The 65,898-nt window shown below is 32.6% G+C and overlaps 2 protein-coding genes and 2 long non-coding RNA genes across 5 annotated transcripts; 2 read left to right on the forward strand and 2 right to left on the reverse strand.

Moving 5' to 3' along the window:
- Positions 1-445: 445 nt before the first annotated feature.
- LOC143048986 (uncharacterized) lies at positions 446-1,839 on the reverse strand. The gene has a single exon (XM_076222818.1). The coding sequence runs from the start codon at positions 1,802-1,804 to the stop codon at positions 701-703; it is 1,104 nt and encodes a 367-aa protein (XP_076078933.1). The 5' UTR covers positions 1,805-1,839; the 3' UTR covers positions 446-700.
- An 8,613-nt stretch (positions 1,840-10,452) lies between these two features.
- On the reverse strand, positions 10,453-16,222 carry LOC143049895 (uncharacterized). The gene is made up of 3 exons (XR_012970348.1): positions 15,560-16,222; positions 12,882-12,974; positions 10,453-11,828 (listed from the first exon to the last, which is right to left on the reverse strand). It is a non-coding gene; the product is annotated as an uncharacterized LOC143049895 (long non-coding RNA).
- Positions 16,223-38,565: 22,343 nt separating this feature from the next.
- LOC143049896 (uncharacterized) lies at positions 38,566-43,743 on the forward strand. The gene is made up of 3 exons (XR_012970349.1): positions 38,566-38,724; positions 42,292-42,379; positions 42,957-43,743. It is a non-coding gene; the product is annotated as an uncharacterized LOC143049896 (long non-coding RNA).
- Positions 43,744-49,316: 5,573 nt separating this feature from the next.
- LOC143049897 (uncharacterized) lies at positions 49,317-54,945 on the forward strand. Of its 2 annotated transcripts, XM_076223663.1 has the most exons (7): positions 49,317-50,525; positions 50,893-51,086; positions 51,554-51,679; positions 52,660-52,836; positions 53,035-53,727; positions 53,949-54,059; positions 54,605-54,945. In XM_076223663.1, exons 1-7 carry the CDS (start codon positions 49,709-49,711, stop codon positions 54,896-54,898), a joined length of 2,412 nt encoding a protein of 803 aa, XP_076079778.1. In that variant the 5' UTR covers positions 49,317-49,708; the 3' UTR covers positions 54,899-54,945. The 2 variants fall into 2 exon arrangements, with proteins under 2 accessions (XP_076079778.1, XP_076079779.1); XM_076223664.1 differs by lacking the exon at positions 49,317-50,525 and having other exon boundaries at positions 50,585-51,086.
- The last annotated feature ends 10,953 nt before the right edge of the window (positions 54,946-65,898 follow it).

A 65,898-nucleotide genomic window follows, 5' to 3' on the forward strand; every position in this document is an offset into this window, starting at 1 on the left:
ATTTACCGATAGATTGATCACCTATCGTAACTCTCTTTGATAAACGTAATCAATCTGTTATCTAATTTCTGTTTACGAAATGACCATTACAAACTGTGTTGTAATAGCAACTTCTGTTTGGTATTTAAAGAAAGATAAATTTGTATATAAGGACTCCGTTTGGATATGCCAACGAGAGCACATGAACTGCGTTCGGATTTTCCATCGCAATCATATACATTGTTTTTGGTTTAAATTAACTAAGTTGTAACACTGATACTTTATATTTGGACTTTATTAAATGAATTTGGACTTTACCAATTTGTTTATGTTTACTGTATTGAACTGCCGACTTGTGTGTGAATAAAGAGCTAGTACCCAGCATTGTGAATCGTTCCCAAAGACGGAATCCCACTCGAAGCCATTTGGCAATATTTATCTGGAAAGGTACAAAATCTTTCTTCATACATGTACACCACTTTTGTAAATTTCATGAATTCTCGTGTGCCTATAAAAGTGACTTTTTTCACTAAATTATTTACCGATACAGGTAAATGTGCATGCAATTATTCATCACAAGTATGGGTTATAATGTCTTTACGATAATAACCGTCGGAACTAAAGCTTGTACCCATACGTCACATTTTAGGTCTTCTTTTATCAGTATGTGTTTTTGTATGTCTCAGACAATTACTGATTCTGCCAACTCTTTTTCAAAATATCACATCTTATCTTTCCAAGTATGGATTTTCATGTGTTTATTACGATTGCTTTTGTGACCAAATGCTTTACCACATACATCACATCTGTAAGGTTTTTCGCCAGTATGTGTTATCATGTGTGTACGACAAGAACTGCTTTGGCCAAATCCTTTTCCACAAATATAACATGCGTAAGGTTTTTCGCCAGTATGTTTTTTCATGTGTACATTATAGTTGCTCTTGGTACAAAATTCTTTACCACATTCATCACATTTGTAAGGTTTTTCACCAGTATGTGTTCTCATGTGAATTAGACAATTATCTTTTTTGCAAAACTTTTTTTCACAAATATCACATTTGTAAGGTTTTTCGCCAGTATGTGTTCTCATGTGAGTTAGACAATTACTTTTTCTGCGAAACTGTTTTCCACAAACATCACATCTGTAAGGTTGTTCACCAGTATGCTTTCTCATGTGAATTCGACAGGCGCTTTCTCGGTGAAACTCTTGATCACAAAAAACACATTTAAAATGTTTTTCCCCAGTATGAATTCTCATGTGTTCATTATAGTTACCTTTCTGACCAAATTCCTTATCACATACATCACATTTGTAAGGTTTTTCGCTAGTTTGTGTTCTCATGTGAATTTGATAAATATTTTTTTGGCAAAATTCCTTTCCACAAATATCACATTTGTAAGGTTTTCCACCAGTATGGATTTTCTTGTGTATATTATAATTGCCTTTATGACCAAATACTTTTCCACATTTATCACATTTGTAAGGTGTTTCGCCAGTATGGATTTTCTTGTGAACTTTACAGTTACTGTTTTGGACAAATCCTTTTCCACAAATATCACATTTGTAAGGTGTTTCGCCAGTATGGATTTTCTTGTGAACTTTACAGTTAATGTTTTGGACAAACCCTTTTCCACAAATATCACATTTGTAAGGTTTTTCGCCAGTATGGATTTTCTTGTGTATATTATAATTGCCTTTGCTACTAAATTCTTTACAACATTCATCACATTTGTAAGGTTGTTTACCAGTAAGATTTTTCATTTGACGTAGACAAGAACTTTTTCGGTGAAACTCTTTGTCTGCAGTAGCCTCTTTACTGGACATAACTAAGTGTTACAGTCTGTTCACAGATGTGTTTTTTATCTACAACATACAAATACCAATTTATTTAAAGATGGTAGGTAAACTATGTTATAATTACAACTATAAGCAGTATGTATTGTGTACATACATTTGTACTAGAAGTCTGATTTTTTTTCATTTATCCCTGTTCAGGAGCACCTGAGAGCACCGCGTTGTTTTGTGGGATTGGTTTCCCTTGATGGACCGCTGTTTATCTTGTCGTTTCGTAGTTTTCCAATGCTCGCCGACTCGCTTTCGACTTTATTGAGAGTGAATGTTTCTTTGTCATCATTGGTCTCTCTTTTAACAAATAAACTAGAATATTGTGGATACCTTATTTTTTTTACAAAAACAGATTATGTCATTACTTTTGTTTGAGTACCTCTTAAAAACTATAATTTCGACCAAAAAAGAAAGAAAGAGTTTAAGGTACAAAACTTTGATAATGGGACGAAAAAGATAAAAAAAAAAAAAAAAAAAAAAAGATTATCAAAAAAGTATTAGGACAAGATCTTGCATGCCAGACGCGGGCTACATCTTCATAAGACTCTCAGTGATGCTCGAATAGAAAAAAGTTAAATAGCCAAATCAAGTATAAATTAGAAGAGGGTCAATAATTTTTCACAGATTTTTCCAAAATACGACTACGGTAAATAGTTTTGCTTGAGTTAAAAAATCTTTAGAATTTACAAGAATTCAAAATTACGCCAACTGTAAGTTTAAAAATATGACTATGTTTACATTTATATCAGTGATATATCATGATAACGCAGAAATGTTGACTACGTGGCTTGTAATAACCTCGGGGAGTTAACTTCAACCAGCAGATGCATTGACCCGATTGATGCGGGGAAAAAATATATCAAGACAAAACGTTGCATAGCAGAGGCGCGTTTCGTCTATAAGAGACAAACAGTTGACACTCAAATAAAAGAAAAATAGAATTCTAAATAAATTTAAAATCTAAGAGCATTGCGTAAACAATTCCAAAATACGGCTACGGTTATAATATACACATGAGGAAGAAACCCCTTTATAATTCGAAGAATATTGCAAATACTGCAAACTGTTATTTTTAAATTTATAAAAATTAATGAATATGAATTCTTGATAATACCTTTTTAGCATCCGCTATGCTCGTGTCTGTTGTGAGGTTTTAGATTTCAACAAACGTAATTTATGTGTATTAGTGGTAAATTATTAAGTTAGGGATTTCGATACCACAAATAACTTAAAACTTGTACTTCCATAGATATAAGCTTATTGACCCTGTAAATAAACTTATTCTAAATGTTAGCAATTCATCTCTGTATTTGAATATTGGTTTTATGTCCCATTTATGCCATTATGTTTTCTGGTCTGTGCGTCAGTCCGTCTGTTCGTTCGTCCGTCCATTCGTTCGTCCTGCTTCAGGTTAAAGATTTTTGGTCCAGGTAGGTTAAAGATTATGGTCGAGAAGTTTTTCATGAAGTTGAAGTCCAATCAGCTTGAAACTAAGTACCAATGTTCCTTGTGATATAATCTTCTTAATGCCAAATTAGAGATTATACCCCATTTTCACGGTCCACTTAACATGGAAATGATAGTTCAGATGGGGCATCCGTTGACTTAGGACACAACATTTTGTTATTGGTATAAATATAGATTTTGCTACCGTAAATTAATAGCAGACTAGACACTATTGTTATATACATATGCACTTTAATGGATCTACCATCTGTCGACGCATGTATCTTGGCGTTGAACAAGGTAATGGTTTTCTCTAACTGTTTATATGACGTCTTTCCACTGCATCCATCCATTGTATGTTGGATGTGATTGATAATTTAGTCTTGATGCACGATTTTTTTTATTGGCTTTGAACTAGCTGTCACTGACTGCGAGTCTTCTCAGATATGTACTTTTTGTTGTTGGAATGTACAAGTACCATGTCAGGTCCATGTGTTTTGTTATATGTATTTAGCCTTTTTCAACACAATTTTATAAAATTGAGAATGACATATAGTTCGTTCATATGCTATGCTGTTACATCACTGTCCGAATTAAGGGTAGGGTTGAGATTCCGCTAACATGTTTAACCCCGCCACATTTTGTATATATTTGCCTGTACCAAGTTAGGAGCCTATAATTCAGTTGTCGTTTGTTGTTGTGTTAAACATTTGTTTTTCGTTCAGTTGTTTTTACATTAATATACATGTAGTTTTGTCGTTGGATTCATATTTGTGATTTTGGGGTCTTTCAAAGCCGACAATGCGGCATGGGCTTTGCCTATTGTTGAAGGCTTTACAGTGACCTATAAAGATCTGTTAATTTCTGTGTCATTTGTTCTTTTGTGCAGAGTTGTCTAATTGGAAATCATACCACATCTGTGTTTTTCTGTTTGTTTTTTTTTTTAAATATGATGGCATACAAACCATCAAAGTTTGAAAGATATTTGTTTCACAGCATTTGCGTTCAAAACGCCTTGGGCAGTTGGAGTGACGGATAGATACTGTTACTATATATATATCTATATTCAATAACATTTCAGCACAGGCACTTGTTTCTGTCAATATGTGGTTTACTATCCATACCCGTACTAAAAAATCACTCGATTTTTAATTTTAGTACGGGTATGGATAGTAAACCCCATATTGACAGAAACAAGTGCCTGTGAGTAAAGGCCCGAAAACTCGATCGTGATTCAGTTGTTTTTACTTAAGAATTGAATGCTGCTTCATACTAAAAATGTGCGCACGGTCAACGCTTTTACAACCCTATAAAGTTACAAAAAGAAGCATTCAATACTTATAATTACATTTTTTCAGCTAGAATCATGAAAACACGATTTTTATCAAGTTTTCATTTAATTTACCTGAACACTTTATTGTGGGACCTCGTGTCATCATGAATGATAAATGTTATTGTCTAATACAATTATTTCAGGAATAGCACGAGATGTGCAGTTGGCCTATCAGAATAACGTATTATAATGAAACATACATCTAATGTAATTATTTGATCTTGATGTAAACGTGTTATATTGGTCCTTATGGTATTTTGCTTAAAGTATATAATTTGATTCTTTTGTGGCCAAGAAACGTGACCGTCACGCGTTCGGCTAAAATAGAAAATAAGGATAACATGCAGTTTTTGACTTATATTTCAGAAACTAAAGTAGTTATAGTAAAATTGATAAGGAGTCAAATTATTCAACAGGTCGGCAGTAATTCTGAAAAATCCGACAACCCAATGTTAAAAGCAAGATATACATGTTTAATTGAGATATATATGATTAAAGACCGTACACTTAAGTTATAGTTTGAAGCAAGCGCATAGGTCATCATATATATACGTCTTAAAATTTCGAAGTGTCGGCATTTAACTAAAATAAACGCAATTGAGCTAATTTTTGGTGCATCTGAAAGATAATGTAAAAGCCTTTAAGAATAATACCGTAATTCAATGAACAAATAAGTTTTTCATAGAAAAATATAATATATTTGCAGGGAAATGCATACTTAAACCCCGTGCCTTCTTTGGTGAATATATATACTTTTCAATTAACCGGAAACTGTTCATGAGATGTGAAGTATAACATGTATAAAAATAAGGAATATCAACGTAAAATCAATAATTAATAAATTAGGCGAGACATACAATATAGTGCCCCTTAAACTGTGAGCATATAAATATCATATTTCTTGTTGCATGTAATTTTAACTAAAATGTTGATACTATATTGTTATTCTTACATGCTTAACTGACCTAAAATTGAAATTTCTTACCTGTGTTTCTGCAATGTTAGGATGGTCAGAAGGAACATTATTTTGACAAACCTGTCAATTAAAATGTACAAGTTATAAGATGTATGTTAGGTGTGTATACAGGACACACTTTGGGTCATATCAAACAGTTACATGCACATATAATGTATTTTGTTTTAGGCTGAGAAGATTCACAGCTTCCTAGTTTATCTTATATTCTAATTTGCTCAACCAAAATGCATATACAGCTAGTAATTCAATATGTACATGAATGGTAGTTCAAAACTAATTATAAAGAGATGATCCTAGTCCAAAATCCTCAATCAAAATTTCAATCATGTTCAAACCAGATGCTCCGCAGGGCGCAGCTTTATTTTTATATTAAGATAGTTGACTTATCACTGCCACATATTGTCTGTTGACTTTTCCGATATGATAAAACACTTACTGACTGGATATTCGTAGAGTAGTAAGTTTATTGTCCTCTCCGATACAACTATTGCCCTCGGCTACGACTCAGGACAACAGGTTGCAAGTTGGGGACAATAAATTTACTTCCACTCATACCCAGTCAATAAGTATACACTATAAGCAGTAGGTTTACTATATTTGGTAAATGGAATGATTGTGAGGTGTACATGTCCACCTGGTAGACGCAAAAAAGGACAGATTCATGCTGTGATGTTCACTTAGCAGATCGTCTGTATATTCAAGAAGGTACAGGTGCTATTTCATTACCATATCTGAGGAACTGATCTTAGGTCATAAAAATAAAAGTCAATCAACACCTAGGCCATATGGTATCATAAAGTTTTACCTTAAACTATTAATCTGACCAGGCGACAGTTAGAGACAATTTATATACCCTTAATAATCGTAATCATGTTCTGACAGTTAGGTACCATTAAAATATATGTTCAAAATGCTAGCTAGCCCTGATTGCATGCGTGTATTTACATAAATGTTTTGTGCTTAATTCAATTGCATCGGATATTGACAATTTTTGAAAGGAGGGGGAAATGGGTCGTTCAGCATTTTATTTTGATATATTGTGAAGGATACATAATATTGTATACAGAACATCTAGTTAATTCCAATATATATATATAGTTTGGCATTTAATGCACAGTTCTGTCGTATATCTATTAATGTGTCAGAAAATTCACGTTAGTAGGTAGAAAAATGATGCTAAATGCGTTTTTTTTTGTTAAACTACAATTACTATAGAAAAAAGACCCCCCCCCCCCCCCCCCCTAGACAAAAAGAAAACAACTATTGTCGTCTTGTCGAAAGCAAGGAGGTCTTTAAGATTTATGAGTGAAATAGCTACCTACTTGGATCTTTTGACATACATCCTTCTTTTTGACAAGTTTCGCGAAAGCGATACTTAGCGATGCTAGGTTCCGTCGTCAGCATTCACGCCGACCAATTCAGCATTTAGGTTCAGTCTGTGGTTAAAGTTTTGTTTTACATCAAAATCGTTGTCAAACATAATGGAATTTCGGGAAATTGGGAGCTTCTTTCTGTCCAAAATACAGTATATCCAGGGTAAAATTTTGCAAATATTTATTTTCATTTTTCCGTAGCTTACTTCTAGATGGTCTTCGTTTTTCCTGAACAGTTAATTTCATGTTTTGTCTGAAGTAAAGGTTTTCGTGCAGTCGTCAATAACCGTTTTGTTTAATCGTCCAGTTGCAAGTTAAATGCATATCCATACAGGTCAAGATCATGATAATGATATATGAATGTTGAAACTATTTTGTTCTACATTGCGCTGGACTTTCACTCGTGTGTTCAAAATGCAACAGTCAGAGAAAAGACATTTATATATCTTATAAATGGGTGCGGCTTTTTTGCTAAGATTTTAATTCCATATGACAATCTGCAGCTGTTTGATTTTATGGGAACTTTATATTTTTATTATGGTTTGAACAAGGAACGTATATACTGTACCAAGGTTTAACGGTCAGATTATTTATACAATATTGAAAACGTATATATATAACATTTATGAAGCCATGATGTTTATTTTTTATTGAATACTCGCATAATATCATTCATTACGACTATGTGTTATGACCAGCAACAACTTTTCAAAAAGCTCCGTCTTACATGACAATCATATGGTTTAGATTGTTTATCTATATTCTCCCGAAAAAAAGGCTAAAGAGAATAAATTATGTAGTGTCACTATTGTAGTTATACTGTTTTGGCAATTAATGCCATTACGCCAGCATGTTTCTGGAAATTATTCTCAATCAACAAAAAAATATATTTCTGCACATAAACTTCTTCAAAGTTCTAAACAGCTTCCAGGGACTTGAAGGACCTCGTTCCTTCATTATCAAACATTTCGTTTTGGCTTTTTGCAAGCAGTAATTTCAATTTCTTTTCCAATTTTCTCCTGTAATTTTTAAACACTATGTCCCGAAATTTTTCAAAATATTACTTATTTTACTTTATTACACATAAACATAAACAAACAAAAAACAGATGACACTCAACGACTTCACAGGTAAACGGGAAAGCGGCAGGCGTCCTAATAAACGCCTATTAAACACCGAATATTGATGTGCACCATATATGACTTTGCCCCCAGTTCAACCAAATCTCGTATATTCTCGCATGAGTTTTAATTAAACGCTTGACCCACTCAGAATTCTAGGTCGCGAACAAGCTTTCCCTTAACTACTGTATTGAGAAATCATAAAAAGCAAAAAAAATGTCAATGTGCCGTTGTTCTCGAGATATTAGCCATTGGAATTTTGGCGGGGAAAATGTTCTCTCTTGATTTTTCATAGTTTTATCATTGACCAGTTAAAGTTCTCAAATACTATTAAAAAATAAATAAAATTTTATAAGACTTTTACAAATGACTTATAATTATACATGTAAAAGATTTATAAAAAGAAAAATGGGGGTTCATGGGGATTTTTTTTAAGGCCATTCAAATGGATAAAACCAGAGGATTCTGAAAATCTGACAAAAATTTCTAAACATGACAAGCAGACATCCTTAAAAAGATATATTTGATAAACCGATATATACGCCTCGTTAAAAGTTTTTTTTTCTAGCAATGAATCTCACGTGATGAAATACATCACATGTAATGTGAAGGACATTTGATTTTATGTACAATCTGTAGAAAATGAAAGTTATATATATTTTGAGATTTACACTATATATAATATTACGAGTTTATCAAGGTATGAGACTTCCAAATAGAATTTGGTTTGTATTATTTGTTTATTATCAGTATAATAATAGATATAAAAGATAGGTAGTAAATTCATCTAGTTGTAATTGTTGGCTAGATGAGCTGTTGACCTACTTTACGTAATTAATTATAGCTTATTTAGCGTAGATTTATCACAGACCCTGGCGGATCTAGAAATTTCATAAAGTAGGGGCCCGCTCTTGTCATTTTTCAGTGATTCCACAGTGGCGGATTCAAAAGGGGTAAGATTTTTTGTTCCCTATATAGTCCCCCCTTTTTGTCCTGGGTTAGGAACCTCTTTTTAAAATGGCTTGATCCGCCTGTGTTCCCAGGGGCGCATGCAGGAATTTTCGAAAGGGGGGGTGCTAACCCAGGGCACCCAGGGCAAGGGGGGGGGGGGGGTGCAAAACATGTCCCGATACAAATGCATTGATCGGCAAAAATAAAGGGGGGTGCGCACCCCCGGAACCCCCCCCCCCCTGGATCCGCCACTGGTTCCCTTTATATTCAACCATTTTTTTTTAGAAATAATTAAAACCCTGCGAGGTTATATTAGAGAAATTAGGTGTCAAACACCAAAGTAGGCACGGGGTTTAAGTATGCATTTCCCTGCAAAAATATTATATTTTTCTATGAAAAAATTATTTGTTCATTGAATTACGGTATTATTCTTAAAGGCTTTTATATTATCTTTCAGATGCACAAAAAATTAGCTCAATGGCGTTTATTTTAGTTAAATACCGACACTTCGAAATTTGGAAACGTATATATACGCCTCTTTAACAGGTCGAGAACTCTAGATTTCTTTACGTCAGAATATATTTGCATAGTAATTTCCCAAACACAAGGCCAATACGGCCTTAAAAAACTGACCAATCGATTCAATGAGCTACAATGCATTGTGGGCTACTACGAGTTTACTACAACCGAAAAACACGTGGAATTAGTGGAAGAACTGTCAACTAATATAGTGTCTGGGATTCTCAAAATGTATGTTTTTGTTCTGCGAATGTGATTATTGTAAAATATATAACATAATCTTTAATTTGCATGCTCAGAATAAAAAAGTATTGTTTACGGGCTTCACTATTCGACATTTTTTTTCGCCTTGTTAAAGTTGTTGTTATTAGGCAGGTGCGCATGTCTGAAAGAGGAAGTAGGTCAAACTTTGCATGGGCTCCCGAAAAAAAAATATAAATTTTTCACTAAAATCACGATATTTATCTTTATCTTGATCATCGTAATCAGCTTGAATTCATTAAAAACACATATTGTTAAAAAATTTACTGCTTAAATACATTTAAATAAAAAAACATAAAAACTGTCAAATTTGACAGTTGCTACCGCCAAATAAATCATGTGACCATTAAAAACCGTAAAACCGGAAGTAAACAAACTTATACGTTCTATTCAAAACCAAACAGGCTAAACCAAGAGACAGTAACCTTGCATCCTTGAGTCGCCCAAGGAACGAAGATTAACACTGTAAGTCTACCTGTATTAACATCCTTCTATTTTCTATCTTTTTTACCAACTGTCTCAAACAGCATGAATACAATTAAAACTATACTTGCAACAGTCCTCACGACTTGCATTGGAAAATCGTTAAATTTAGATATGCATACTTACTGCAAAACTGTAAACATGGCAAACAACACACATAACAGTCTCCGGGACAAGTTTGCAATTCCGCTGAGTGCAAAAGTTGTCACCTTAATTTTTGGAGTTGAGTCAAAACAAAGTTGATAACTTGGTTGGTATTGGTTCCCTGATATTTGTCCTAAAATTTTTTTGATCTAGCACCACTGTTGAAAAAGTTATGCCCCTTTTTTCAACAATTTCCTCAGAGGAAAAGTACTTTTCCTCAAGGGAAATCAAATTTCCCTGAAGGAAAAAGATTTTTCCTCAAGGGAAATTGTTTTTTCCTCAAGGGAAAAAGATTTCCCTTAGGGAATTTGCTGCATAATTATTTCCTTTGAGGAAATTCTTTTTCCTTAGAGGAAATTCTTTTTCCTTAGAGGAAATTCTTTTTCCTTTGAGGAAATTTGCAGCTTCAAATTTTCCTTGGAGGAAATACTTTTTCCTGTGAGGAAATTTGTAGCTTCAAATTTTCCTTGGAGGAAATACTTTTTCCTGTGGGGAAATTTTTGACAAACACTTTTCCTTGGAGGAAAATTCAAGACAACAAATTTCCTCTAAGGAAATCATTGATCTTCAAATTTCCTCTAGGGAAATTTCTGAACATCAAATTTCCCTTAAGGAAATGTTTTTCCTCTATGGAAATTTCATAACAGTACAAACAGTATTAATATATTTTCTCCTAGACTGAATTATTGATACAAAAGATAATTAAAACTTTAATACTGTAATACAAATTTTCATGGTGAGTATTAAACATAAAAAAACAAAAGGCTGACTGTTTAGCATGTTTAAGACAATACAATAATAAGCAAAATGCTATGAATATCATACCATTTGTGATGTTATTAATATTGTGCTCATATTTGCATATTAAATAAAATAAACACTTTTCATGTCAAATTAACTTGTCTTCTGTTTCAGCTGCTGTGTATTCGACCCCCTACATACTGACATAACAGTTCAGTGCATAAATAATTCAATCCACAAGACATCTTCCTTCAATTGGTTGAATAAATTTTGGCAACGTATGTTCTTCAAACATCTTCTTTGTATATTTGATATGATAGAGCCATGTACATGAATTGATAAAGCAGGTGTTTATTTCGACAACAAACATGACAAAGATACTATTTTTTTTCTTAATTTCTCCATAATCCATCAGTTAATATGAATGTAGGTTGTTACATTTTACACAATTGTGTTCTTTGATAGTACTCCATTTTGTTTATAGCAATTTTGTAGGATTTTTTCTATTTCTTTTTCCAGAAAAACACACAGTTGAGTTCATTTCACATTAATAATCCAATTAGCACATTATGCAGAAAAGTATTAACAATTAAGTTTCCTCTTCAGTATAGACCTGCAGGACCTGTTGATGATCATAAAAACCAAGATATCTGACCTATAAATACACAAAATAAAAAAAAAAAATGTTATAAATGGAGAAAAAAACAGCAATATAAATAAGCTTATTTTATCATGTTTTAATGAACATTTTGAGAAACTTTCATTTGATATTCTTACTTGTCATGCTTATGAGTTCTCTTATTTCAGTGCTTTGTGTCCAAGATTTAATATTCGTTGTTTAGTGCCTTGCAGTGATATTTAAAGTTGAGCCACTTGCAATAGTTGTTATAGAATGTTCATATGTTGTGTTAATATTTGAACCACTGTCCTATATTATGGTCAGGTTGAGTGTTCACAGACATGAGGCCTAAATTAATATATTGTTTGTTTCCCTAATCCCTATTCTGACAAGCCAGGTGTGGTTAGGTAGGTAGGTAAATAATTTTATTTTTCCCAAAAGCCTGAATATTATCGGATGATCAGGCAAGCCCGAAAATCAGAAATGAATAAAATAATATTTGGCTTAGTTTTGACAATAAAATTTTATGAGTAGGGCCATTTTTGCAGGGTCGGTCAGGATTGGAGAAACAAACAATATTTTATATTAGGCATGATTTTTTTTTATTAATTGTTATTGACTTTGAACATGTTGAACTAAATTGGATTGTTTAAATCTTTATATGTTGAGATCTTTAATGGATGACCTATAAAGGAAGTGTTTTCTCATTATTGAAGGCAGGCCCATGATTGGCCTTTAATTTCTTGCATCCGCTTCATTGAACTCTGGTGGATAAGTCACTCATTTACCATACCGCATTTTCTTATTTTTATATGAGTCATCATTCAAAGGCAATTTCTTTTATTACTGTAATTCAGAAATTATCGAAACTTTTTAGTAATGCGAATAATGTGACTGGGTGAGTATCGCAAAAATAAGAAATCATATTTTGATAACAGAAACATATATATATATATATATATATATATATATATATATATATATATATCATGTAACTATATAGATCTTTATGCAGATTTTTTTTGTAATCACAATAAGTTGTCCCTTCCCTGAAAAATCTGAATTTACAGTATATAGAAGTGGTCTTACCATTTAGGCCTTGTTGTATTCTGTTTATCTTGTTTTGCGCTCATTTCTATTGTAACTGTTTATATTTTTCATCATTTTTCTATATTTCTTGTCCTATAAAACATAAAAAGGGTAAAAACTATTATAAAACATCAGTTTGTGTTTTTCTTTATATTCAGTTATATTTAAAAAGAATGGAATATTTGTGCTATTTCATTTCACAAACTTTTTGCCAGTCATGACTTTCAAAGACTTTCACCCTGGTCAATAGTTTAAAAAACAAACATTCCCATACTTTTTCTTTGTGTTCGTACTCATTTTTCATTTGACAACAAAGACATGATTCAACTATTCTTCTAAAATTTGTTTCGCTTGACTACGTTAAACTCTGAAATACTGTTAACAGTATAATCTGTATGTGTCTCACTTGTCAAAATTTCAAATTAATATATAAATCAGATAAAAATGCTATGCATGGCTCAGCTTGATACAAACGTACAGGTTGAACCCAGAACAGTTGGGGCAAGTATGGACACAACATTCAAGCTCGATACAACTCTGAATTTTAAATTTGGATTGTGATTCAATAGTTGATGCAGCATAGGTTTCTGACACAGAATGAATGCGGTCCAAGTACTTAAAAATTTTAAATTGACAATTAACCTCTAAAATGGTCCAATATTCAAAATCTCAATACATGGTTAGATGCAGCATATCAACATGATCAAAGAACCCCAATAATTCATTTTTTGGTGAAATCAAATAAAGTTAAATTTTGGACCTTTTAGAACTCAATGTGGACCAATTTGATAATGGGTCAAAATATCAAAAATCTTAATGAATGGTTAGATTCAGCATATCAAAGAGCTCCATATAATCAATTTTTGTAGAAATCAAACAAAGTAAAATTTTGGACCCCGATTTGGATCAACTTGAATTTGGGCCCATAATAAAAAAATCTAAGTAAATATTCAGATTCAGCATATTAATCTGAACACCAAGAATTTAAATATTGTTAAAATCAAAATAAGTTTAATTTTGGACCCTTTGGACCTTAAGATAGACCAATTTAAACAGGACCAAAAAACTAGGAATCTAAATACACAGTTAGATTTGGCATATATATCAAAGAACTCCAATAATTCAATTTTCTATAAAATCAAACAAAGTTTAATATTGGCCCCTATTGGCCCCTAATTCATGTAATTCCTAAACTCTGAACAAAAACTCTGGTCACAAACCTTGTGTTTGAATTTCATAGATTTCTATTACTTGTACTAAAGTTATTAAGCGAAAACTAAATGTCCTGGGACAACGACGACTACATGATAAAATTGAGAATGGAAAAAGGGAATGTGTCAAAGAGACAATAACCTGACCATAGATTTGAGGGTTGGAATCCTTTTCTTTTACCGAGCAATGCATTTGAATGAGAGATATAGTTGGAACCCCTCTTTGCTCTTGGTTGGGACCCCCCTTTTAAAATGGCTGGATCCACCCCTGAGAAGCATTATAGAAAAATCTATAAGCTTTAACTCAAAATAAGGATAATTTTATTTTTAAAGGGCAGGCACAGATCCAGAGGGGGGTTCAAGGGATTGGAACCCCCCTTTTTTTGGATAATCAATGCATTTGAATTTTGAATAGGGACATGTAATTGGACCCCCCCCCCCTTTCCCCTTTTGTCCTGGGCTAGAATCCCACCCCACCCCTTTTTAAAATGACTGGATCCGCCCCTTAAGGGTCTATAATTAAGTTTGACAACATCAGACGACATACTACTTTATCAAAAAAAAAATGCCACATTTCATCCAATTTAATTTCATCCCTTACTTGCTACATGTATTTCATCCATAATATTTAAAGAAATAAATTTGGGAGGAGTATGATTTTAATTCATTTGTAATTTGCAAGTTATTAACTATCCAAACTAGAGACCTAATAGAGTAGATATACTTGACTAATTTAAATCAAACTTGGGGTGACTGGGAACAAAGATTTAAGGGAATAGATGACAGTTTACCTACAATGACCTAGTTTCATAGCAATAGCATACATTGACCCATTGGTTGCCTTCGGCTGTTGTTTGCTCTATGGTCGGGTGGTTGTCGCTTTGACATATTCACCATTTCCTTTCTCAATTCTATTAATAAAGACTACATGGTCATTCTTATGTTTAAACGTGGTTTAAACTTTGGGTGTTCATTTTTTAATGTTTAACATGTTTAAAGCTAACAATTTCAACTACATACATGTATCAAGATTTGATCCTACATTATTTAAATATTGAAAAAAATAGCTTTTTAAATTTGGATCTATATATAATTGTGAATGTCACATGGATGTATTTTAATGTAAAGCATCTGAAAAATCATTAGCCGTCTCATATTTATTTCAGTTCTTCAAAAGGCAAATTTATATGAGCTTATGCTGAAAATAGAGATTTCTTATTAAGGAGAAATCCCTGCCCCCCTTTTAGTGTGAAAATTTTTGTTGATTATATAGGGAATCACAGAAACATGACTGAGGCAAGCATCCCCCATCTGAACCCCCCCCCCCCCCCCCCCCCCCCCCAATAATATGTTTTTTTAGCTTGTGTAGGTGTAAGTCAGTAAGGAGGCAACCATTTGATTTGTAGGCCGGGTGAAAAATGTGATTATAATCTTGCTTTGTAAACTTGTGCTATAAATAAAAATTACCAATCCATTAAAAAATCCGTGAGCCCGATCTCATCCAGTGAAATAGATTATAGTCTGTTTTCAAAGTTGTATATGGAAGTAAGTTAGTAGTCCAGATAATTATGACGCATTGCAAGGCATTTTTGCTAAGGAGAAGTGTAGAATGGGGGAATGGAACCAATAAATTGATCGGATCCGAAATGTTCTTCCCAGTAAAGGAGCACCTATTATTTTGTAGGTAATTATTATTAGTGTCGGTGGTCTCACAAGTAAATCAGAGTGAATATTGCATGCACATTAAAATTAGCAGAGAAGAGACAATTATCAACTTGTGTATTATTCATTTTCTCGCAGTTATTTACGGTAAATCAGCTATATAGACATAGGAAGATGTGGTGTATGTATATATATATATATCCGAAAACAGGTGTTCGGTTCTAGTACTATATAGTGGCTATAGTATATGACTTTTAAATAACAATTATCAATTATATCTGTATTCTGTGGCGGGTCGAAGGGGATGGAATCCGGGGTAAGCCTCCCCTAGCATTTTGTGAGCAATCATTGCATAAATGATAATCTCGGGAATCCTCTCAAGTTCCTATATACAAGGTGATAGGACGTTCCGTTGGAATAGGTTACCTGTGCATCAGGAAAAGTTTTAAGGCATAGCGTGAAAAGGTAACCTATTCCAACGGAACCGAACGTCCTATCTATGGCGCAGGAATAGTGTCACAATGGCGTTTTTATGCCATCGCATAATTCATTTATGCAATGCCATAATTGTATTTATGCGATGGCATAAATAATTGTGGAATTGCATTATTATTTATGCGATTGCATAAATATAATTATGCGATGGCATAAATCTATTTATGCGATCGCAAAAATATCTTTACATTTACGCAACCGCATATTTATTTTTGCGATTGCGGAATTTTTTTTTTTTAACCAATGAAAATTGATATAACATAGACTTAATTTTCCATTGAATTTTAAGGAAAAGTCAAAGTACATTCGAATGAACTTTACTTAGTTGAAAGCAACCCTAGATTACAATCCAGATCATGGTAAATTCGATAAATAGGAGGATTAGACAGACAGATGGCGACTCGCACAAGGCGAGGGGAGGAAGAGATAAAATTAATCATGTTAATGTGTTGCATTTCTTTTCTCCTTGTGATGGCGTTATCCAGAATGTTGCTAGATTACTGATCATAGCGCCGTTAACTATGTTGATTGATCGCTTTTACGAATACATACTCTTCCAACAAATTTGACGGACTAAATTTGACTAGGGTTTGTCATAGCAATTCAGAAAAGCTGAAGTGATTGTATATGTTGTGCAGTTACTTCGGTCTGACATCAAGGAACTGAAAAGGTCTCATTTTCTAAAGGTCTATGTACCGATCATCTTAAGACTTTAGGCCTGTGTCACCATATTTTTTTTTTTTTTTATTAAAGTGCAATAATTAGTCAATGATAACAAAAAACAACAAAATACTTGATTACAGAGGGTGCCATTATATATAAATAACACATAGCTGAGAGGGTGATAGAGCAGATTGCGAAGCCAAGGTTGACAATGCTTTTTCGATGGGTACCAATCTGCTCTATTACCTTCTCAGCTATGTGTTATTTAATTTATTATACTAGTACTGCGAGATGACCTATATATCATTATTGTCTTTTACAGATGAATTGTAATTAAAAGTATTTTCTATGAAGTACGTTACGGGAATTAGAAAAATCAACAGAAATGAAGCAAAATGTTTTATATTTTTATTTTGACAGTCATATAATAAAATCTGACCCAAAAGCGTAGAATGTAAGCATTGTCTTCAATAACTTGATGTAATCAAATCCTTTGATTTTGAAAGATATTGTAAAATAAATGAAAATTTTCTTGATAGTTATAGTATATCTCAGTTAGAAGAGAAAATGTTTGATAAATATAAAAAAGACTGGTGTACAAGAATTTTTTCATATAGTACCGGTTGTAAATTGAGAACATATACACTTTTTAAACATACTTATAACACTGAGCAATATTTGCTACAGAAAATGCCACAACGCCGTCGTAGTGCTTTTTCAAAGTTTAGATGTGGTGTAGCACCATTAAAAATTGAAACTGGTCGATATGAAAGGAAAAATCTAGACGAAAGAGTCTGTTTTAACTGCAATATTTTAGAGGATGAAAAACATGTACTTTTAAATTGTCCCTTGTATGAAGATCTAAGACATGCTCTTTTTATTGATATATTGTGTCATAATGATATGTTTTAAAACTTGTCTGATGAAGAAAAATTTATATATATGTTTAAAAATACCAATATTTGTAATATTGTTGTCAAAACCTGCAATAACATTTTAACAAGGAGAAACAGTATTTTATATCATTAACTACTGTTTTTGTAGTATTTTATAAAAATGAATAAGTATTATTTGTATTTTAATAGTCTCTCATAATTCTTTTAAGAATGGCACATACATGTATTTAATTGTTTTAACTATGTTTACTGTATAATTAATTATATAATTGTATCTTGTTTTAATCATGTTGTATGTGGTGAGACTTTAATAAACTATTGAATCTGAATCTGAATCTGTAAATTTAATTTATAGTTCTTAGAATTGTCGATTTTTGGTCGGTCTGGACGAGAGGGTGACATTAAAAAAAATTGTCACGCCGCGGTTGACAATGTTTTCTCGGGGTTACAATCTGCTCCATCACCCTCTCAGCTATGTGTTATTTATACAGTCTGCAGTTAAAGTATTTAAAACATTTAGTAGATTCATAAACCATCCTGGATTTTTACCAAACTAGGACAGAAGCGTCTTACAATCAAAAGATAGCATCGAGATGAAAATTTTTAATAAACTATTGTTTCCCCATTTTTGTCGAGCCTGTGACTTTTGTCTCAAAATCGAGACATAACGATCCCACATTCTGTCGTCGTCGACAACAGTAAAAGTAGGCGAGACACTGGGTTCCGCGGAACCCCTTACGAATTTTTATCAAATTTATTTGAAGTTTACTAATTCCATTGATTAAGATTGGAATTGAAGTTTTGTTGCTTTTCACAATATTTAGTGACAATTTCTCACTACAGTAAAGTATATTTTGGCTAACAACAGATTAAAAGGTTTCATGTGGGGAAATACACCGGTCTGAATATCAAATTTTTCTTGATACAATACAAATAATGTGAATGCTCAAATTTGCATATTTAACATTGTTGTGCTGATATTTAGAGTAATTATCAATATTATAATGATATATACACAATATACCCTTTTATATGGATATTATTAAAAAAAACTTGTGTTTGCTTATAACTCCAGTGGCAAATATCACATGCATGTTCAGGACAAGAACAATTTAACAATAACTACAAATGGTAGTGTCATCCGGGATAAAAAAAAAAAAAGGTCACCGAAATTTGGACTGCTACTGGACAATGAAAATATATTGGATAGAGACAGCAACTTTGTCTTCTTAAAGGCCACCGACGCCCCCTCAAAGAGTTGTTGCAATGCAGAGAGTGTGGCACACTCTATACACAAGGAAGATAGAAATATGCATTTTTAGTAGTGAAACTAGTGGAATATATTTACCCTAACAACACATAGAATGATAGAGACCCGGACCTCTTGGTTTTCGTGACTAAAACACGAGTATCAATCTAACTGTAGTGAATATTTTGTCACACTAAATATACTTTGTGAAGATTTATAGAATTAATAACATGAAGATTCACAACTGTGAAAGTTAAGGCTCCAATAAAGCTTTAATGCTTACACGATTGGATTGGTGATGCTTGGTTCAGTGTACATAATTATTTTGAGAAGAGCACCAGTTAAGTTTGTCTTTATGCAACAATGTATGTACTTAAACCAAGAGTGATATTTTTAAAAACAATGTATTTCCTTTAACTCTTATAAGACAGTGGGAAAACTGGTAAACCAAATAGAACTTTGTAAAGTTTGGCTCGTTCTCCTTAAGGAAACTGTTTTAAGTATACGAGTTCACAACAAAAAACGTGCTGGCAAATAGCAAAAATGAAAACAAGTATATATACATTCCTGTGTCGAGAGAGGTGGTGTGGGTTGTGAGTGTTATTTTTATGTCGCTATAAGTTGTATTTTTAAAGAGGCAACAAAGAACACTAAGGAAAATACTTGTATACATACAGAAACAAGAGGCTTTCATGAAACATAAAATACAACATTCCCTACGGCAAAGCTTTTGTCCACACAAGATAAAAATGATAGGCAAATGCCTAAGGTTGCCTTGACCCAAAGGCCCAGCTGGGTAAAGTAACGGAACTTTTTCAATTGAGGTTCAAGTTGGGGTAGGTTGACCCTAGCACCTCCCTTTTCCAATTCATAAAAATTCCCTACGGCAAAACTTTTGTCCACACGAGGACCAAATGATATGCAATTGCCTAATGTCTAAGGCCAAGGTGGGTATAGTTACAGAATTTTTATGCCCCACCTACGATAGTAGAGGGGCATTTTTTTTTCTGGTCTGTGCGTCCGTCCGTCCGTCTGTCCGTCTGTCCGTCCGTTCGTTCAGGTTAAAGTTTTTGGTCAAGGTAGTTTTTGATGAAGTTAAAGTCCAATCAACTTCAAACTTAGTACACATGTTCCCTATGATATGATCTTTCTAATTTAATTGCCAAATTAGAGTTTTGACCCCAATTTCACGGTCTACTGAACATAGAAAATGATAATGCGAGTGGGGCATCCGTGTACTATGGACACATTCTTGTTTTAATTGGGTTCCAAAGTTGGGTATGGTGACCCATTAACCTCCCTTCTTTAATTATTAAGAGCTTTTGTCCACTCTAGGTACAAATGATAGGCAATTGCCTAAGGTTGCTTGGTCCCAAATGCTCAGGTGCATGGTTAAAGTCGTGGAACTTTTTTAATCGAGGTCCAAAGTTGGGGTAGTGTGACATTACAACCCCCCTTCTTTAATTCATAAAAAAATCCCTACGTCAAAGCTTTTATTCACACTATATACTAGGTACAAATGATAGGCAATGGCCTAGGGTTGCATGGACCCAAAGGCCCAGCTGGGTAAAGTTACAGAACTTTTTTAATTGAGGTCCAAAGATGGGGTAGAGTGACCCTACCAACTCTCTTCTTTAATTCATAAACAATTTCTTGCTCCGGCAAAACTTTTGTCCACACTAGGAACAAATAATACGCAATTGCCTAAGGTTGCCTGGCCCCAAAGGCCCAGGTGGGTAAAGTTACGGAACTTTTTGAATTGAGGTCCAAAGTTGGGGTACAGTGACTCTACCACCTCCCTTCTCTAATTCATTAGAAAATCCCTACGGCAAAGCTTTTGTCCATACTAGGTACAAATGATAGGCAATTGCCTAAGGTTGCCTGGCCCCTAAGTCCCAGGTGGGTAAATCTACGAAACTTTTCGAATTGATGTCCAAAGTTGGGATGGAGTGACTCTACCTCCTCGCTTCTATAATTTATAAAAAATCCCTACGGCAAAAGAGTGGCATAGAACTGTCATGCTTTTCAAACTGTTCTATGTCCGTTTTAGAGAGCCTCTCACATTTGAAGTGTAACCAGTGCCTGTTCATGAAGTAAACAACTCTAGTTCTACAACTCCTTTGACACTTCTGACATTTCTCTTTCTCATATGTGTTGTAAAAACTTGTAATGCTCATTTACACGATGATGTTTACTTAAATCACAGTTTGAGTTTTGAAGAATACTGTCTAGTTTTTAAGCTAGAATTTTGTTAGCTTCTCGTATATCTGTGTTTTCTGATTTACTGCAGATTGACTGATAATTTCATGTAGCTTTGTCAGGTCTTTGTTTATAAATTTGGTTGATTGTTTGTCATTTACTATAGTATAGAGCATTCTGTCGGATAAAGGTTAATTGTGTAACTATCAGTTTCTCTCTAATTCTTTATGTTCTTTAAACAATGTTACCCAGAGGCATATTTAGGAGGACAGGGTGTATTATATAAGGAATCACTGAAGCATGACTGGAGCGGGCCCCTCTAAGGCAGTCAGTGCCCCCTCCCCCATATGAAAGTTCATGGATCCGCTACTGTTATCAGTTTTATCTACAGACATCTTTTAAGACGTCGGAGCACCTGAGGTCACCCCCAGTTTTTGATGGGGTTCGTGTTGCTTAGTCTTTAGTTTTTCAGTGTTGTGTCTTGTGGTCTATTATTTAAAGTTGAGAATGGAAATGCGGAATGTGTCAAACAGACAACAGCAGAAGGTCACCCATAGGTCTTCAATGCAGCGATCAATTTCTCGCACCCGGAGGCGTCCTTCATCTTGCTCTAAACAAATATATATACTAGTTCAGTGATAATGAACACCATACTAAACTCTATCCTCACAAGAAACTAAAATTAAAAATAATACAAGACTAACAACGGCCAGAGGCTCCTGACTTGGGATAGGCGCAAACATGCGGCGGGGTTAAACATGTTTATGAGATCTCAACCCTCCCCCTATACCTCTAGCCAATGTAGAAAAGTAAACGCATAACAATACGCACATTAAAATTAAAAAAAGTCCGAGTCTGATGTCAGAAGATGCAACAAAAGAAAATAAACAAAATGACAATAATACATAAATAACTGTACAACAGACTACTAGCAGTTAACTGACATGCCAGGTCCAGACTTTAAACTGATTGAAAGATTATGTTTTTATCATATGAATATCAGGCACAATCCCTCCCCTATACCTCTAGCCAATGTAGAAAAGTAAACGCATAACAATACGCACATTAAAATTCAGTTCAAGAGAAGTCCGAGTCTGATGTCAGAAGATGTAACGAAAGAAAATAAACAAAATGACAATAATACATAAATAACAACAGACTACTAGCAGTTAACTGACATGCCAGGTCCCGACTTTAAACTGATTGAAAGATTATATTTTCATCATATGAATATCGGGCACAATCCCTCTCGTTAGGGGTTTAGTATCATACCATCATAACATATATATATATATATGAGAAGAACATAACCCGTGTCATGCCAACAACTGGTTTTTAAATAAATGTGTTTAATTCCGATGCAAAGACCCTATGAGTAAATCAATATTAAAGCCGAAATCTGCAATCTATAATGACCTGACAACAGTATCGTAACTATATCCCTTCTTAATAAGTCTATTTTCCCACGTTTCGTTTAGTATATTGTATTGACGGGTACGGGTCGTATGAATATATAATAGGGTCACGCATAGAGACCAATGGGTATACTTTCTGGTAGTAAAGCATAGGGTCACTTTCTAGCTGTCGTGCAACGAGTGAACACTCAACTTTCATTTTGATGTACATGTATATACGTTGATATTTTAACTGCTTTCAATTTGGCAGTACACATATGTTTAAGGTGTAGGTCAGAGCACGTGGCCCTAGAGACGGGATTGCGCACTTGACATTCACTGACACAGGTTTCTAGAGAATTTTGGTCGATTATATCGTTTTATCTCTAGTTGTTCCTGGCCGGCCCTGACCGTCTATGAAGGGGTGCATAAATTTAGTCGGAAGTTGGTTTTGGTGTATTTAGGATAATACGTACATTGGAATTGTATGATGTTTGAATATGATTGTAATTGTAATAAAGATGAAAATAATATTTGTAAATATTTATATAATACAATCTGGCGTCCATCGAGCATGACGGGCTGTCGGCAAACTACGTCAAGATCAGGCATGGGGTAATCGTAATCAGTAATCATAATCAGCTGTAATCGATTACATTTTGCAGTATAATCCTATGTAATCAGTAATCATGCCATTTCTGATTACAAGTAATCGTAATGTAATCGATTACATGGCAAAAAACAGGTGTAATCGTGATTACTTTTAGATTACTTTAAGATTACATTCATAAGATTACTTGATGATTACAAATCTTGTATAAATATGAAAATAGTTTTTGATAGACAAGATGAAAATAAGAAAATGTAAAGCTTGAATGAAAAATCATGAAACTAGTAATCACAATGATGGGACCTTGTTTAATGTGATCATCTATATAACAAATTTGTATAACCAAGTGTTTTATTTTGTTTTAACAGTTTACAAAAAGATATTTTCTGTCCAATATTTCTTTGTGAAATTGAGCTCTTATGATACAAGAATATGCCTTGAAAGCATTTGTTTTCCTTAATTGAAAACTTCTGATATTAACTCCAATTTCATATTAGTTTACCCAAAATTTTTACATAAATACATTGAAATTCAAATGCAGAAAACATTTAGTTCCTATTTGACTTTGATGGTCGGCATAAATATATAAGCCCACTTAATTCAAAATGGAAGTTAAAACCAGGTTTCATTTATTGACAAAATTGAATGAATTTTATTTTCCATAAATTCGTGTATAATATGTGCTTTCTTATTTGTATTCTTTATTAACTTTATTAGCCTTAAGGCTCACCAGTATAAACAAGTACATTTTGTACATGTACAGTGTATACATATGGCATAAATATTGCAAACAATATGCATAGTAAACAATAGGTGATGTCAGAAGTTTCATCAATATAATAAACTATTGCTTAATATAAAGAGAAATGTATAATCTTTCCTAAGTTACAAAACTGTTTTGTGTTTTCACCTGACAATAATTCTATTAATTTCAATTAGATCAAGTAATAAAAATTTTCAAACACATAATGACAATCAACCACTTTTAACTTTATTTATATCGTTATTAAGACAATAAAATTTTAATACCCAAGCCCACCCATTGTTTGTTTAAAAAACTGGAAGTAGTGATTAACACCTGTATGGATGTGTCAATTATGTCCCAACAGACAATAAAACTATACTTAATTATTTTTTCCTTATTTTCAGTTTTTTTTGTTAATTAGGCAGTTGGTTACAATTTGTAGTGAAAAATAAAGTTACATCTTTAACATATGGGACATTTGTCTATAGCTATTTTATCAAATTACACATGTTACACTGTAACTGTCTTGTCTATAAATTCTTTTAAAAGATGAATAAATTAAGGCTTTAAAAAAAAATCACCAAAATAAGCGGATAAAAAGTTATAAAAAAAACTTTGATATAGCAATATACAATGTAATCATAAGTAATCTAAAGTAATCATGCTTACAATAAAGAAAAGTAATCTAATGTAATCGATTACATATGAAATAGGGTGTAATTGTAATGTAATCGATTACATTTTATAAGCAAATTAAATGTAATTTAATTGATTACATTTCAATGTAATCGACCCCATCCCTGGTCAAGATTATGTTTGAGTTGTTTATATTTTGCTACGAGTATGTAGTTAATACGTCTATTTAAAGGTTTTGTTAGCTTCTGAGGTGAATACTGACAATGTTGTGCTTATAAAGAATATTTCCATAAAAGATTGGATGTGAAATACCTCAATCTAATTAAAATTTTGATCTCTGATGATTACGTTATACTGCATATGAAAATATTGATCTCTGATTACGTTATACTACATACATGTATGAGCTCATATGTAGTATAACGTAATCATCAGAGATCAATGTTTTAATTAGATTGTCAATGTGAAATACCTGAACGTATGGTATATTTACGAATTATGTCCTTGTACCGATGATAAAATTTAGTAAATGTTTTAACTAGTTTATGATATCGAAAACCCTGGTGTAATAATTTTTCAGTAAAAAAAAGGCTATATCGCGCCGATGTAAATTTCTCTCGTTAAAATCTAAAACACTGTTACATGCACGAGCGAATCGTACAATTTGAGATATATAAACACCGTAAGATGGTGACAAGGGAACGTCACCATCTAAAATGGATAATTAACGTTTGTCTTTTTCTTTTTTTAAGCCATGGCGTTGTCTTTTTGTTTTCGATCTATGAGTTTGAATATTCCTCTGGTATCTTTCGCCCCTATCATATGGAGATGTACATATAAATAAGAAGATGTGGTTTGAGACAACTCTCCATCCAAGTCACAATGAGTAAAAAGTAAACTATAGGTTAAAGTTCGACCTTCAATACGGAGCCTTGGCTCACATCGAACAGCAAGCTATCAAAGGCACCAAAATGACTAGTGTAAAACAATTCAAACATGAGGACCAACTGTCTAATAAATATATATAAAAAAAACGTGAAACACTTATGAACCACACCAAACAAACAACAACCACTGAACAACAGTCTCCTGTATTTTATTAGCAAGGTGTATTTGAGTTGTGCCAAATTACTGATAGAAGATTTTGTATTCTTGTTTGTTTCCATTATTAAGCCCCACCTAGGGGCATTATGTTTTTCGGTCTGTGTGTCCGTTTGTCAGTCTGTCCCGCTTCAGATTAAAGTTTTTGATCAAGGTTCAGGTTTAAGTTATTGGTCAAGCTATTTTTTTATCAACTTAAAGTCCAATCAACTTGAAACTTACATGTACACATGTTCTTAATGATATGATCTTTCTAATTTTAATGCCAAATTAGAGTTTTGACCCCAATTTCAAGGTCCACTGACCATAGAAAATGATAGTGCGAGTGGGTCATACGTTTTCTATGGACACATTCTTGTTTTTAATGAGTCAAACTGCATCAGGGGTAAAAATAAAGAAATACAAGTAATTTTCTCATAAAAACCATATTCTTAAAATAAAATATGTAAGAGTTCCGCGGAACCCAGTGTCTCGCCTACTTTTGCTGTTAATCGCAGGCTCAACAAAAATGAGGAAAACAATAATAAAAATATTCCTATCTTTTGATTATTATAAGAAGCTTCTGTCCAAGTTTGGTAAAAATCCAGATTATTTATGAATCTAATAAATGTTTTAAATTTTTTAACTGCAGACTGTAATAACTGGAAGAAAAACCAAGTCCATGTATAAGTAAAGTACAAAATTTTAACACAATTTCCATCTAGATACTTGTTTTTGACCATAAACAAGCTTCTGTCCAAGTTTGGTACAAACCCATTTATAAGTAAAATACGGAAAAAGGATATTTGTTTTTCAAATTTACCTCTGGATACTATCTAATGATTATAAATAAGCTTCTGTCCAAGTTTGGTACAAATCCATGATAGTTTAAGAAAGCTTTTAACATTTCAAAAACTTTAATCACAGAGTGAATATGTGAGGACGCCGCCGCCGCTGCTGACGACGACGACGAAATGTAGGATCGCTACATGTGTATGTCTCGCTTTATCGACTAAAGTCAAAAGGCTCGATAAAAAAGCGCAATGCAGTACATCAAGTTAGCAATATTCTATGAAGATCTATACTATTACTAAAGTTAAATCAATGGAAAAAATGCAAGTGTTGGTTTTTTTTGGGACTTACAATATATAAACCGAAGAAGCATATACATATAACTATAAAAAGTTGTCACTATTTTGCAACAATCTAAGACCAATACAACACGTTTCACGAAGCTTTTCTGTTTGTGCTATTGCTAAATTTAACTCAGAAGACTGCTGCTTCATCAAGCAAGGATGTTTCCTCTTGGTATTCTGGGAAAAGATCAATACCTATTTGAAATGCTTCCAAGGCTTCAAATAATGTAGCTTCTAGAGAGCTACCAGCAAAGAAAATTTGATATTGAACATGAAGGTGCACGCACATAATCTAAAACATCACAAAATCAAACCTCTTCTGGACTTAGACTTCATTAAGTTCTGACTGTATGTTTGTTGTTATTATCTTCAAATTAAATATAAGATACCTCATACATATACCGGCATTATAAGATATATCATATACTTATTAGATATCTTATTAACTTTATAAGATATCTCGTAATTTTTGTATAAAAGTGACACCTAACATCCACGTATTCCAACATCAATCTGAATTCCGATAGCAAAAAATCTTATTCGGAAGACTCCGTATACATACTATAAGTATTTTATTGTAATTATATTACAAAATATTGATCACATGATGCTAGTATTACTAGACTTGCAATTGCTTTAAATCTTTGTATAAAAGTGACACCTAACATCCACGTATTCCAACATCAGTCTGAAATCCGATAGTAAAAAATCTTATTCGGAAGACTCCGTATACATACTATTAGTACTTTATTGTAATCAAATTACAAAATATTGATCACATGATGCTAGTATTACTAGACTTTCAATTGCTTTTCATCAATCCGACATTAATATAATGTTTCGGCGGTTTTTGTATTATATGCTAATGATAAATGTATAACATTTATGAAAGGGTTTAAGCATTGTAGGCCCGCCATCATCAGGGATTTACCTATATCAATTTATTTTAATTTTGTCGTTGTCAATAGATCTGCAATATTTTTATGCTTTTTGTAAGCTATTATTGGTTTGCTTGAAAATATTTCGTTGCAAACTGCATCCTGTTTTAGTAGGTCCCAATGTTTACTAATGCATTGTTTTAATTTATGAATGCATGGATTAAATTTCGTTGCCAACATTAAAGGAATTTCCTTTGTGTTTTGTTTGGCCTTTTTTCTTATTAAATCAGATCTATTACATGATAATGCCTCAGTTATGTACTTTTCGATTTCAATCTCCTTGTATCCTCTCTTTATTAAGTTCGATCTGAACTGTAACAAAATATATTGTAAATCAACATCATTATTTTTTGTTCTAATGTATCTGATTACTTCGCCCTTGATAAACCCTGCAAACACATGTTTACTGTGACAGCTTTTACGATCTAGATAAAGGAAGGCATTTGTCGGTTTAAAGTGTGTTTTCACATCCAAAATATTATCATTAGAAAATCTAGTTCCTTTGAAAATATTAACATCAAGAAATATTATTTCTTTAGATGAGAATTCTAGTGTGAATTTCAGGAACGGATGATGATTATTTGCTAACTTTAGCAAATCCTTTATTTCCTTCGAATCGCCGTGATATATTAATATAATATCATCACGATACCTTCCATAGAAAAATATATTTTTTTCTATGTTCAAACTTCGAAAGAATTTCTTTCATAATTTTATACATGAGTATATCACATGTACAGATTTCCGGGTTAGGCACGGCTCCTATTGTTTGCTTATATAGCTGTCCATTAAAATCAAAAATGTTGTTCTCTAAAATTGATCTGAGGAGATAGATTAAATCATCTGTCGGTGGGCATTTGATTTTGTAATCTGATTTATCAATCTGATCATACGAAATTCTAACTGCCGATAATAATTCACCAATCGGGCAATTAGTGTACATTGATACTACATCAAAACTACACAGCCAGCAATCTGCATTAGGCTTAATTCTTTCCAACTTGTATATTAGATCAGACGTATCCTTTATATACGTGTGTTGTTTTTGTACCATAGGTACTAAAAAATAATCGATATAGCGTCCAATAAATTCTGTGACAGTATCAATCTGAGATATGATTGGCCGACAAGGCAGCATTATGTTATCAATGTTAAACCCATATTTATTGATTTTTACTAATTCCTATTCATTTAATCGGTGTATTTTAGGCAAGATATGCATATACCCAGGCCCATAATCAATTTGATTACCATTATAAAGGTAATTAAATGTGGAGTAATCTATAACACCTTTGGTGTACATGCCTTTGACATATGTATTGATATTACATCTAAATGCTTTTAGGTCAAAGTTTTCCAATTTGGTGTAATGTTGTGTATTTAATTGCCCGACGTCTTGTGTGGAAGTTTTATGCAATAATCATAAATAGTTTCTGAGAAAGTTTTAAGCAATAACCATGTATTGTTTTTGAGACACGGCGTGACATGTTACACCCCCCAACCCTGTGTTGTTTTTTTTTACAAAAACTAAATATCACTAAAATACATTTTTGAATCATCACCAAAAAGTATACAGATCTTAAGATTAATATAACAAAGAAGTGTGTAAAGTTTTAAGCAATAATCATAAATTGTTTTTGAGATACGGCGCGACATGTAAAAAAAAAACTCCCCTTTTTTACAAAATTATACTCAATAACAAAAAAATAAAATTTTGAATCATCACCAAAAAGTATAAAGATCTTTAGATTAATATAACAAAGAAGTGTGTAATAAAAGTTTAAAGCAATAATCCTAAATCGTTTTTGAGATACGGTGCGACATGTAAAAACCCCCTCCACCTTTTTTACAAAATACTCAATAACTAAAAAATGAAATTTTGAATCTTCACCAAAAAGGATACAAATATTAAGATTAATATGACTAAGAAGTGTGTAAAGTTTTAAGCAATAATCAAGAATCGTTTTTGAGATACGGTGCGACATGTGAAAAAAACACAACCCTGTTTTAGTTACAAAGTGCCTTAACTCAAAAAGTTTTAATCTTATTTTCACCAAAAAGTATACAGATCATTTGACCATTATTAGAAACTTCATGAAATTTGGATGAGTAGACAGACAGACAGACAGAAAGACAGACAGACAGACAGACAGACAGACAGACAGACAGACAGACAGACAGACAGTAACCTGAAAGGGGGTAATGGTTGAGGAAAATAAGGGGGGAATTGCTAAACATGGAGTCGAGTGTTCAATTTTTCAATACTTCGGATGGGCGATTTAGAAACATTTTGGTGACCCACCTCTCTCTTAAACAATAAAAAAATATTACATTTTGGTACATCTGTAAGCTTTATTTTTTAGATTCAATATGTTCTTTAATTATTTTTTTTTATTTGAATTAAGTTAGTTCGAATTCACCAATTTTTTTTAAAAGGATACACATGGACAATGTGTTGAAATTAAATTAATTAAGGTGCGGAAAATGTCAATGGGACCATAACATGTACATTCCTTCAGCCCCTTCTAACGGTATTATAATATATTTTACAACTTGCTCACTTTGCCCATTTTGATTTTAATGCACCTGTCCTAAGTCAGGAATCTGATGCACAGTAGTTGTCGTTTGTTTATGTAATTTATACGTGTTTCTCGTTTCTCGTTTTTTTATATAGATTAGACCATTGGTTTTCCCGTTTGAATGGTTTAACACTAGTAATTTTGGGCCCTTTATAGCTTGTTGTTCGGTGTGAGCCAAGGCTCCGTGTTGAAGGCCGTACATTGACCTATAATGGTTTACCTTTTTTTTAAATTGTTATTTGGATGGAGAGTTGTCTCATTGGCACCCACACCACATCTTCCTATATCTATATAATTATTTATATTAAACTGGTGAATTAAAAGGCAGGGAATTCGTTACCACAAATTAATTAAAAAATTTACAAAAGTCTTTCATATATATATCAAATGTTCGACAGAACCTGTACAAACGGGATATCACGCTGATGCCTGTGAATTTAGACACAGTCAACATGATCAAGGTCACCAAAACAAATTTTAACATAATTTTATTGCTACATTTGTACTGAATCTGCATATCTAGGGCGGAAATTGATCACAGCTTAATTGATTCTACTTCTTAACTGGCCGTTTAATTAACCCACGATTTATGACAACTGGTGGGTGTAAATATTGACACCTGTATGATTCTGTATCATAATGCATGTCTCTTTTCAAAAGATTTGATGAAAACTACATGTACATGAAGGTTTGGATGGGGTTAAATGATTAAAGAATAATGCCCTTAAACAATGAAGATTAGAGAATAACGGGCAAAAAAATGAAGATTAGAGAAAAAAGGGGTTAATTTTTTGAAGATTAGAGAAAAAAGGGGTTAATTTTTTAAAGATTAGAGAAAAAAGGGGTGAAAATTAAATGTTTACAGAATAACAGACCCCCTCCCCCCAATCCAGACCCTCGTACATGTATATTATGAATATTTTTATTGGTTTTTTACACAATAAAACAGATTAAGATCGATTAATAGGTGAAATCTTCTGATCAGAAAAGAAATCACCAACTAAAATCTGTGTTTTAAACAAATAATATGTAAAAATAAATGTTTAGCGCCAAGAATGTCAATTAGTATCGATATATGGGATAAGTCTTAATTCATGTCTTCATAACAAAATCATCACATTACCACTGAATTGTTGTGGTTTTTTTTTTTATTCGAAACTGTCTTTGTGTGACTTTATTCAGCAACAAACTTTTTTTCACATACAAGATTTGTTTTTAAATAGAATGTTGTATTTTCTTTTCCCTCTTATTTTGAAATGGAAACCAACAGTTTGTTTTACCCCCCCCCCCCTCCCCCCCCACCCTTTTCCACGGAAAATGGTTTGGATTGGCATTGTTTAATATATTATCATTAAAACAATGCTATTATATTTTTCTGAGACATATTTGTTAACACCATCTGGGACTAATATTGTATGTAATATTTTTTGCTATAATTAAAAAGAAAAGTATGGAAAAAGTATGGAGACATTTTTTTATTTCACTGCTACCTCCCATCTCCTAATGAAAGAAAATGACCATTGTCTTTTTAGATTGTAGAAAGTTGTTCCGAAAATTTCACCCTAAATTCAGCATGTAAGAAAGATTTCGATTGGACAATGAAATCATTTTTGCTATAACATTAATATAATTATGCGATTGCATAAAGCTTTTTGCGATTGCATTAATAAAAGTGCGATCGCATAAATAATTACGCCATTAATAATTGTGCAATGGCTAAATTAATTAGGCGATGCCATAAAACGCCATTTATGCAATCGCATAATAATTAATTATTTATGCCATCGCATAAATGAATTATGCAATCGCATAAAGAAATTATGCGATTGCATTAAAACGCCATTGTGACACTATTCCCGCGCCATACCTATCACCTTGTATATAGGAACCTTAAAAATATGTGAATAGGTCGGGAAAAACTCTCTTTTGACACTTAGGTATTGCACTGTTGCATTACACACCAATCAAAACGCAAACAATATGGGAAAAGATAACATTTCAACCTACACAATATATGAATAAGGTATACACTTTTGAAATCTAAATTATATGAAAAGGGTGGGGTAACAGAAAACCAGCGGCAACGACACCCCTTATTTAATGGAGACATGTAGTTGGAACCCCCTTTATCATGGCTGGATCCGCCCATGATTTTACAATTCAATTCAATGTTTTATTAAAGTCTCATCTCTCAACAAGTACAATCAATCTTTATACATTGTAAAATAACACTAGTTAAAATGAGAGCCATTCTATACAGAATTATAAGAGACTATTAAAATGCATAGATATAATACACAATATGAAATAAAATACTATTTACAATATATAAAATTTCTACGTCTTTTTGAAATCAAATGACAGGTTTTGGCACACACACGTATCATATTTACATCTGAGAATAAAAACACTAACTTTTGATTATCATCTAAAGTATTAAAATTATCATTAAAAGTTTCAGCAACATAATATAAATGGTTTCTAAAATCGTCATTTAGAGGACATCTTAATAAAACATGCGCTTCATCTTCAATAAAAACGTCTATTTTCTAAAACAATATTTTCATATCTCCCTGTTTCAATTCTTAGGGGAGCAACACCACATCTAAATTTGGCGAAAGCACTTCTATGACTGAAGGGTAAAGCTGTTTTGCAGTATTCCTCCGGTTCAAAATTTTCCTTAAACAGTCTGTAAGTTCGTAGCTTATTGCCACCTCTGCCCGATATAGATTTATCAGAATGTAAAACAGCATGCCAATTATCGACATGTTTTTCGTGTAATTTTGACATACATTTTTTTATAACATAGTTAGTGTCCATATTTTCGGGACACGTTAAATTACTTAAATTTAGTTCACAGAAGGTTTTCTTTACTAAAAAATTCCAGTTTTTAACACACTTATGCTTAATACTCATACTATCAGCCCACTTGTGAATTTTTGCATTTAACCGATTTGAGCTCATGTTATTTAATCTACACCACAAACGTATAATACTTTTCCACTGCTTATCAAAAATAGGTGTTATACCTAAGTCTCCAGTAACTGCAGCATTTGGTGCATATTTTCCTACTCCGAGAAAAAATCTACAAGCCCTATTACATGTAAATCAAGCCCCAGGTATTTGTTGGCATAACGGTAACCACGAAAGGGGGGGGGGGGGGGGGGCTAATTAAAAGCACGAGGAATTATAAATATACAATTCAACAGGGGCAGAGTGCATCGAGGAATGGGAATTAAAATTGTCTCTTCACGATGATCGAAAAAAGTATCTTGCACGTTATTTTCATCATCTTGTCTGAAACACTCTGAATAATGAGCTTCAAGGCGAAAACAAGGCATGTGAAATACTAATAACATACACTTCTTTTTTTATACGCTCTGGTTGTATGGACAAACCCATAAATCCCTCAACAAAAATTGCTTGATTCATGTCATATCAAATAAATTACAGCGCGGAAAGGTAACTTTAATTTAATATCAAAACTAAATTTTTGTTATATTTTTCAATAAATTTATAAATCTTAATTAGGCATGCGTTGCGTGAGTTTCATTTCATGAGACCTACACAGATTTCTATAAAACAAATCAAAAATTATAAATACAGTTTTTCAATTCTTTCCGGCATAGATAAAAAAAAATATGTATATAATCTATATACGATTTGGTTGAATTATTTCACTTCATTTTAATGATAAATCCTTTAGTTCTTAAATTTTTAATTAAAATGAATTTATCATTTTGATATCTAACGATAAACTTTTTAAATTGAAGTGACATGGTCAGTAACCTAATTAGTTGCATGGCTGATTACCATCTTACAGGTGACCCAGTAATTTTCCATATGACAGTAGCGTGTACCCTCGGGGTTATATCGGGGTGTGTATAACTTATTTTCTGGGGAACATCCTGTCCACGTGTAGTACTTAGCATATATTGCAACAGATGACATTAAACAAATTTTCTTTGTAGCATCGGAGGCAATTTCATGTTCGACCACACAAAATATTTCACAAAAAAGATATGATAAAATCAAAAGAAAAAGATAAAGAAATATTAACAAATAAAGGTGGAATTGAGTAAACGGGGATTCGTGTTTTTATGAGCTTATTTTCAGTGGACAACGACAAATGGAAGTTTTTAACGACCTTGTGTGACCTATAGTTGTTAATGTTTGTGTCATTTTGGTCTTTTGTGGATAGTTGTCTCATTGGCAATCATACCACATCTTTTTGACTGGCTATATACATGATATAATATATATAGCACTTACACGGTCGGTCCAGTGGATATATTTCATACTAGATAACTTATACAGTAATTCTTTTTATATATATGAAAATTATTGTCCGATCTGATACACGTACCTATAATGTACAGAATTTTGAACAGCTTCAAATATATGGGGTCCGTAGAAACACCGCAAAGGACCTCCTTAGTGCACTAAGAACAAAAATGTGCACTAAGGACCTACTCCTTTCATAATTTTAAATTATATTTTTTGTAATGTTTTCTCGACACGTGCCTCAAAAAGTTGATTGTCACCTTTAGTATAATCGATAGCAATTCATGTTCGCTCAACCTTGGCCCGTGAATAATCTACTAGTATACTGATTAAACATGTATATGATATTTCAAATTGTTCTCTATTTTTTTTCATTTGTTTGTTTTTGCCGTATTTATTCTGTCTGCTATATTTTTTACTTCTAAATTAATAGCGTATTTTCAACTCTTTTCAGTTTGGGATTTTTCATTTTAAAAAGACAAATAATTGTGAACACTTCACGGAAAAGTGAGGATTGATATTTGGTTGCTTAACGTCCAGTTGCCAATACTTCATTCATTTTTCTAATGTTAAGAACTATGCCATTTATCAATATTTCGATTTGAGCGTTACTGATGAGTCTTGTGTAGACGAAACGCGCGTCTGGCGTACTAAATTATAATCCTGGTACTTTTGATAACTATCACAGCAATGTTTTTAAACATGTTTAGGAAAGGAACATATTTTTGATTCGATGTTTATATACAAATGCATTACAAGTATAAATATGTATAGGTTGATGTTTAGTCCCTTCGATGTTTTAGACTGTAAATAAATTATGACCAATTTATTTCTGACATCTTCTGCATTTTTAACTTTTGTGGATAGGTGTTTCATTGACAGCCGTACCACATCTCCTTTCGCTTATTTTTGTTGTATATATTTTTTAATTCACTTTCCTTGTCTTTTAAAATATATTTATTCCATTATTTTTATTTGATGCCGAAAATAAGAATACGAAGTTATTTGTTAAATGCTATAAATAAGCGAAGTAAAACAACCGTTAATAATTATGTATATGAGCATTATATCTATTTATAAAATATTTTAAATACAAGCAGACATACCATTTGTGACACCAATTTCATTTATTTCCAAATCTTAAAATCATACATTTCCGTTCTTTAGCGTTTCTTAATAATGGCAGAACGGGCTTAAGAGTCATATGATTAAGTTAACTAAATAATTTAGTTTTCCCACATCATTAGCGGATTTAGGGGGTTAAAGCGAGCCCCCCCCCCCCCCCCCCATCCCCGGTTGAAAATCTTAAAATATTTTTTGTATTAACCATTTCTTGTTTTAATGTTATCTTTACTATAATTTGAATATCTAGCACTGAATAGGGTGACACGTTGTCGCTACACTTCTTTAAATATACACAAGTCATAATAACATTGGCCAGAGGGTAACTTGATAATTAGAGGACCAAAGGATTTAATTAAGACAATCCAAGGCTGCTATCTCTATATTTTATTATATATATCTTTATTAGCCTCCCTTAGAGTGATACAACAATTGCAAAACGGGTAGATACGATCTGTAATCAAATAATTAACCTTATAAAATTAATACTTAAAATTTTATTTAGAGTAACCATATGCCGGATGAACAAAAAGTGTGCCATTTATTGAAAAACATATGGTTTGGTATAACATGAAAACTTCTCTAGTGTTTTAAACATTTCTCACATAACCCCTCCCACAAACCCCCACTTCAAGCTCTGGATCCGCGCCTGCCCATAGTGCTTATTACATTATTAAATAAAATGGTATTCATCTTCAATTGTTGAAATAAAGATGAATTGTTAAAAAAAAGCATTGACACCAGTTTAAAGTTATCGTTCATAGAAGACAGTTATGATTTATTCTATAATTCTCTTTTTAAAACGTAATATAATTTTACTATTTGGAGTTTTTCTATATGTTACTTCTGTAATCGGATTTTGAAGAACCCCATGGACACCACATACTCTCAAATGTCTTTCAAGGAATAATATAGTATGTAAACTCTTGTGTTGTTAGTAAGGAAATGAAATATCAAAAGCATTTGTTTCAATTTTTATCTCAAAATAGGGTTCTTTAAATAAAAAAAAAGCTTGCATAGCAATTTCCTTAAAAACTAAATATATATAACAAAGGCAAAGTTTTAAAACACAAAATTTATTTTTTATTTTTCTTTCATAAACTTGAATTTATACCACGCTAAACCGTTAGGTTAACAACCATTGATTAATCAATAAGTAACGATCAAAAGACAATTGTTTATTGGATTAGGTTGATTGAACATGATGATTCGGGAATCTGCAATAAACCGTTGGTCACGTGGCGAGTGGCAGGCGTTGATTAAAAAGTAATTTAACTTCAAAATTACAAAATCTATTGATACCTAACTTTATAGATTTGAGGTATTTAATCATATCCTCTTATATTCATGTTCGCTGTGATCTTAAAACATCGTTTTAGTGTCCTTAATGCAAAAACTTTCTTCTTAGTGCACTAAGAAGTCTTTTGCGGTATTTCTACACACCGAAATATATGGCCTTATTATTGGTAATATACCATATTAGTGTCACTAATGGCTTAACGTGTTACCAAATTGAAAAGAAGAAATAGGCTCAAAACCGCATTTTTAACTTTAGATTTTTTTTCAATCCCAAAATAGAGAAGAGGTCCGGTATACAGACTTATTAAAAAGTCCAGATGAGAAGTTTAACTTGCTTCTCTATTCCCGGCACTTTAAACTTAACGCAGGCAAAAAAAAAAAAAAAATGCAGTACCTGGTTACAGTTGCGCATTGACAAATTATAATCTTTCGATTAAATGATCTTAAATCTATATGGTCTTTATTTTAAAAGTTATAAAATCTAAATGTAAAGTGATCTAAAATGTTCAATATTAATGAGTATTTTCGCTGTGAAATGAATCTAAGGTCGTCTAAAAGTGTATACATGTGTATTTGACCCGACTACTGACTACATAGTAAACTATTCATTATGTACCCACTGGCGGATCTAGAAATTTTCAGAAGTGGGGGCCCACTGACTGCTCTAAGAGGGGGCCCGCTCCAGTCACGCTTCAGTGATTCCCTATATAAGCAACCAATTTTTTTCCCAAAAAAAGGGGGCCCGTGCCCCCTGGCCCCCCTCTAAATCCGCCTCTGGTACCTATAAGGGGGGTCTGAGCGGGACTCGGGATTGTCGAGGCGTATTTTTTGTAAACGTGACACATGAAAGTCAAATTATGAGGGAGGGTAGGAGGGGTACTGATCCCGAAATCCCGAGCTTAAAAACACGAAATCTCGAAATCCCGGGCTTAAAAAACACGAAATCCAGAGGTCCCGAAATTCGAAAAAAGAATTATCGTATCCCGAAAGGGTCAATCCCGAAATCCAGAGCTTAAAAACACCCGATCCCGCAGTCCCGATAAAGGTCCTATCCTCCCTCAAATTATTGAGGGGGAGGACAGGGGGTACCCTTCTCCCTTCTCCCACCCCTCTTCTCCTTTCTCCTACCCATGTTCTCCTTTCTCCCACTAGAATAAAACATCTCCTTTTGAGATATTTTTTCTTGAAATATTAGATCATTTTTTAAAAGGAGAGATATTTTATTTTTTCTCCTTTCTCCAACTTTTTCTCCTTTCTCCCAGCCTTCCTCTCCTTTCTCCTACCCCCTTTCTCCCTGTCTCCCTTACCCCTGTCCTCCCCCTCATTATTGTGCCGTGAAAACGCGAAATGAAGTTTAGCGGGACATGGGAAATTACAAAAATAGCAGAATTGTTCACTTACATAGTGTACGCGGGATGGCATCATGCGATAATCTAAAAAAATAAGTAGTAACTAAGCGGGATCCGTGAACAGAACCCCCAATGAGACCCCCATTAGTTGTGGCTTATTTTGGTCTTTTTAGTTAGTTTCTTTCCCCTACATTACTTGACCGTTTTTGTAAAACAACAACACTCGAGGTCTGACAGTATTTTACCAAGAAATGCACAAAATATTCAAAAAGAAGGCCTAGAAAATTTAAATATTGGTATGCACACATACTCCCCTATCAGCACAGACAATTATATTTTTGTAAAGGCGCCAAACTCGTTTCTAATATTTATAATAGAACCGAAAAGAAAATGGAAATGGAAATGGGGAATGTATCAAAGAGATAACAACATGACCAAAGAGCAGATAACAGCCATAGGTCACCGATGGGTCTTCATTGCAACGAGAAAATCCCGCAACCTGAGACTGGGGTGGATCTAGTCATATAAAGGAGGGGTTCCTAACCCAGGACAATTTTTTTTTTTGGGGGGGGGGGGGGGTGTCCAACTACATGTCCCCATTCAAATGCATTGATCGTCCAATAAAGAAAGGGGGGTTCCAACATGTCCAACCTTCAGCCCCCCCCCCCTGGATCCGTGCCTGTGAGGCATGCTTTAGCTTGCCATTAAACAAAAATGTATACTAGTTGAGTGATAATGGACGTCATACTAAACTCTTCAATATAAAAAAAAAGAAACTAAAATAAAAATCATACAAAGGTCACAAAGGCCATAACTTCTGGCTCCTGAATTAGGAAAAGTGCAAAATGCAGTGAGGATAAAAGCCTTTTATACTGTAAATTCCTGAAATTACAATTATATAAATCATCTCACATCTTTGTGCATTTCTTGAAATTGGTCATATTAATAAAATGCATGCAATATTTTCAGAAAATTTCAATATATAGGCTTTTAAAAGTCAATCTTGTGCATGATTATCAATGATTATACTCGCACAATTAACACATGTGGTTCTCAAAACTCAGAGGTGTCTATGCTATTTATAACAACATTTTAATCAAGTATAAATTTACAAAATATGTTAAGAACTATATGATTTTTAGGTTTTTAAGCATAGATATAGTAGGTCAGGATCTGTGAACTCTCACTGACTGACTGAGCACATGAATTCAACACTAGTTTTTTGGTGATGTTGGTGTTGCTTAGTGTTTTTCTTTTCTGCATCTTATGTTTTGCCTTGGCATTGTCAGTTTCTCTTTCATTGCCTTTGGTTTTTTTTGTTATGTTAAATAACAAGTCACAAGAGAGAAAAAACAAAAAAAATATGTGAAAAAATGGCTTAGTTCAGTATATATTAAGGACAGAGATAACAAATAGCTAAATAAGAAAAAAAAAAAAGAAAATTCCTTTTCTATGTACAGTCAATTGTCTGATAATCTAGAAGATAGCCTGATTTGGTCTAATTCTCCTGAATTCTAGCAGGTACTTTATTCCAACTTTTTTAATTCAAACAAACCATGTCTTAGATAGTCTTGGAATTAGAATACATTAATCATAAAATTTTCATAAATTACTTTGGTGAATTATCTATTGATATAATCATGATAATTAAGCTCCTTTTTAATTTTTAGGGATTTAAAATTTTTAATTTAAAGTTAGGGATTTTATTCATAAAAGGGGGGGTTTTTCCAGTACGTATACTATTAATAATGCTTTGAGCAATTTTCATGAAACTTGGTGAATTATTTTTGTATAACATAAACATGATAATTTTCCTTTTAATTTAAAAAAAAATCTGATTTATGTCATTGTACTATCATGACTTGGGATTAGGATAGTCTCAAGAATGCTTTCACAAATTTTTATGAAACTTTGGTGAATTGTTTTTATATCTTGACAAACTCCCTTTTTATTGTTATGACCCAAAGTGGAGGGGGCATAATGTTTAACACTTGTCAGATCGTTTGTCCGTCTGTCCCAAAGTTGTTTTTTGTTCTCTTACAGTACTTTAGTTTGCCTCAACCAAATTCAATTAAACTTTTACAAAAGCTTGTTATCACAATTCTCATATCAAGTTTGAATTTTGGTGATGTCAGTGTTACTGTACTAGAGTATCAGAGTTATGCCCCTTTAGAAATGGGGAAAATATGCTGAATTTTTGGTTTCCTGTTCTCTAAAATTTAGTTTGTCTCAACCAAATGTTATAAAATCAATACACAATGCTTATCATCACAAAATACAGATTAAGTTTGAATTTTGGTAGTGTCTCTTTTACTAAATTCTATAGTTATGTTCTTTAAAAATGGAAAAAAAATGTTTCGGCCTTCTAACTTAAGTTTCCCTCAACCAAATTTTATTAAACTTTAAAAAAATACTTTTTATCACAATTTTAATCAGATCAATTTCAAATTTTCCCAATTTGGTAGTAAAACTTTTACCGTTCTTCAGTTATGTTCCTTTAAATCTTTGAATAATATGCAAGCTGGAGTATCATTCCCTATTTATCATGTATATTTTTTTATAAGATGCAGAGTTAAGGAACTTTAGTTGTTGCAAAGTTATTTTAAAATTGTCCATTTTCAAAAACTTTGAAAGGTTTTAGAAATTTATGGATTTGTTAAAAAAATCACAGCCTTAAACTTATAGTCACTTGAGATATATATCTATAAATGGAGCCAAATTATATACATGTTTTATGTCAATAAATACCACTGTTTGTGCATGTTTTGTTTTTTTTGGAGGGCAGGGGTCTTATTTGCACAGTGCTCATAGTTTTTTAGTCGATCATTAAAATTCATTTAAAGCTTAAAGACCAGCTATAAGGGCAAGAAGCTTATCAAGCACTCATGGTTTAGATTTTTGTCGAGCCTTCGACTTTAGTCGAAAAAGCGAGACTAAGCGATCCTACATTCCGTCGTCGTCGGCGTCGTCGTCGTCGGCGGCGTCCACAAATATTCACTCTGTGGTTAAAGTTTTTGAAATTTTAATAACTTTCTTAAACTTTACTGAATTTCTACCAAACTTGGACAGAAGCTTGTTTATGATCATAAGAAAGTATCCAGAAGTAAATTTTGTAAAAATAAAATTCTATTTTTTCCGTATTTTAATTATAAATGGACTTAGTTTTTCTGTGAGGAAACATGACATTCACTCTGTGGTTAAAGTTTTTAAAATTTTAATAACTTTCATAAACTATCCTTGATTTGTACCAAACTTGGACAGAAGCTTGTTTATGATCATAAGATAGTATCAAGAATAAAATTTTGTAAAAATAGATTTCCATTTTTCCGTATTTTACTTCTAAATGGACTTAGTTTTTTTGCCAGAAACAAAACATTCACTCTGTGGTTTAAGTTTTTAAAATTTTTATAATGTTCTTAAGCTATCCTGGATTTCTACCAAACTTAGACAAAAGCTTGTTTCTGATCATAAGATATTATTCAGAAGTAAATTTTGTAAAAAAAAAAATCACTTTTTCCATATTTTACTTATAAATGGACTTAGTTTTTCTTCCAGTTAACATTACATACAGTCTTCAGTTAAAGTCTATAAAACATTTATAAGATTCATAAACTATCCTGGATTTTTTTTACCAAACTTGGAAGCTTCTTTCAATCAAAAGACAGTATCGAGAGGGAAATTTTTATTGATGTTTTTCCTCATTTTTGTTGAGTCTGCGATTAACAGCAAAAGTAGGCGAGACACTGGGTTCCGTGGAACCCTTACGAATTTTTATTAAACACACATTAATATACATAATGTACATTAAACAGAAAAAAATATTGATGCAAGATGTCATTCAACTTTTACTCTTTTATGTATAGGACAAGAACTATAGAAGATACAGAGAAATTATATACAGCAGAAATGATAGGCAATGTAAAATTTGCAGAAGCCAACTAAACCTAAATGGTAAGGCACCTTTTAATTTTAAAAAAGTTATTGAACTTGAAAGATGATTACTAGTATCATGATTACTATAAAAATTAAAAGATGTGGTATATTAAATATGAAAACTATCATGGCTTTGAGAAAGCAATTGTAGGCCTGTTACGACTTTATAACAAAATAAATTACAAAAAATAAATATGACCGGTATGAAACAACAACAACAACAACCACTAAATTTTAGTGTCAGACTAAACTGACAAAAGCTACAGGCTCTGAACTTTGGACAGGCACAATAGGAATATGGCAAGGTTATATAAAAATAAGATGTGGTATGATTGCCAATAAGACAACTCTCCACCAGACAACCAATGATGTAAATTTCCTGCAAACACGGACTTGACTTCTGTAAATCAACTAATTTTTCGTGAATACTTTATTTGGCATTTTATACTTTCTAGTCTACATCGCAGTTATTTATTTTTCTCGAGTTCAAGTTTACTTAATGTATTTTAATAAGGAAAGATACACATGAAAAACATTTATTGCTGTTTCTCTCTCCATTTATAACATTTTATTTGTTTATTTTGTGTATTTATAGGTGATCAGACATCTTGGTTTTCATGATCAATAGGTCATTACTGAAGAGGAAACTTATAGTTGAAATTTATTTACATAGTGCATAATTGGATTAATTTGAAATGGAATGTGTGCTTTCCTGCAAAAAAGAAATAGGAAATTTCAACATTATCACATGATAATGACCATAAACAAAATGGAGTTCTATCATAGATACACAAAAACACTATTGCATAAAAGCAACAACATATCTTAATCAAAAGAAAGGAGAATGCTGAACAAATACTATTTTGTTGTTGAAAAAAGGAACACCAGTTTTATCCACTCATTTACATCGCTCCCTCATATCAAATATACAGAAGAAGATCATTGAAGAACAATTTGCAAAAATGATTTCTCTTAGAATTGAAGGGAATTGTTTAGTGAATGGAATAATGTATTCACTGAATTCTTACGTAGTGGATTGAATAACTGTACACAAGCTGAAACAGAAGAAATTCAAATTTAAAATAACACGAAAAGTGTTTATTTTATTATTTAATCTGCAAATATATAAACAAATTCTTTAGAACACCACAAATGGTATGACATTCAAATTGGTTGCTTATTAATGTATCGCATTGAAACAATTACAAAAAAAATAGAAGCATTTGCTCCAAAAAAAATTATAAATCAAAGTTAAATTTATAAAAAAAGTATAAACAATCATGACAATACCTAGATCTAAACAGTCAGACTGTATTATTTTCAATGTCATTAAAATGTTGAGTCAAACATTTATTAAAGTTTTAAATATCATTTGCATCAATTATACAGTCTTGTAATAATTATATTCATACTGTTTGTATACATGGTGTAGTGAAGAAATGTTCAACAAGTAAAAATAAGGGAAAACATTTCCTTAAGGGAAATTTGATCTTCAGAAATTTCCTTAGAGGAAATTTGAAGAACAATGATTTCCCTAGAGGAAATTTGTTGTCTTGAATTTTCCTCCAAGGAAAAGTGTTTGTCAAAAATTTCCTCACAGGAAAAAGTATTTCCTCCAAGGAAAATTTGAAGCTACAAATTTCCTCACAGGAAAAAGTATTTCCTCCAAGGAAAATTTGAAGCTGCAAATTTCCTCAAAGGAAAAAGAATTTCCTCTAAGGAAAAAGAATTTCCTCTAAGGAAATAGAATTTCCTCAAAGGAAATAATTATGCAGCAAATTCCCTAAGGGAAATCTTTTTCCCTTGAGGAAAAAACAATTTCCCTTGAGGAAAAATCTTTTTCCTTTAGGGAAATTTGATTTCCCTTGAGGAAAAGTACTTTTCCTCTGAGGAAATTGTTGAAAAAAGGGGCATAACTTTTTCAACAGTGGTGCTAGATCCAAAAAAATTTAGGACAAATATCAGGGAACCAATACCAACCAAGTTATCAACTTTGTTTTGACTTAACTCCAAAAATTAAGGTGACAACTTTTGCACTCAGCGGAATTGCAAACTTGTCCCGGAGACTGTTACATGTTCAGCTCAACAGTGACGCTCCAGATCGATCTTGGCCAGTAACCTTGTCATCTCAAGAACCAAGTAAGTCAAACATTTCTTCACTTAATATGCTTAACATACAGGCAAAGAAATCATTGATAAAATATGACAAACTAGTACTTATGTACTTATGTAGTCTGCTACTTACCAACTCATATGCCCCTGAACCAAACCCAGGGCCACGTACACCAAAATATCCTTGCGGAACATGCACTTGTGCAGTCACATGGAAAACTGAAGCTGTCTGCTGTGACAGCTGCGGACAGTGGTATCACATCAACTGCCAACAAATTAATCGCTCCATGTATGAAATATTAGGAAACAGTAACATCTCATGGGAATGCGTCAACTGTGGCATGCCAAATTTTTCCACAACCTTTTTCAACACCACAATTGAGACATCAAACAGTTATTCAGAATTAGACATAAGTAACGAGCCAAATGGTGTGGATAACATCGGGCCACCAAATTTTACATCTTCACCCTTACCAAAAAACCAGGGGAAATACAGAAATAACAAAAACAAACCTAATCCATGTAAAACACCACTGAGAACACTTACCATCAATTTTCAGTCTATGAAAAATAAAAAGCCTGAAATAGAACAAATAATTGAATCTTGTGAACCAGACATAATTTATGGCACAGAAACCTGGCTCTCAAATACTATATCACCATACGAGTATATATCACCATCAAAGTACACCGTATACAACAAAAATAGAAAAGATGGATATGGAGGAGTACTACTAGCAGTATCAAATAAATACGTATCATCACTAGTAAATGAATTTGATACAGATTGTGAAATAATTTGGGCAAAAATAACATCACCAAATAGTAAAACGCTCTACTTAGGTGCCTACTATAGACCACCTTCAGATAAAGGGGAATCATTAGAAAACATGGGTATCTCTCTTAATACTGCATGCAAGAAAACAAATGCAAACATCTGGCTGAGTGGTGACTTCAATCTAGGCCACATAAACTGGGAAAAACACTTGGTATTACCAAACAAACCTGATCCAGCACTACACCAACAACTGCTTAATATTCTGGATGATAATAACCTAGCACAAGTAATTGACAAAAACACCAGAAATGACAGAACTTTAGATCTAATGTTCATGACAAACCCATCATTTATCAACAGATTTGAGACCCTCCCACCAATAGGAGGAAGCGACCATGATATTGTCTTTTGTGAAATCAACTTTGCTATACCAACACCAAAACAACAACCACATAAAGCACTAATATACAAAAAAGCAAACTGGGAGAACATAAAGAAAGACCTTATTCTTATATATGATCATTTAAAAGCAAACAAGACAAATATGACTATCGATGATATATGGACCACCTTTAAAACCAAAACAACAGAGACCATCAACAAAAATAAACCAACTTTGCTATACCAACACCAAAACAACAACCACATAAAGCACTAATATACAAAAAAGCAAACTGGGAGAACATAAAGAAAGACCTTATTCTTATATATGATCATTTAAAAGCAAACAAGACAAATATGACTATCGATGATATATGGACCACCTTTAAAACCAAAACAACAGAGACCATCAACAAAAATAAACCAACTAAAGTAATTGGAAAAAAATCAAAATTACCATGGTTAAATAGAGACCTGAAAAGACTCATAAGAAAGAAAAACAAACTCTATAAAAAGAAAAGTCATGACTCTAAATACAAAAATAAATACAAAGAGATAAAGACCAAACTCCAAAAAGAGATGAGAATAGCATACTGGGCATACATCGAAAATATGATCTTTGACATCGATATAAAAGAACCAGATCAGCATTGCTTCAACAAACAACTAAAAAAGCTGTACTCTTATATAAAAAGCCAAAGAAAAGAAAACACCGGCATTGCATCCTTAAGAAGCGAAGGCACCCTCCATACAAACCCCTCTGAAAAAGCCAACATACTAAACCAACAATTTGAATCTGCTTTCACATCAGAAACTAACACAGAAATACCAACGAAAGAAGCTAGTACACACCCTAAAATGGAACTAATTAACATCAGTCGGGAAGGTGTATACAAACTCATAAAAAACATAAACACCAATAAAGCTACAGGACCAGATACTATCGCTGGCAAAATACTGAAGGAAAACATCGAAATAACCTCAGACATACTTGTAATCATTTTTGATAAATCTCTTGAGACAGGCAAAGTACCATCAGACTGGAACCATGCAAATGTTACACCAGTATTTAAAAAAGGAGACAAACATCATCCTGGTAATTATAGACCAATCTCACTTACCTGTATCTCATGTAAATTACTTGAACATATACTAGCTAGCAATATGATGAAACATCTTGAAGCAAATAACATCCTATATGAACTACAACACGGATTTAGAGCAAAAAGATCTTGCGAATCTCAAGTAATATCTCTTATACACCAACTAGCTCAAAACAACGATAAAAATATACAAACTGACTTAGTTATCATGGATTTTGCCAAAGCATTCGACAAAGTGCCACACAAACGCTTACTTTTCAAATTAAAACACTACGGCATCTCTGATCAGGCAATAAACTGGATCCAATCAATTTTATCTAACAGAACTCAAACAGTCCTTCTCGAAAACACGACATCTGAAAAAATTCCAGTAACAGCAGGCGTTCCTCAGGGCACTGTACTAGGACCAATACTCTTTCTTATCTACATCAATGATTTACCTGACTACCTTAAACACAGCCAAATAAGACTCTTTGCAGACGACAGCATTATCAACCGGCCTATTACCTGCCAAAACGATTGTATTAAGCTTCAAGAAGACATAGAAGCAGCTATTAAATGGGAACACGACTGGCTCATGTCATTCCACCCTGACAAATGTAACATCTTAAGAGTCTCAACAAAGAAAAAACAAATACACTTCTATTACAACATGCACGGTCATATCCTAGAACAAGTACAATCAGCTAAATATCTAGGCATTACAATCTCTTCAGATCTCAAATGGAACAAACATATACAACAATCAGCAGCAAAAGCAAATCAATCTTTATCTTTCGTCAGACGCAATCTAAAAATTAGTTCAAAATTAGTGAAAGAAAGAGCATATCAAACTATAGTAAGACCAAAACTCGAATACTGTTGTACCGTTTGGGACCCATACACATCAGAAAATATATACAGACTGGAACAAGTGCAAAGAAGAGCTGCACGATATACATGCAACAGATTTCACAACACCAGCAGTGTATCTGATATGCTTCAAAATCTGAAATGGCAAACTCTACAAGAACAAAGGCTTAAAACCAGATTACAAATGTTCCACAAAGTAATAAATAACGAAATTGCTATACCATCACAAGATATTCTGATAAAAAGCCAGTCCAAAACAAGATCTACTCATCAATTAACATTCAGACAGCTCCAATGCAATAAAGACAGTTTTAAATTCTCATTCTTCAGCCAAACAATCAAAGACTGGAATAAACTACCACCTGAAATTTCAAACAAAACTTCTACATACAACTTTAAGGATGCACTTACCCATGAAGTACTCCTTAAAACCTTTTCTCACTTAAACTAAATGTACCTATTGTTTTTATCTTAATTTAAAAAAAAAAAAATAGAATAAAAAATGTAAAAATCAAAAGTTCAATAAAAATTGTAAAGCTTAAAAATAAAGAAAAATTGAAATAAATTTTAAAAAGCAACCTCAATCAGGCATTGGCCAGAAAGTAATCTTCAAAATGTTGATGGTTTTCTGTAACTAAAGAAGAGGTTTTGTCCATTGTTATTCATTGTACCTATTCAATAATTTTACGACCTGAAACAGTGAAATTTCAGATGAAATGACCACTGTCCATTATGAAATTTTTTGAGCTCTTTTAAACCTGTATAATGTCATTCCCAAATCATTTCTGCCTAGAAAAACATGAAAACTTTCATTAAAACACTTCTTTCTGTACTGGATGTGTAAAATTTATCAGGACCTGAACTGAAAGTAAGAACATCATAATATGCATTATGCTAAAAATAAGTGTTATAAAAGCGGCAGGGCGGATCCAGCCATTTCAAAAAGGGGGATCCTAACCCAGGACAAAAAAAGGGGAGGTTCCAACTACATGTCCCCATTCAAATGCATTGATCGTTCAAAAAAGGGGGTCCAACCCTCGGACTATAGTTTATAGTGTGTTTGTCTATGTTGTGATGTTATACTATTGTTTCATAAAAGGGATAAGGTTTGGTACCATTATAACGTTTAATCCCGCTGCAAATGTTTGCATCTGTCCTTAGTCAGGAATCTGATGTAAAGTTGTTGTCGTCTGTTTATGTAGTTCATACGTGTTTCTCGTTTCTCGTTTTAATATAGATTAGACATTTGGTTTTCGCATTTGAATGGTTTTTGACTAGAAATGTTGGGTTTCTTTATAGCTTGCTGGATCCGCCACTGAGCGGGTACGGTATATAGCTTAATACATTTTTATATAGCTTCATCCATCGATAAAGTCCGATAGTTGCTAATTTTATCACAAAATATACCTTAGAAGTTTTTTATCGTTCGGCTGCTGTCATGTTGATGTATGTGAAATATCTCCAAGCCTCTGGATCACATTTGGTGCCATATTACCTTTTATTTTTGTTCAAAAACGTGCTTTGTATATAAAATAAGAAGATGAGGTATGAGTGCCAAATGAGATATCTTTTATGGCTGACTATGCGATATTGGCTTTGCTTATTGTTGAAGGCCGTACGGTGAACTACAAATGTTAATTTCTGTGTCATTTTGGTCTCTTGTGGACAGTTGTCCCATTGGCAATCATATCACATCTTCTTTTTTATATTATTTTATAGGACTCGGAGGTGCGATGGGGACGCGGAAGTGCGATGGTCACGCTGAAGTGCGATGGTTCACGCCGAAGTGCGATGGTTTATATATATATAGAACTCGGAGGTGCGATGGGACGCTGAAGTGCGATGGTCCACGCTGAAGTGCGATGGTTCATTCGCTGAAGTGCGATGGTCATGTTGGAACATTATATGTTATTATAATAAGAAGCATGATAAATAAAATTTAGAAAGCAAAAGTGCATTAAAATTTTCGTAGATAATTGTAAATGCTAAAATATAGCTATTCCTAAAATAATACAAAAGTTTGCGTTAATGTAACTTATATATTCGCGCGTTTTAAAACAAGTTACCATGACGTTAAATATTATGACGTTTTGAAATACAACGTTTCTTAAAGAAAACGGTATGGAATTGCAGGAAGGAAAAGAAGATTTTGTTGACGAAGGCTTTATTATAACAAACGAACGTAAAAAAAAGGTTACAAACGATCCAAGTCCGGAACAGTTTTGGGCAGTGCAGGATGAGGTTTTTTCAATATGCAAGGCAAAATATACCAACAAATCATGGGGAGCAAAAAGAATAAAGGATGCCCTAGGTCTTCAGATGGGAGAAACTAGTATAAGAAAATATGTGTCAAATTTTTTATACGACAAAGACTTGGACAGTATATTTTACAGGAGCACGACTGTTACTGAATTCCACAGAAAGGTCTTGTCAAAAGGTGAACTTTTGGAAGAAATACAAAAAAATCACAAAACTGATCATAGAAAAAGTGATACGGTGTACGAAACTCTGAGGAAGTCTTTTTTCCCAGTAGTTCGGGAAAACATTCGTTTACTGTTTAAGCTGAACATTAAATGCCAACAGTGTCTTTCGGCAGTTGATTTACCTAAAACTCAAAGAACAAGAAGGCCAATTCCAGCAACCTATCCCAACAGTAGATGGCAAATGGACCTCAAGAAGATGCCTCCGTCACATGGTTACAACTACATATGCAATATTGTAGATTGCTACAGCAGATTTGCATTTGGTGGGTGCATTAAGCACAAAACAGCAAAAGAAGTGGCTACAGTGATTTTACGCTTTATATACATTTTTGGACCACCTAGAATTTTACAAACTGACAATGGAAAGGAGTTTAATAATGAAGACTTAACAGAAGTTATGGCAGAATTTAAAACAAGAAAAATTAACGGAAGGCCTTACCATCCCCAATCACAAGGTAATGTTCTGCATTTATTATTAATTTTTAAGAGGCATTCATAATGTTTGCTGAATAAATAGTGATAGATGGGTAATTTTAAAATAAAAAGATTAATTTAAGTCATTTTAAATAGATAAATTAGTTTAAAATAGTTTAATATAAACTCAAAATAATATTTATATATCACTTGATATCAAATACATTCATTTACCAATAACATTATTGTCTTTTTATATTAAAAAAGCTATTTGTGGTAAATGAACATAAGACAAAACAAAGTCACACAAATTTATAAATTAAAATAGATTTCAAATAAGATAATGTTTTTGATGCGGTTTTCAATTATTACTAACACATTAAGATATAAGTATGCTTTTATTTAAAGGTCGAGTTGAAAGGTTTAACAGAACAGTTGTCGCCTACTTCAGAACAGCTTTTGTTGATAGTCGGGACTGGCCCAGTATGTTAGACGAATTTTACTATAAGTACAACAGCAGAGTTAATAAATCTACCAAACCTTTGACACCATATCAGAGATTTTATAAAAGACCAAATTTCTGTGTTGCGTTAGAAGATCAGGTAAAATATTAATATTATATATTTTTTTAGATTATTTTAGGTTTTAAGCATTTTTATATGAATTTTATACAACATTTGATATATATGGTGGTTTTTACATGTACAGTGGCCAATATTTCATGCAAGTTAATAACAGTATTATTTTCGAAAAATATTTTTAATTGAAAATGCTTTAACATTTTATATTTAAACAATTTTCACTTTCAATACGTTGACGTACATGTATTATATATTGGTATAAAAACGTCCAGTAGCAAGTATTTTATACATATTTATAAGTGTGCTAATAAGGAATAATATATAACATCCAAAAGGCTTAAACAATTTTATGTTTTAAAATTTAAACAATTTACACAATGAGTTCGCTGAAGTTGTATCAATGAAATAAAAAAGTTCAGTTACAAATATTTCATACATGTTTAAAACCATATTACTTAATAATTATCCTATAAATCTTTCAATATTAGGTACCAATATGCAATTTGACATCAGAAGAAAAGGCATTTTTGAATAGTGCACACCTGGATGTAGAAGATAATGTTGAAACAGAAGAATTAAGAGTAGAAAATACAGAAGTCAATGAAAATAGTCAGGTATTATTGTATTTTTGATTTATTTGGTAAACAACTGCTGAACAGCATGAATTAAATGGTGAAGTAAAAGGTGTAGTTAACAAGAAAAAATCACAGGATACAGTAAACGAGGAACATAGTTTTAGTTTTAACAGTTTAAAACAAACGGTATGTTTTTTAATAACTGCTTTGAATATTTTTCTTTTATATAAAAAAGAAAATGTGGTACATGTATGATTTCTTATGAGACTTTCCACAAGAGACCAAATGGCACAACAATTTTAAACAGCTTTTAATGATAGGTTACCGTAAGTTCTTTAACAATGAGCAAAGCCCATACCGTATAGTTAGCTTTAAAAGGCTCAGAAAAAAACAAATTTAGAACTTTTTAAACAAGAAAACTAGCTGATTAAAAGGGGCGAAAGATACGAAAGGAGCAGTTAAACTCATAAATCGAAAATAAACTGACAACGCCATACATGGCTAAAATTAAAACAAACAAAAATAATAGTACACATGCAACAACATAAAAAACTGAAGACTAAACAACACGAATTCTAGCAAAAACTAGGAATGATCCCATCTGCTCTGGAAGAGTAAGCAGATACTGCTCCACATGTGGCACCAGTCGTGTTGGAACATGCACATACATACAGCATGTGGCGGGGTTAAACATGTAAGAGAGATCCCAACCATACCTCTAACATCTGACAGTCACGGTGTAACAGTATGTAACTGTTTTTAAGTAGAAATACATGTATATAACTCTTGTACTCAAGATTGTTTTTTACAAAACTGTGCAAATAAGCTAATTATCTTAGTTTTTTATGCTGTTTGTTCATTAGTTTTATTTATAAAGTTTGTTTTTAAAAAGAAAAAGAAAAAGAAAATGTTTCTTAAGAAAGAATATTTATGCAAATATGGCCATTTTGGTCTAGTGGTAATTATATATGAATACAGCGTTTAAAATTATGACTATTAATACAAATGATTTACTACAGGAACAAGTTAAAGACAGCAGCACTACACTACAATCTGCGCATACAGATCGGGTATCTATTGTACATGTACCAGAGTGTGCACATATGGACGATTTATCTATTGCGCCAGTACAAGAGAGACAATTGTCAAATCAGGAGTATATGGAAAATATGTGGAGACAGAAACTAGAAAAGATTGTAAGATTTTTTTCATATTTTATATATCTTTTTAGTTTTAGTTTATCTATTTAAATTGCCTAACAATTACCAATTTTAATTTAGATTTAAAACGTTAATTAGTATTGTTTACATATTTTACAACTTAAACTTATTTTTATATCCAATAAATTCATTTTTTTCCCACTAAGTATAATTTATATACCTATTTTTATGTAGGCCCCTGTAGAAAGAAGAAGTAACATTTATAATGAAACACCTTTAACTGACATTACAAACTCACAGATGGTTTGCAACACTGATATGATGCATGGAACACCTTTAACTGACACTACAAACTCACAGATAGTTTGCAACACTGATATGACGCATGGAACACCTTTAACTGACACTACAAACTCACAGATGGTTCGCAACACTGATATGATGCATAGAACACCTTTAACTGACACTACAAACTCACAGATGGTTCGCAACACTGATATGATGCATGGAACACCTTTAACTGACACTACAAACTCACAGATAGTTTGCAACACTGATATGACGCATGGAACACCTTTAACTGACACTACAAACTCACAGATGGTTCGCAACACTGATATGATGCATAGAACACCTTTAACTGACACTACAAACTCACAGATAGTTTGCAACACTGATATGACGCATGGAACACCTTTGACTGACATTACAAACTCACAGATGGTTCCCAACACTGATATGATGCATGGAACACCTTTGACTCACATTACAAACTCACAGATGGTTCGCAACACTGATATGACGCATGGAACACCTTTGGCTGACACTACAAACTCACAGATGGTTCGCAACACTGATATGAGGCTTGGAACACCTTTGTCTGACATTACAAACTCACAGATAATTCGCAACACTGATATGATGCAGGTACTTGAATACCTATTTTTTACTTGCACATCTTTTTAACAGTATCTAAATGGGAAAAATTTATTAAAATTTGAATTAAATAATTGTGGCTTTATTTAAAGACATTGTTTTAAAGTTCAAACTTTTTTTTTAATTCAACATTACACTTAGTAGAATACGAAACAATGAAATTTATAGTGCAATAATATATGTATTAGTAATTAATTTTTAATATTTTTCAGAATGACGTAAGCCCGTATTACCGGGAAATATATGCTATAAGATTTTTAGCCAATACAATACAGATCAATTCAAACAAACGGAGATATTCTGATTCCAATATTTACACTGAGGTAATTTTATAAAATAAAGTATTATTTTAAGTCTGTTAAATAAGGCAAACACATAAGATGAGTTTCACATAGTGTACTATACATACAGTGTAGCTATTCAGTTGAAGCATACATAATACTGTTTTCACACAAAATGCAAACATTACATACATTATAAACGAAGAGATTAGAATAGATATAGGAAGATGGGGTGTGAGTGCCAATGAGACAACTCTACATCCAAATAACAATTTATAAAAGTAAACCATTATAGGTCAATGTACGGCCTTCAAAACGGAGCCTTGGCTCACACCAAATATGGATAGACTTGAGCCATTTGTTTGTTTAATATGTTCATTTTTTATTTTTTTAGATTTTATTTCAAATATAGCATAATAAATTAAATACAAATGTACATTTTTAATAGCAATTAATAAGTACAAAATAGATTGAACATATGTTTTTAAAATGTTAAGCAAAACATTATTTGTTTTAAAAGTAATAAATTGCAAGTTATTTTAAAAATGAACTGAAACTAATACATGTACCGTTACTATTTTTAACAGAACAGAGAAGCATGGGATAGGGATTTGTATCCTGTTGAGTTGTTTCCTAGGAAGTCCCAAGTGATGGAAATGCAAACATTTAATCCAAATATTAATGACACAATAGATTTTAGACCAAATTCAGCACTTAGCGCAGGAACAAATGTATTTCTGTCAGGGTATTGGAGGAAGGGGATAGTAATGGACATTCAGATGGATGATTCTAAAGGGAGAGTGTACACAGTGAAAGACCTTGAGAACAATAAAATCCACTGTTTATCAAAATACTTAATTCGTCCTAATTTGCTGTATTAAATATTCATTCATTGCATATTGTATGAATCTATGCATTTAAATTGAAATTGTTTTATTTTTTTCTACCTACCGATAGCCACAAAATATCTTTATTTTATTGAAGAAGTTCATAAATATAAGAAGATGTGGTATGAGTGCGAATGAAAAAACTGTCCATCCAAGCTGCAATTTGTAAAAGTAAACCATTTCAAGTTATAATACGGCCTTCAACACAGAGCCTAGGTTCACACAAAACAGCAATAACTAGTGTTAAACCATTTAAACGGAAAAACCTACAGTTGTGTATTTATATAAAAATATATTTAGCTTTTTAATCATTGTTACAGGCATACTTCAGCGTATAATTTATCTTCAAAATGTGACTATCGCACTTTAGAGTTAACCACCATTGCACTTCAGCGTAACAACCATCGCACTTCAGCGTAACAACCATCGCACTTCAGCGTAACAACCATCGCACTTCAGCGTAGCTATGAACAATTTAACGTCACAATGTGACCATCGCACTTCGGCGTGTTAACCATCGCACTTCAGCGTGGACCATTGCACTTCAGCGTAACCACCATCGCACTTCAGCGTAGCTATCAACAAGTTAACGTCACAATGTGACCATCGCACTTCGGCGTGTTAACCATCGCACTTCAGCGTGGACTATCGCACTTCAGCGTGACCATCGCGGTTCGGAGTACCATCGCACCTCCGAGTCCTACATATCCAACGCTGCAATTTTCACAAAACATATCAAATTTTCCACCTCGTCGCACATACATATAAGGATAACATCATTACAGCTTATTTCCTAATGCATGTAGAGCAAAACTTTGGTTAGCTTGCTTGCTTTGTTTGTATATTGTACAATCATATTAGGATAACAACAAATTAAATTCAAATATAAAATATACAAGTTAAACTATGCCTATATATATTGTTTAAACAACTATACACACAAAGCAAGCAAGTCAACCAAAGTTTTACTTTGCAAGCATTAGGAAATCAGCTGTAATGATTTTATTCAATTTGGCGAATGTCCGAGCCCGTTAAAAAACGAAAACAAAATGAAACTACAGTTGCTGACTTCACTACCTTCAAAACAAAGGGAACAGTTTGGAAGTCTCTTCGCCTTTTTTACGAACACAAAATTCAAGGATCACACATTTGCCTTTAATCATCTATACGGAAATTGCTGTACTCGTGAATATTAGCACCGGCTGTTATCGACGGCTTACTTTACACTAGTAAGTTTGTCTCATGGGTAATTGTGTTTTTCGCTGTTGTTTCGTTGCTGTCTGGTGGACGAATACATGAAATCTCCGTGCCATCATCAAACATATTAATGGCTATATATCGGGTAATTCAAAACCTTTTTTCTTCGCATAGAAACAACTCTTCGTTAATCTGAGCATGGAAGGATTACTTTGTACCACAAACTATAAATGAGGATACACAAAATGAAAAACTAAGCGAAATTGTGAATCCCGCATTGCACGATAAAATGTGTTGTATTTCAATAAATAATGCGTGTTCTCGGTTGATTGTAAACACGTAGTAGTCCATCATGCATTGTTACTCATTTAGTGGATTGGTCAAAAACCTAGGTAAAAATAAATTGCGTCAAATGTAAATAAACAATTACATGTGCGAGAACATAAGTATGCTAATTTATGCATTTCCATATAAGGTAGTGGTCCCGACCTGTTTAAAAGGTCTTTTTTTCTAGCAATGAATATCACGTGATCAAATACGTCACATGTAATGTGAAGGACATTTGATATCATGTACAGTCTAGAAAATGAAAGTTATATATTTTGAGATTTACACTATATTACGAGTTTATCAAGGTATGAGACTTCCAAATAGAATTTTATTTGTATTATTTGTTTATTCTATCAGTATAATAGATATAATAGATAGGTAGTAAATTCATCTAGTTGTAATTGTTGGCTAGATGAGCTGTTGAATTAGAAAAAAGAATAGAAAAATTTGTTTATTTTGGAAAACATTTGCAATGAGACTAAGTCTGACTTAAGAGAGTTAACTTGAGAGTTAAGATTATAAATTTGAAGGGCTGAAAATGCTGGGTACATCTATAGTTATATAAAAGAAATAAACTTTATAAATTAAAGAACAACTTCAAACTCAATATACCTATATAAATAGAAAGTACTGAAAAAAATTATATTACAATAAGCATGATAAGACACATTTTATAAGTTATATAGGGGTATTATACATTGTATTATCAAAAGTCGCTTCAAAATATCTTTCTTGAATTTTTTTTGTACATCTCAAGGATTTGTTCTTCCAAAAAGGATCTAAACAGAGGCGGATTTAGAGGGGGCCTGGGCCCCCCCTTTTTGGGAAAAATATTGGTTGCTTATATAGGGAATCACTGAAGCGTGACTGGAGCGGGCCCCCTCTTAGCGCAGTCAGTGGGCCCCCACTTATGAAAATTTCTAGATCCGCTAGTGCTAAAGATATAAAGTTTAATTGGAAAAATACTACACTAGACCTAACTGTACCATGACTGAAGATAAGTGGTCCTTAAAGTTGAAGTTAAATAAAAAAAAATATTGGGAAAATGTGCACTACATCATACATTTTGTCATAACACGAAATTTATTACCACCAAAAAAAAAGCCTTAGCAAATTGGTTTATATTGTAAAAACAAGATAACAGCCTAAAAATATAAAACAGACAAAATAACAAACTGTGGAATTTAATAACTTTGCCATTGTTGTTCATTATGTTTAGGCCACACAAAATTGAATTTTCTTTACTTTACATCTTTGGTAGGGATGTGCCTAAAATATGGGTCATGATTTTGTATTGGAGACTTTATTATAATCACAAGTCATGTTAAATATTGCATACAAGTATAGGTCATTCTTTATTTTTCTGCTTGTGCCAATTTTCTAAAATGTTAGAAATATCTTAAAAAACAAATTGAAAATACAGAAACTGATTGCTTGCTTCATAGTTGTTGTCTAATGAATGATCATTTTTTGAATCAAAAGAACTAAAAATCAAATTGGTGTGACCTAAAACCAAATAAAAAATATGTATGTTTCCTATTACATCTTTGAAAAACAGACATGACATAGGGTAGATATATAAATGTAGGTATTTTTTTTTTTAAATTTTACCATTTTTTTTTTCATTCAGTCTAAGGCACCAGTTAAAACGTTCAAACTGACTGCACATATCATATGCCCCTGTCCTAAGTCAGGAATCTGTTGTTCAGTGGTTGTCGTTTTCTGGTATGTAACATATGTATGTTAGTCTTTTCACGTTTTGTATATAGATTAGACCGTTGGTTTTCTTGTTTGAATTGTGTTATACTGGTCATTGTGGGGTCCTTTACAGCTTTGTTGTTCAGTGTGAACTAAGGCTCCTTGTTAAAGGCTGTACTGTGACCTATAATTGTTATAAATTTTAATACATCGTGACTTGGATAGAGGGTTGTCTCATTATTCTGTAATAAAGAGTTGACCAAATCCCGATATGGTACAACTCTTGACCACTGCTATAGTATAAAATTGAGAAAGGAAATGGTGAATATGTCAAAGCGACAACCACCCGACCATAGAGCAAACAACAGCCGAAGGCAACCAATGGGTCTTCAATGTAGCGAGAATTCCCGCACCCGTAGGTGTCCTTCAGCTGGCCCCTAAAATATGCATAATAGTACAGTGATAATGGACGTCATACTAAACTCCGAATTATACACAAGAAACTAAAATTTAAAATCATACAAGACTAACAAAGGCCAGAGGCTCCTGACTTGGGACAGGCGCAAAATTGCGGCGGGGTTAAACATGTTTATGAGATCTCAACCCTCCCCCTATACCTCTAGCCAATGTAGAAAAGTAAAACAATAACAATATAAGTATATCTATAATACTAAAATAATGAGGTCCAATTTGTCAGCCGTCATGGGGTAAAAACGAAGAATTCAACTTTATATATAGCTAATATAGGACAATGGTGTAGATTAAAAATTACACCACTCCAGACCCTTTTGTTTTACACATAATTTAAATATTGCCAATAATTAACAAGTACCGGGTCGAATCCGATACCGATTCCAATAGTATATTCATCTGTTACCTATTTACTTACCTGTATGTTAAGCATATGAAAAGCGCACCACCAAACGGTGTATTTCGGATTTTGCTATATACACAGTTCATACTTACAGGGTGGACACTACTAAGTTCAATCATTAATAATAATATAAGGCGTATATGTACAGTTTTCAATTTGTTAGCGGGTATGACGTAAAGCAGCGAATCAAAGAATTCAACTTTATTTATAACTAATATAGGACAATGCTGTTGGTTAAAAAATATTCCATTTCAGGACCTTTTTTTTTCCATATAATTAATATTACCAATAATTGATAAGTTCCAGGTGACGGGTTCAAACAAAAAGATTTGAAAGCAGAGAAAACTGTGTTTCTTATAATCGGCATGACTTTATCAGATGACATTACCAATACTAAAATAAGGCTTACACATAGTTATATACTTTAATTCAGTCACGGACCCGCAATATCACAGGTGTGTTCTAGTGGGTATATAAAAGGATTGGAAAGATTTTTATCAAATACATCATCCCGTTTGTGTAAAAGAATTATCACCTGGGGCCAAAAAAGGGCCCAAATAAGCATTATTCTTGGTTTTCGCACCATAACTTTAGTATAAGTATATAGAAATCTATGAAATTTAAACACAAGGTTTATGACCATAAAAGGAAGGTTGGTATTGATTTTGGGAGGTTTGGTCCCAACAGTTAAGGAATAAGGGGCCCAAAGGGTCCAAAATTATTGTTTGATTTCATCAAAAATTGTATAATTGTGGTTCTTTGATATGCCGAATATAACTGTGTATGTAGATTCTTAATTTTTGGTCCCGTTTTCAAATTGGTCTACATTAAGGTCCAAATTAAAGGGTCCAAAATTAAACTTAGTTTGAATTTGACAAAAATTGAATCCTTGGGGTTCTTTGACAGCATTTCACCATTCAAAACATCAGTAGCTAAAGAGTTTCTCATTTTAGAAACAGGGGTTAACACTATGTGTTCCTCTGTGAGTTTTGAGTGAATAGGAAAACCATCTTGAATATTGAATTTATAGGCTTCTTCCCAATGACTCCTAACAATAGGGACAGAGTAGTTTATAAGGCAACAGCCTGGTTTTGATTTATTTTCTAGCCGACTTGACTCCAAATTATTCCTAATTTTTTTTAGCACATGCTTTATATCTTGTAATATACAAATTTGATGGTCCCTTTCAAAAATGTCAGATACTAAAAATTTACTCTTCCACAAGTCTTCGCTTAACATGTGCATAAACAGCCTATTTGTGGATGCACCATCCATATTTACATAGTCTACAGTGAAACCATTTTCTTTCAATTTTAAAACAATCTCCCAAAAAGAATTATAGATTTGAAAAGCACTAGCTGTCTCAGAGGCATAATATGCAACAGGCCATCTAAAGCCACGAAATAAATATTGTAGGCAGTGAGTGGCCATTTTAACTTTTCTTTCCATATTTATGATGATATCAATTTTTTTTTATTTATTTCACCCATATCTACAGCTCCAATAATGAACCAAGAATCTCCTTTTTTGACTATTTGGAGGTCATCTTGAATGCTCATTTCATCAATAAGAATTCCACCTCGCTTTCCATGCTCTTTATTACCCTTTTTTTCTGCCTCTTTAACCATCCATTCAAAGTTCTGATTAACATTGCCAGGTGCCTGTGGTACAGATTTCTTGTAATACTGCAGAAGTCTTTTTGAGGGAAGTATAAGCATTCCAGATTTACCTAAATCTTGATATGCTTGAGGTGATCTACAGTATAGCGAGAGGCATATTCCTATCACTTTAGGATCCCAGCGTCTTTGTCTTTTTCCAGACCAATCTTTGAATTTGACAACAGTGATTCTAAAAGTACTCTAAAATCTTCAGGTGCTCCTTTGCTTAAGATTTTGTCCAAAATAATTTGCATGTCTTCATTATCTTGTTCACAAAGATTCACATGTTCTCTACAATTTTCTGGTTCAAGTTCCTGTGCCTGTTCTTGTGTTTGTTTAGTAACTTCTGTAGTTTTTTTTCTGCAATGAGTCATTTCTATCATTAACTTCAATATTCAATATTTTTGTTATTAGCCAATGGTTGTGAGCTATTGGAGGTTTTCTTTTGATCATTTAGTTTTGTGTCAAGTTTCCTTTTTCTTTTAAGTCTTTCTTTAGAAGAGCAAGCAGAGCATAGGTCTAATGTAGAATTTATTGAAATAATAGTTTTGCAGACTTTAGATCTTATTCTGGTTTCATTTATTGTTTTGTCAATAATACTAGTCCATGTATCAGGTTTTAAGCTGTTTTTTTGTTCTTCGTTTTTAACCCCTTTACAAATCCTAAATTCATGCAGTACATGTAAAATTCCATCAATGTTGTTCTGGTTACATTGAATAGGGAAAGTTAAACTCTTACCAAAAAGTACTAACATGTTGCACATAAGTTGCACATAAGATGCTCACGTTAGCAACTGCTCATATGAGCTTTTGTTTCACATGTGCATTTTATTAGATTGCTCATATGAGCAGTTGCTCACATGTTGCACACGTGAATATTATAGTTGACCAAAACAAAATGGCTGCTTTAAAAAAGGAATATTTTTCAAATTTAAATGAAAATCTTAAATAATTCAGTTGAAAATAAAATAACTGATACATCATGTTAAAAGAGTTATTCTTTAATTATTGTCAGTTAATTATGATTTTCATATCATTTTTTTTTTTTTTATTTAAACAATAATCATGATCATGACTAAAAACATAACATTACATTATAAAACTAATAGAGGGACTTGGAAGTTTAGTACACAATGAATGTCTTTGATTAATAAGTACTGCATTTCAAAAAGTTTAAAAAGGAAAAATCTTTATACATGCAGTACTTATTTTGAAGCAATTTTATTAACCTGTATTTATATTCCCATAAAGGACTTAAAATTGTAATATATTTCAAAATCTGACACAAAAATGAAAATAATGAAATAGAAATGATAACTTACAAATAATTAACCACAGCCACACTGGTTTTATCAGATTTCAACAATGCCTTTCTTCAAATAGCACAATATAGGACTTAACATTTTCCCTATCCATCTACCTCCATTTATTGCATGCTTTTCATGAATTTGAATTTACAGGAAGTACATGACTGGGCATGTCATTTTGAAAAAGCTCATATGAGCAATGATGTAGGTTAGTTTTGAATGGTTAGAAGAATGGAAAAACTTTTCAAAGTACAAAACTAACATAAAACTAACATGGATGATAAAAGCTCACCTGAGGTTTGAATTGCACATGTGTCATGTGAACATTATGTTAGATTTTTGTGGGCACATATGAACTACCAAACTGCACATATGAGCAACCTGATTTGCATACAATTCTTACTTGCATCTCATGTGCTTCACATGTGAAACTTATGTGCTTTTGTTAGCAATTTCTGTACGGGAATCAATGCTATGGTTAAATATGTTGATGGTACATTTTCCACTGGATGACTGGTGTCAAATGATACATTATATTGAACATTTTTTCCATTTAGACAAAATTCTGTTGGAACAAATATTTCTCTGACACTGCTTGTTCTTTCAAATGTACAGTGTTCAGGTAATGTTATACTGTCACATGTTTCTGATTCAGATGGAAATTTTTGTTCTAAATTAAATACTGTATACTTTGATTTTCCTTTATAATTAAGAACACTTTTTATGTGAAATAGTTTTTGGATAACTTTAGACAAAACTTCCTTTGATGGGACCACAAATACTTTGCTAAACTGCAAACAACTCTTGTTATAAATATCTTCAAGTTTTTCTTTTCCTCCAACATTTTCCTTGTAATTGATAACTAGCCTGTGGAACATAAATTAGATGATAAAAAAGAAAATCATTACAAAAAAAATAAATAAGTAGAAATCCAGCATAGAATTATGCAGGGACGAATTATGAGTCTTAATGTTACATATTTTTATTTTTCAATCTAGACATGTGAGACGGATTGACTTTAGAAATTTTAAACTAAAGGTAGATAACTCTGGATTTTTGTAAAAGGGGCTACATATACCAGTGTGACTTTCAAACTCATAAGAAAAAATTAAACTGACAAAGCAATGGCTTAAAAAGAAACAAACAAACATTAGTAAACAAAACAACAAAGAAAACTACATAAACTAAGGACTGAGAAACATGAACCCCATCAAAAGCGGGGGTGATAATGCATTCAATTGCAAATTCAAGTTCAATTATATTTTACAAGTAGTAAATTATACATGTGCATAGTTCATTTCCAAATTGAAAAACATATAATATTATATATTCTTTTTTAGCCCTGACATTATCAGTTTGTATGTTCATCTCTTATCTTCCTGTCTTTTAATACTATTATTTTGCATCATATTTATATAAATGCATTGTCATTCCAGGCAGATAATATGTACTCTACAAAAAGACAAGAATATAGCTATAACATCAACAACAGATGTGGCCAGCTATCAGCTTTGATATGGGGCCACTACACTCCATCATTGGTCCGGAATACAAGATGGAAGACTTAGTGTGGACGATCTTCGCAGATACTTCCTGTTAGATGAACAATTTGCAGATGCAAAGAAAAGAATAAGGTAGAATAGAGGGGAAAATATTGAGCTTTGATAGGAAAACTGACAATTCTAGTCAATCAAATTAAAAGTGCATGAGCAAATGCAGGATTTGAACTCTCAAAGTCAGTGTTGATTTGCTTTACAATTTTGATTATTGATATAGTTTACGGTACGGGTAAGTGCTGACAGTCTGACATTTCTTGTGAACAATTGTTAGGTCTGGTAAAATTTGATTGAATTCAGGACCGAAAGTCTGGTATTGCAATTTTAACATGTTTAATCAATATTTTTTTGCAATTTCATTGTGTTCATAGATGAAAATTTCCCCAACATTGTGGACTCACAATGTATAAAATATAGATTGATAGATATGAATTCTGAATGAAAATGATCATTAAATCTGGTTCTCAATAAGAAACCAGTAGGACTCTTTCAGAAATTTTCACATAAGAAATTTTGGTCTGGTAATGCTAAATTGTTTACAAGCTGAATGTCCTGCATAATAACATGAATAAAAAATCATTTGCATATAGTCATGATAGTCTTATATTGTTTACTTCACATATGTATGATTCAGTTGTGTTATTAAATTATGTATTTCCTATCTTTGTCCAACAATTGGTTTTATACAGCTTGTTTTATTCAAGGTCTGCACAGACACTGGTAATAGATGAAGTTTGGATGTTGTCAAAAGCCATTTTTGAAAAGGTTGAGTTTGTTTGCCGCCTTGTTAGAGACAACAACAGTGTGTTTGGTGGATTACAGGTAAAGCAATTTTTAAATGCATGTTGATTTTAAACTGAGTAGTTAAAAATATTGTTTATATAAAAAAAAAGATGTGGTATGATTGCCAATGAGATAATTCTCCACAAGATACCAAAAATGACACAGAAATTAATGATTATATTTCATTGTACGGCCTTTAACACTGAGCAAAGACAATTCACATTATGTGACATAGTCAGCTATAAAAGGCTTGCTTTCCATATATTTGAACACATTCACACAATATGTATGGTTGTCTCATGATTCTTTACTCTAATTATTTGCTTATCTACAGAAAATCAAAAAGAATTAACCTCTACCAACAGATTAAAAAATTTTTGCATCTTAGTTTTTGTTTAGCCTTTGACTTTAGTCGAAATAGTGAGCCACAGCAATCCTACATTCCGTCGTCAGTGGTGTCCTCAAATATTCACTCTGTGGTTAAAGTTTTTGAAATTTTGATATTATACATGTAACTTGATTAAACTATCCTGGATTTCTATCAAACTTGGACAGAAACTTGTTTATGATCATCAGGTATTATCCAGAAGTAAATTTTGTAAAAAAAACAAAAACATTTTGTTATTTTTAATGATAAAAGTGCTGGACTTAATTTTTCTGTAAATTAAATGAAAACTTGTAAAAATTCTTGTTTTCATGATCCTAGCTTAAAAATGTAATTATAAGTATTGAATGGTTCTTTTTGTAACTTCATAGGGTAGTAAAAGTGTTGACCTAGTGCAAATTTTTACGTTCATATTCATACATAATGTATTTTGATCAACGCTTTTACACCCCAATGAAGTTACAAAAAGAAGCATTCAATTCTTAAATATTAAACTGTAATTATAAATATTGAATGGTTCTTTTTGTAACTTCATAGGGTAGTAAAAGCGTTGACCTAGCGCAAATTTTTACATTCAAATTCATACTAAATGTATTTTGGTCAACGCTTTTACACCCCAATGAAGTTACAAAAAGAAGCATTCAATTCTTAAAAAGTCATATTTTTTTCAGATTATTGTTAGTGGGGACTTCAAGCAACTTCCTCCGGTACCAAACTACTTGTATGGTGATAGTGGAAAATATTGTTTTACAAGCAGCATATTTACAAAGACTTTAATTTAAGGATGGTTAGTTGGTATTTTTTTGCAAATTTGAGTTTTTTGATCTCCTAATTTTAACCCTCTTTCTGTCAGATTCAAATTTTAAACAACAGTACATTTGACACTATAGTATATGATGTTCTCAGTCAGGCCTCTACAATACCTTTTTTTTCAACTTGTCCAGGACAGTACATAACAAAATTCACATCCTATGTCTGAATGAAATTGTAACTTCTCTAAAAAAAATCTTAATAATAACCGTTTTAACAGTTTAAGTTATAGATGTTTCATATCTTTTGGATAGTTTTGAGGTGTTTCGTAAATAATATCATAGTTTTGTTGACAGCCCCGGCCTTAACCTTTGCCGTGGTGTTTCAACAAAACTATGTTATAATTTACGAAACACCACAAAACTACCCAAAAATATGAAATATCTGTTTTAACCTA

The sequence above is a fragment of the Mytilus galloprovincialis genome, chromosome 10, assembly GCF_965363235.1.
Source record: "Mytilus galloprovincialis chromosome 10, xbMytGall1.hap1.1, whole genome shotgun sequence".
Classification (NCBI taxonomy): Eukaryota; Metazoa; Mollusca; class Bivalvia; order Mytilida; family Mytilidae; genus Mytilus; species Mytilus galloprovincialis.

Coding starts and splice junctions, on each gene's coding strand:
- LOC143048986 (XM_076222818.1), bottom strand. CDS start 1,804: ATGTCCAGTAAAGAGGCTACTGCAGACAAAGAGTTTCACCGAAAAAGT.
- LOC143049897 (XM_076223663.1), top strand. CDS start 49,709: ATGGAATTGCAGGAAGGAAAAGAAGATTTTGTTGACGAAGGCTTTATT. Junction 51,680..52,659: donor AAGTCAATGAAAATAGTCAG/GTATTATTGTAT, acceptor GATTTACTACAG/GAACAAGTTAAAGACAGCAG. Junction 52,837..53,034: donor GACAGAAACTAGAAAAGATT/GTAAGATTTTTT, acceptor ATTTTTATGTAG/GCCCCTGTAGAAAGAAGAAG.